This window comes from Phascolarctos cinereus, unplaced genomic scaffold, assembly GCF_003287225.1.
Source record: "Phascolarctos cinereus isolate Bilbo 61053 unplaced genomic scaffold, phaCin_HiC Scaffold_726;HRSCAF=1367, whole genome shotgun sequence".
Classification (NCBI taxonomy): domain Eukaryota; kingdom Metazoa; phylum Chordata; class Mammalia; order Diprotodontia; family Phascolarctidae; genus Phascolarctos; species Phascolarctos cinereus.
In genome coordinates this window covers 350,364,970-350,437,058 of record NW_027556098.1, presented here as the reverse complement: position 1 = coordinate 350,437,058, position 72,089 = coordinate 350,364,970, and the positions used below count along the sequence as shown (strand labels likewise).

At 37.5% G+C, this 72,089-nt stretch overlaps 4 protein-coding genes and 2 pseudogenes across 4 annotated transcripts; 2 read left to right on the top strand and 4 right to left on the bottom strand.

Moving 5' to 3' along the window:
• Nucleotides 1–1,264: 1,264 nt before the first annotated feature.
• Nucleotides 1,265–2,201, bottom strand: LOC110195245 (olfactory receptor 51A7-like; annotated as a pseudogene).
• A 15,508-nt stretch (nucleotides 2,202–17,709) lies between these two features.
• On the bottom strand, nucleotides 17,710–18,659 carry LOC110195113 (olfactory receptor 51T1-like). Its single transcript, XM_020967755.1, is given in 2 exon segments — nucleotides 17,710–18,440; nucleotides 18,443–18,659. Coding segments are annotated over 2 exon segments (948 nt in total).
• Nucleotides 18,660–25,326: 6,667 nt separating this feature from the next.
• Nucleotides 25,327–30,550, bottom strand: LOC110195114 (olfactory receptor 51H1-like; annotated as a pseudogene).
• Nucleotides 30,551–41,686: 11,136 nt separating this feature from the next.
• Nucleotides 41,687–42,637, top strand: LOC110195115 (olfactory receptor 51H1-like). The gene has a single exon (XM_020967756.1). The coding sequence runs from the start codon at nucleotides 41,687–41,689 to the stop codon at nucleotides 42,635–42,637; it is 951 nt and encodes a 316-aa protein (XP_020823415.1).
• A 12,716-nt stretch (nucleotides 42,638–55,353) lies between these two features.
• On the top strand, nucleotides 55,354–56,304 carry LOC110195116 (olfactory receptor 51H1-like). Its single transcript, XM_020967757.2, has one exon. It carries the CDS (start codon nucleotides 55,354–55,356, stop codon nucleotides 56,302–56,304), a length of 951 nt encoding a protein of 316 aa, XP_020823416.1.
• A 7,904-nt stretch (nucleotides 56,305–64,208) lies between these two features.
• Nucleotides 64,209–65,406, bottom strand: LOC110195117 (olfactory receptor 51H1-like). Its single transcript, XM_020967758.2, has one exon. The coding sequence runs from the start codon at nucleotides 65,163–65,165 to the stop codon at nucleotides 64,209–64,211; it is 957 nt and encodes a 318-aa protein (XP_020823417.1). The 5' UTR covers nucleotides 65,166–65,406.
• Nucleotides 65,407–72,089: the final 6,683 nt, after the last annotated feature.

Here is a 72,089-nt window from a genome sequence, read left to right as displayed (position 1 = left end):
GTTGAATAGATGCTATTCCAATGTTCTTTTTAAGTGGTTTAGATGCAAGTTGTACCAAATCACTTCACTAATCAGTAATTTCCAATTTCTTCTTATTTTACCTGAATCAAACATAGACTTCTCTTTTGTTACTCAAAATTCATCACCACTTGGCCTCGATTTACATTTCAAACCTGATTATATTTTTGCCACTTCACACACCCTACAGTGAATTTGAACTGTCCTTACTGTTATTCATGCATTCTACCCCACCTCCAGTCACCACAACTTTGAACTTTCATCCCTTATGCTTGTAATGTTTTCCCTCTTGATGTCTATCTCTTAGAATCCCTAGTTTCATTCAAGACACAGTTTATATGCCATGTTCCATATGAAGACTTCTTTAGCATGTATTCTGTCCCCAACCCATCCAACCTCTCTAGATAAAAATCTCTCTCTCTCTCTCTCCCTCCCTCCCTCCCTCTCTTTTATATATGCATACATGTGTTTTCCAACTGCTATTATATCAGTTGCTTCAAGAACTATTTCACTTTTGTTTTGTATTCACAGTGCCTAATACAGTGTCTAGCATGTAGTAAATACTAACAAATATTTAGTAATTGATTGACTTTGCAGTCTTTTGATTCCCTATTGTGGAATATTATTTATCATTAGTATTTCTGAACTCCAAATCATTTCTTTTTATTGTCTCAATTGATTTTGAGAGATTCTCTGTCATGTGTTTTAATTTTTTAACAATATTTGAGTAATTAAAATTTTTTCTTTGAGAAATCTGGCATTCAAACTGATTTTCATCATTGTTTTCTATTAGCAAGAAGGATACCAAAAGAGAGAAATGGTTATTTTATATTCCATCTTCCCTCAGCCCCGCACTTTCTGCTCAGAAAATTTCTGAACTCTCCACTCTATCTTCACTTTATGGTTACCTTTAACCTTAGAATAGAGACAATGTGGATAATTGTATTTCAAATTGATTATTCACAAGACTGTTTTTTGCCAATTTGTCTTTTCAGAACTGATAGTTTCTGATAAGTGAAATTATGATTGTGTGAACTCCAAGAAGTTCCTGCAACAGATTTATCAAGGAAAAAAATAGTGTTCTTGTCACCGATGGTAATGATGACGGTGATAACAACAATGGTGGTGTTGTTATCAATGATGATCATTTCAACATTGGTGCTGGTTAGAGGGTTTTCTATGGCATTGATATTTAGAGAAACTCTCTTCAGCTTTCACTATAATCAGCAACCCAAATCTGGCTCCATCACCTTTGCTTCAGACCTAGCCTCTCCAGGACTTTCTCCCTAATCTGCCTGGTCTTCACACAGTACACAATAGGGTTCATTAGCAGTGGCACCAGAAGAAAGACATCTGCAATTAGGATCAATGCCAGTGGTGACTTCTTGCCAAAGCGTGCGTCGAGGCTAAAGTAACGATGGGCACATAGAAGATGAGACCAGCACAGATATGGGGAGCACAGGTGTTGAGGGCCTTAAGCAGTTCTCTGTGTGAAGCAATACCCATCACAGTCTTTAGTATAAGTACATATGATATAGCTATGAATATGCTGTCCGACATCATACAAAGAGCAACAAAGAAACCATAGAAAAAGTTGACAGTATTATCAGAACAGGCTAACTTCATGACATCCTGGTGGAGACAGTAAAAATGGGACAAGAGACTTTTCTTACAATATGTCAACCTCTTTAAAGTAAAAGGAAATGGGAGCACCAAAAGCATGCTCTTAATGACCAAAGCCAGTCCCATTTTAGAGACTCTGGCTCCAGTCAGTATAGAGCTGCATCTCAGTGGGTTCCAGATGACTAGAAAACAATCAAAAGACATGATCAAAAGGACTGATGATTCCATATTGGTGAAGCCGTAGATGAAGAACTCTTGGGCAAAGGAGACATCAGGTGAGATTCCTGTGGCATTGAATGAGAAGATCCTTAGCATGGTGGGCAAGGAAGAAAGTGACAGGCCCAGGTCAGGTACAGCCAACATGGAGAGGAAATAGTACATTGGCTCTGGAGCGAAGGCTCTGTCTTTATGATGAAGAGGATGGTTCAGTTTCCTAGGATGACAACTAGGTACATGAGACATATAGGAATTGAGATCCAGATATGGAAGTGCTCAACACCTGGAATTCCAATCAAGAAGAAGGTGGATATTTCAATATCAGAGACATTGACAGTTGACATGACTAATCAGAGGATATCATGACAGATCTGAAATGATAGCCACAGAGTTGGCTTTTGCTCCTTGTCAGCAAGAAGAGATGAGAAGTTTGACAAGGAAAATGATGCTTCTGAAGCCAATTCTTCTAAAATAGATATAAGATCAATTGAGAATGAGGATTAAATGAGATGACATTTGCAAGATATGTAGCTCAGTGTCTGGTACATAGAAGGTTCCATATAAAATTTATTCCCTTCTCTTCCCCTTAGAATTGAAGTTCATAATTATATAACCTCTAAATAAAATGGCCTGTCTTTCTAAACCTTTCCCAGAACCCTATACCTATATATATATTCTTTGCTCTTATAAAATTCTACCTTGAATTATGTTTGTTTATGTACATATAATTTATATTCTACTATACTACTATTCTGTAAATTTCTTTAGGGGAAAAATGGGTCATTTTTCATCTCTATAGTTCCATGTAACTTAAAAATTACAAAATGTTTTAAATTAAATATAAAATTTATAATATCTACTTCAAATTTTAAAGCTTTGTTTATTAAAACTCATTTGTTTTTAAAGCTACACAGAATAACCTCACAAAAGCCTATTGTGATGTCTCATTGTGACGTGAAGATGAACTGAGTTCTCAAAGACTGTATCAGTGGAGTACAAGCTCTGATTGATTTTACCTTGCTGAAATGGTCATAGTGTCATCCCAAAGAAATATTTAGTATGGTTTCTGAGGACCAACCTACACAGAGAGGCTTATCACCACAGGTATAGTAACCATTTACTGATGGTACCTATGAAATCAAAACAAATACAAAATGTTCCTCAATCTCATAAGATTGGTTTCTTTTCTTTCTGCATAGATGATTAAAGACTGTCAGAAAAGGAGTAAAGGCAAATAAAAATAAGATAGCTTGGGTATCATCTATTCATATTAAAGTAACTTCTGACAGTATAAATGTGCCCATTGACTAATAAATGTGTGTTTTAATTGGTAAACTTGGAAATATTTTATTATACACTATTTTATATTTCATATTATATATAGTTACTGTAGTAACTCAATAATATACATATTAGCATTCTTATTAAAAATGATATGCCCAGAAAAGTGATGGAACAGTCACATATCAAGAATTGGAAATAACCAATGGAAAGCCCATTTATTCCATTGATATCTATGCAATATTTAAAGAATTAGAAGAACAAAGTTTCCTTTCACTTCTACAATGATAATGACACAGTGACAGGAAAGATGAAAATTTGTGAAAAATCACAGTTTCAAGACCATCTATAAACATTAACTTAGCTACTGTACTATAAATGTAAGATTCTTTTCAAGTAACCAGTCAAATCAGTAGAGGAACTGGCATCTTAATTTCAACATTTTCAGTATAAATTAATCCAAAAGATAACTAAAAGTTGTAAGCAAATGGAAGAATTACACAGATTTTCTTTCTTGGAAAAGTACATAAAAAGTTAGTGTTCTTGTGCATCTAAATGTTAAAAATAAATATTACTTTTTAGGGCACTTGGTGCTTGTTTATTACATTGTTCATGATAAACATTTGAAAAAAAGATCGTGAAAATAATTGAAACTTGAATGATTACATCTATTAAGATAAAGAGGAAAATAAATTCTAAGTACTCATTAAAAAAATCCCTAAATCAATGTAGACCTTTCAAATGAGATCCAGAAATTCTTGAAAAAATTTGTCCTAATTCTACACACAAAGGGAAAAAAAGTGCTAGAAGAATCTAGTATATTATTTTCCAGCCTACGATATAAATTGTAGCATAATGGATAGAGGACTAGACATAGACCTAGAGTCAGAAATCCCACTTCTGACACATACTAGTTGTGTGAAATTTGGCAAGTCATTTACCTCTGATAAACCTTTTAAGACAACATGTTTCAGAGATGCTCTTATTCTTCATTGGTAGAGTGAATTTTCTTACCCACAATTTCCTTGAGATGATAAAATCATAGATGTATCCTCCCCCCCCAAAATGCAGATAGACTTTAAAGCTATTCAACAGTATATATGCATATATATGTATATGTATATATATGTGAGTATATATGTATATATATATATATATATGAGTACATATATGTATATATGTATATATGTGAGTATATATGTATATATGTATATATATGAGTACATATATGTATATATGTATATATATATGAGTATATATATGTACATATATGTATATATATGTGTGTGTATATATATATGAATGAAACCAAAATTCTAAATGGACAAGAAGTTTGGCTCAGAATTGAAGATAAGCAGAAGAATGCAAATGAACATTAAATGGGAATTTAAAAAAGAGGGAGGGGCAATAGGCAGATGAGTCAGGACACATAGGACACAGAATGGAGGAGGAGAGAATTGAAGGTAGTTCCCAGTCTTATTGTAAGCAAAATAAGAAGAAATGGGTTTAATTGTAATAACATTCTGAGAGAAGTTTTTGTTTTATTTTATGTCTTTTTTTAAAAAAAACAAACATCATTAAAATCAAACTGTCATTTGGTGCAGTAAAGTCCTAAGGGGGAAAGAAGAGGTTAAACGACTTATGAAGGTTTACTTACCAGTACCTCTTAGAGGAGGTAATTGAAACTAGATGTTCCTGATTCTGCTGCTCACTATGCTGCCTGGATAACTGACATTATCCAAATATGCAAATGTTTCTGTGATTGCATTCATTTTAAACTTTTTTCCAATTCTTTTGTAAGTATCCACCATATGGAAGTCTTGTCCATGTTCCTCCAAAATTTTAGCATGGAAGACTCACTGAACATATTGGAGGCCTTCTTCATTTTGTTGACATTGAGAGGGTATCAGTTCAGCACTCAGGCTCTCATTCTTGCCTCATGATAAGCCCATGTTCTCTTCCTATCATAAAATCCCTTGAATCCATCTCTTATTCTTCTTCATATTTCCTCATTGGTCTTTTATAGTGGCAGAATCATACTGACTGTGAGTCTCTCCTTTGCCCTCTGGAAGATACTTAGTTCTTCACAGGCAATTGCTGTCCATACTTCAATACCATCTAGTCACCTCAGTAGAATGTTAGCATTGAAAATATGGGATTTTGTTTTTGTAGGAGGTGGAGAACCAACCTCTGATTGAGGTTAGAGTTAAGAGAACCTTCTCCAGTACAAATTCAAAGGGAAAGAAATTAGTTATATGTGAAAAGGAATGACTGATCAGTCATTACAAATTATAGATATAATTATAGATCATAGACTCAAAGACTTTCAAAGATTATCTAGCAACCTAGTCACTTTACAGATGAAAACCAAACCAAAGACTATAAATTGACTGATATTTACATTTCAATTCTATGAATATTTCCTATATCTAATTTCACTGTAAGGTAGGGGAGGACTCTTATTTGCCTTTTTGTGCCTTCATAGGTTGAAAACTCCCTTAAAGTACAAGTTATATAAAAGTTTCCAGTGTCCTTGAACTCAATTCCAGATAATTACATGGAAAGGAAAGCCATAATATGAGGGATCATATGAGCTGGAAATTTACTTAACACTTTCATATTAAAGGTTATTAATAATACTAATAATAATACTAACAATAAGAAATTTAATTATTATGTATGTATATGTTGTACATTACATTACATATGTGTGTGAAGGTCTATTCATATATAAATAAATTGTACAAACTCATAAACTCCTTGGAAGCAGAGTCACATATATCTATCTTACATCTTCAGCTCCCAACACTTGAACTTACACATAGTTGGAAGCTCAGTAAATATTTAATGAACTAGAAAGGACAGTGAAGATGTCCTGTGAGACCTTGAGTGAAGTTTTATTGAAATATGGTACTACTCAGGAGCAAAAAGATACATTAAAAAGGGAGTAGAACAGACATCAACACACAGAGGGCTAAAGTCTCATAGTAATGAGCAGAACAAACTTGTAAAGGCAGTAGGAACTCAGCATCAGGGTCAGGTCTAGAATCCATGTTTTTTTGTTTGTTTGATTTTAGGAATCGGAGAAAGTAAAAAAGATCTCAGAGGCTAATGATGATGACAGAGGAATGTTCTACTTTCTAAGCTCTGACTTCTGAGGACATTTTAAGGAAAATCTCCAGATTAATTATTTGGTTACTGAATAGATGTTTGTTTGTTTTTTTTTCAATCTTTGTAAAGTTATGGCAGAGCTCCCCCACTATTCAGTGTTCCATACAGATTCTCAGTCTGTCTCCAACTTACCATCCCCCCAACACATACACAATTACTACACTTCAATCTGTGCCCCAGACCTGTACACTCAGTCTGACACTTCTCTTGAAGTCTCAAGCCTAAGTCCTGCTATGACTCATGGATATTCTAAGAAGCTGTCTTTGTCAAAGCCTTAGAGAACTTTCTAGAATTTCACTTGCTACTCCAAAAAGAAAAGAGGTTGTCTCAGGCTGGAGGCTTTGCTTTACATCCTCTCTGCCTGTGTCCTTTCCTCTATTTTATGAAAATTTATCTCCACTGGGCTTCTCCATTGCTCCTCAGTCTCCAGGGAATTCTTACTCCTCCAAATTCATTATTTTCTGTAAACAATAAGCTATCTCCCATGGGAAAATACCTTCTCTTAAATACTCAAGGTGAGGACAGCCTAAAGCCTTTAACTCTTCGGGATCTAGTAGCTCAGAAGAGGGATGGAGTTGCATGGACAGGGTTTTGTAGTCTCCAGTAATCTGGTCCAAGCCCATGATGTATTTATGAGAATGATGGAATCAGAGACTTTGGGGAGTTGTCAGGGAATTCCAACACTCTTTGCTCCCTTCTTTCCCAGAGGACATGACTTCCTTTCCAGTTATTTAGTGTTGATGTATATTCTCAGAGTCTTACTACATGCAGAGGATGTACTCAGGATTTTGGGAAGACAAGGAGACCAAAGGAAACACTATTTCCTGTCAATGGAGAACTTGCATGTTCATCAAAAAAATGGGTTACTGACAAAGAAAAATATGTAGATAGGCAGTAGAGTCATTCAAACAATGACCAATAATTTAAATTCAGCTCTTATACCTTAGGTATGAGGAGACCAAGGATCCTATACTTTCCTAGACTCCCAATGATTTTTCAAGGGAAGAAGGTTGCATAGTTTTCCCATTGGGGAAGATTAATATAACACAAATGTAACTGGAAACAGTGATAATCTTATTAGACTTCTTTTTAATCAGCACAAAATATCATGAAAATGGTATAGCCTACAACAATCTATGGGATTGTCAGAAGGACAGGTTCTTGCTGTGAATAAAACTGACAAAGGTAGCTAGCAAGCAGGTAAGGAGAGCATTCAGGTTGGTAAAAGACCCAGGGCTCAGATGGTGTGAGGTTTCCTAAAAGGAGCTGGGAGTACTTAGCCTGGAGAAGAGAAGACTCTGGAAGGGGAGGTGATGGCTTTATTCCAACATTTGAAGGGCTGTCCCCTGGAAGAATTAGACTTGTTTTGTTAGGCATCAGCTGACAGAGCCAGGAGAAATGAAGAAATGTCAAAAAAACAAAATTAATCTCAAGACAAGGGAATACTTCCTAACAATTAGAATTATCCACAAGCAGAATGGCGTATTGTGAAAGGTCCCCCCCTCACTAGAGGTCTTCAGGTAAATTCTGAATGACCATACATTAGTCATGTTTTAGAGGATTTTTTTCCCACCTAGATATAAGTTGAACTGGACAGTCAATGCAGTGTCTTAGCAATGCTGGCATGTGTCTGTGTCATGAATTTGGAGGATTGCCCTTGGCAGTTCCCCAATACCTGGGATGCAAGATATTTTTTGTCTATTTTCTGCTGCTTAATGGCAGTTGGGGGACAGGAAAGTGCCATAAATGACAGCTTTTCTACTTTTCAATTTCCCGGGGATTTAAAAGTCTAAATAGTCTATAGGCCCACTATTTTCTATTGAGAGACATTCTTTCCTTCAATGTCATTTCACCTGAGAAAAAATGGGGTAGGTGGGGAGAAGGAATGTCCCCAGTATTTTTCTTCTATCCTATTTTACCTCCCTCTCTTACTGCTGATTTTTCTTTCTCCCTTTCCCTGGTTTATCCTCACTCTGGGTTAGGAACCTCACCTATAATTGTTCGTAGTCCTTTGGGTGGATACTTTTTTTTTTCAATTTCTCAAGTAAGAGAGAAGGAAGTACCTAGACACAAATAATGAAGTTTCAGGGAATCAAAGAGAGCTAAAGGAAGTTATAGATATTTTTTGGCCCATTGGTTGAAAAAAAATGAAAGTTTTATAACCAGCAGGCAGAAAAACTATTCCTGACTTTATTTTCAGCAATAAGAGATTAAGTTTCATCCTCCTCTGAGATTCATGTATGGACTCACAAGGTTATTGTCTCCAATGATAATCCGATTTAGTTTATCAAACTGCAAATATATATATATATATACACACATACATATATATACATACATATATATACATACATATATATACATACATATATATACATACATATATATATATACATACATACATACATATATATATATATACACACATATATATATACCTGAGAACTGGGTTTTTGGAAGCACATGTAATTTTGTCTGTGCACATTTGTATATGTATATGTATACATTTACATGTTTGTGTCGGGATATGTGTGGAAGCCACTATAAAGAACTTTATGTGAATTTCCATATGGATAGAAAAGATTAGTCCCTTATCCTAGTCTGGAAGTTTAAGCCAAAGGGGGGAAAATGTGATTAATTATTTTTTTCTTATTTTTATTTAATATTTTATTTTCCCCAGTTACATGTAAAAATAATATTTAACATTCATTTTTAAAACTTTAAGTTCCAAATTCTCTTCCTTTGCCCCTTCCCATTCCCACCTCCCACTGATAAAAGAGCAGTTCTATATAGGTTACGCATGTGTAGTCATGCAAACATTTCCATAATACTCATGTTGTGAAAGAAAATATAGACCAAAAAACAAAACAAAAAAAACTCAAGAAAAATTTTTTTTAAAAGTATGCTTCAATTTGTATTTAGACACCACTGGTAATTTCTCTGGGAATGGATAGCATTTTTCATCATAAGTCTTTCAGAGTTTTCTTGGATCGTTGTATTGCTGAGGATAGCTAATCATTCACAGCTCATCATCTTACAATATTGCTGTTACTTTACACAGCACGTTTCACTTTTCATCAGTTCATGCAAGTCTTTCCAGGCTTTTCTGAGGACACCCTGCTTATCATTTTTCATAGAATAAGAGTATTCCATCGCAATCACATACGATATACAACTTGTTCAGCCGCTACCCAGTTGATGGGCATGCACTCAATTTCCAATTCTTTGCCCCAGAGAAGAGCTGTTATAAATATTTTTGTACATATAAGTCCTTTTCTTTTTTTGTTTTATTAAGCTTTTTCAGGATACAGACCTAATAGTGGTATTGCTAGGTGAAAGGGTATGCATTTTATAGCCCTTTAGGCATAGTTTCAAACTGCTCTGTATAATGCTTGAATCAGTTCACAACTCCACTGACAGTGTATTAATGCCCCATTTTCCCCACATCCCCTCCACCACTAGTCATTTTCCTTTTCTGTCCTATTGCCAATCTAGCAAGTAGGAGTTAGTACCTCAGATTTGTTTTAATTTTAATTTCTCCTATCAGTAGTGATTTAGAGCATTTTTTTCAAATGGCTATAGATAGTTTTGATTACTTCATATGAAAACTATTCATATATTTTGATTATTTATCAATTGGGAAATGACTTTTATTTTGATAACATTGACTCAGTTTCCTATATGTTTGAGAAATGAGGACTTCATCAAAGACTTGCTTCAAATTATTTTTTCCACAGTCACTTTTGCTAACTATATTTCCCTCCATCCTATCCCCCCATTTATCATATCCTCTCCTTTTACCATAGCCCAGCAAAAGTATTTTGATCTGATTACCCCCTCCCAAAATGTTCTTTCTTTTATCACCACCATAACCCATCTCTTATCCCCTTTCTCTCCTAATTTCCTATAGGGTAAGATAGATTTCCATATCTAATTGAATGTGTATGTTATTCCCTCTTTGAGTCAATTCAGAGGAGAGTAAGGATCACTCACTGCCTGTCATCTCCCCCGTCTTCCCCTCCAGTGTAAAAGCTTTTTCTTGGCTCCTTTATGTGAGATAATTTACCCCATTCTGTCTCTTCCTTTCTCTTTCTCCCAATATATTCCTCTCTTTCCCCTTATTTTTTTTTGCTATCATACCTTCATATTCAACTCATATTTGTTCTATCTTTCTGTCTCTCTCTCTCTGTCCATCTCTGTCTCTTTGTCTGTCCCTCTCTGTGTATATATGTGTGTGTGTGTGTATGCACATGTATACATGTGTATACATATATACATATGTATACATATATATATGCTCATATCTCCTCTGATAATGAGGAAGTTCTTATGAGTTATAAGTATAGTCTTCTCATCTAGAAATTTAAACAGTTTAATCTTATTAAGTCCCTTATGATTTCCTTTTCCTGTTTACCTTTTTATGATTCTCTTGAATCTTATCTTTGAAAGTCAAATTTTTTATTCAGCTCTGATCATTTCATCAAGAATGCTTGAAAGTCCTCTATTTTACCAAATATCCATTTTTTCCATGAAGAATTATACTCAGTTTTGCTGGGTAGGTGATTCGTGGTTGTAATTCTAGCTTTTTTGGCCTTTGAAATATCATATTCTAAGACCTCCAATCCTTTAATATAGAAGCTGCTAAATTTTGTGTTATCCTGGCTATGGCTGAATGACATTTGAATTGTTTCTTTCTGCTTGCTTTAAATATTTTCTCCTTAACCTGAAAGCTCTGGATTTGGCTACTGGGAATTTTCTTTTTGGGATCTCTTTCGGGAAGTGATTTGTGGATTCTCTCAATTTCTATTTTTACTCTCTTTTTCTAGAATATCAGGACAGTTTTCCTTGATAATTTCTTGAAAGGTGATGTCTAGGCCATTTTTTTTGATCATGACTTTCAGGTAGTACAATAATTTTTAAATTGTCTCTCCTGGCTCTATGTCCTAGGTCAGTTGTTTTTCCAAGGAGATAGCTTACATTGTTTTCTTTTTTTCATTCTTTTGGTTTTGTTTTACTGTTTCTTGATTTCTCATAAAGTCATTAGCTTCCATTTACTCCATTCCAGTTTTTAAAGAATTGTTTTCTTCACTAAGCTTTGGTGTCTCCTTTTCCATTTGATCAATTCTAATTTTTAAAGAGCTTTTTTCTTCAGTGAATTTCTGTGCCCCTTTTTCCATTTGGCCAATTCTACTTTTTAAGACATTCTTCTCCTCTTTGACTTTTTGTACCTCTTTAAGCATTTGGCCTAGTCTCCTTTACCAAACTGTTTATTTATTTTTCCTGGTTTTCTTGCATCACTCTCACTTCTCAATTTTTCTTCTATCTCTCTTACTTGATTTTCAAAATCCTTTTTGAGTTTTTCCATAGTCTGAGACCAATTCTCATTGTTCTTGGAGGTTTTGGATGTAGAAGCTTTGATTTTGTTGTCTTCTGAGTGTGTATTTTAATATTCCTTATCACCATTTTAACTTCCCAAGGTCAGAAATTTTTTTTCTGTTGTTTGTTCATATTCCCAGCCTATTACCTGACTTTCAACTGTTTGTTAAAATAGGGCTCTGATTCCAGGGTGGAGGGCACACTGTCCCAAGCTTCAGGGGTTTTGTGCAGTTGTTTTGAGAGAAACTTCTAGATATCTATAACTTTTCAATTCTTCCAAGGTGGTATGATCTAAGGAGAGGTGCATGTACTACTCTCTTGGCCTGTGTTCTGGTCGGTGAGTAACCACAAGCATTCTTTTGCCCTGAAACTGTGAGGAGGGTCCCTGCTCCACTGTGGTGACAAGCTCTGGTGTACTAGCTCTGGTCCTCCTTGCCCTGGACTGCCACCCAGGTCTGTGACCTGGATCCGAGTATGGGCAAAGAAACTGAGTCCTGCTTCAGTTCTAACAAAGAGACCCTTATAATCTCATTCTGACCAGTTGTTTGACCCTTAACCATATGTGGGCTGAGAATTCCAGGAATAGCTGATGATGATGATGATGATTCAGTGGCTCCCCAGGCCTGATCCTGGTTTGATGAGGCTGTGTCTACAGTTGAGCAATTTGCACTGGACTGTGCTCCTCTCTCACCCCTGTGTGACAGACTTTTCCTCCTGTCCTTCTAAGTTGTGCTTGGCATCTGTGGGCTGAGATCTGGAAACCACCACTGCTGCCACTGATTCAGTTGCCCCAAGGCCTGCTCCTGGTTTGCTGGAGTCTAGTCTGTTCTGGCACAACCTGAAGCTAGACTGTGCTTCTCTAGTGCAGCAGAGCTATCCTGGTGAACTTCTAAGTTGTGTCAGGCTGGAAAATTGTTTCACTTCATCTTTTTGTGGGTACTGCTGCTTTAGAATTTATTTAGAGTTGTAATTTAAAGGTATTTGGAGGGTTTGGGGAAGAACTCAGACAAGTCCCTGACTTTCTTCCACCATCTTGTCTCCACCTCCACAATCAATTATTAAAAGGATTTTTTATGAGCATTTAGAAAGAGAAGAGGTGATTACTACAAGCTAAAGCCAATGTTTATAGTACCATATTGGGTGGTTAAGGTCCCCCACTAGTATAGTTTTGCTGTCTATTTCTTCCCATAACTCTCTTAACTTCTCCTCCAAGAATATGGATGCTAGACCGCTTGGTGCATATATTTTTAGTAATGATATTACTTCATTGTCTATGGTTCCTTTTAGCAGGATATTGTTTCCTTCCTTAGCTTTTTTAATTAGATCTATTTTTGCTTTTGCCTTGTCTGAGATCAGGATTGCTACCCCTTCTTGAGCTTTTACAAGGGCTTCAGACTAGTTCATATTCCCATATTGACAATGCTGTCCACTTCTGAATTTGTGTTTTGATCTTACCTGTCCCCATAGTAAGAATCTGTGGTCTTTGTTTTCCATGTTGCTTTTTGCTCATGGGGTTTGTCTTTTTCCTCCCTTTTAAAGTTAATCTCTGCTTCTGGGGCACAGGGGGCACTGTCCCACACTTCTTGTGCTATGGACTAGGGATCTGGCTAATAGCTTTTTGTGCTGGGTCCTCAGGTTTTGACAGCTGGAGACTGCAGAGTTTACTTGGTGCTGAGCTGGAGCTGGTGGTAGTAGCTGGTGTTGGTCAAGGGCAGGTGGGGTTTTTCTGTGGTTTTCGGGGTTACTCTGAAGCTTGCTGGGTGAGGTGTGGGGTGTGGGTGTTCTGGCTGCTGGAGGTCGCCTCCTCACCTGGGGCTGTGCTAGAGCACACGTAGGCTCTGCTGCTGGTGGACACCCATCTTCCACACAATTGGTGGTTCTCTGTGCTGGTGTCTGCCAGTTCCTCTGGCTGTGCCAAGTCATGTGACACAGGGGTGGGGGTGTCATGGTGTTGATGCTTGCCCACTCCACCTTTCTAGGGCTCAGCATCTCGTGCTGGCTTGTTGAGGTGAGGCTTGCTACTGGCTTGCTGGGGTGCCTCTCATCCACTGGTTCCCTTCAGCCACAGCCATAGGGACCCTTCCTATTAATCCCGCTAACCTCATGAGCTAAAAACCTGTGTTCTCATCTTTCTGCTGGCTGCACTGTCTCAGAATTTTTCCTGGGGCGGTATTGTCCGGGTTTTTCAAGGTCAATAAGGAAGAGTGCCAACAACTTACTGCTTACTCTACTGCTTGACTCCTGGAAGACCACTCTCTTTCTTAAATAGAGATTCTAGGAAGAGCCATACAACCGAAGGGAGAGGCACAGGGACAGTGAATGTATGAAATGGAGGTGTGTGAAATAGAGAAGGACAGGTAGTTTATAATTTGATTGTGGAGGTTAAGTGCTAATATAAGAAATGTGTATTTCATCCTAAAGGAAGCATAGGTCATTCAAGATTGTTGTTGTTTTGTTTTGTTTTGTTTTTTAAGGGATGGGTATGTGTAACAAGGTCAGACATATGTTTTAGGAATGTTATTTTGGTAGTTCTGAGAATTATGGATTTGAGAAGTGAAAGGTTGGAGGCAGAAAGAATAATTAATGATTTATTAAAACAGTACAGGAGACAGATTATGAGATCCTAAACTAGGATGATAGTTGTGTGATTGGAAAGACTGGAATGGATGTGAGAAATATAGATGGAGAAATGACAATATTTAGCAATTGATTAGAGTAAGGACACAATAAGTAGAGGTAAAAGTCAAGGATGAGGTTTTTACTCTGAGGAATAGGAATATGGCACAGTGCCACCCCAAAAAATGAAGGCTAAGATTTAAGCCAAAATGTGATTATCTGAGTTTGTTACTGTTTTTGAGGCAATTGGGGTTAAATGGCTTGCACAAGGTCACACAGCTAGTATGTGTCTGAAGTGTCATTTGAACTCAGGTCCTCCTGACTCCAGGGGTGGTGCTCTATCCACTGCACCACCTAGCTGCCCCTACCTAAATTTTTAATGTTTTTTTTTTCCAGTACTGAATATTCAACACAAGTAGGACTGGAGTTGTACGAGAGAAATGAAAACTGGATTTATGAATGTGGGAGTAATTTGTGTGGATGTAATAAATGAACCCTTACATGTAGATGGGAAAGAGAATGTAAAGGGAGACGAGAAGGAGAGGGAGGATAAAGCCTTGGAAGATAAAGGCTATGAGAGTGACAAATAAACCTGGAAGATTATATAAAGGCACAAAGGAGCTGAGTATAAAATTAATGATAGATTACATATTTTCCATCTGAATTCTAGCCTAGTTATGGAAGAAAAGGCTTATCTTCTCCCTACCCTTCCCACAGAATGTTCACTATTTTTTAAACCATGACAATAATATAACACGAAATAATAAATCTGACCTATGTCATTGGAAAAAGGATCCATTTTAATGAAATCATATGATAAGAATGTGATAAATCCAACTCTTATCAGTTTAGGGAGTTATTTACCAAATTTTCAATATGAATATTTACACCTCTTAAAATAGCAGATGTTACAATTACAGCTTATTTTATTGTTTTGTTGATTGTATAGACTTTTAAGAAAGTTTAAGATTTTCTTAGACAAGAAAGTGGTGGATAAAGTTGAAATAATGCAGATTAAACTTTAAACTGTGACATGTGCATTTTTTTCTGGAGAGCCAGTTGTTAAATATTTACCAGCATATTCCTACATGTGACCCTAAATATTGAAGAAATTAAAATGATTAATTATTGAGTTAAAAATGATATAAGTGAAAGTGGTGGGAGAAATGTCTAGACAGCTTTACATGTAAAAATGATCTAAACTAGAAACTCAACAAGCTGACAAGGCAGAAGACAACCCAAAATAAAAAAAGGAATTTTTTTTTCATCTACATTTACATTTCATACATCTACATTGGATACATTCCAATATCCAGAATCAATGATGTAATTATCTCATTGAATACTGCCCTGGGCAGATCACATATGAAGCATTTCATTCAGTTCTAAGGTTCAGTTCGGTTCTAACAGTTGTTAGACTACTGACAATGATATGAGCAGGATAGACAGATATTTATATGACACTTTAAATTTTGCAGATTATTCTAAAGATTTCACAACAATTCTGTAAGATAGGAATCATAGATGTTATTGTCCCCATTTCACAAAGGAGGAAGGAAATAAGAACTTATTAAGTACCTACTATGCTCGAGGCACTATGCTAAGTCTTTTAGGAATATCTCATTTGAGACTCACAACAACCCTGTGAGGTAGGCACTATTATCCACATTTTACAATTAAGGAAACAGACAGGCAGCAGTTAGGTGAATTTTCCAGGGTCACACAGATAGGAAGCTTCTGGGAACAGATTTAAACTTAGTATTTTTCGACCCTAGGCTCAGTGATTTATCCAATTTGGCACCTAGATGCCTCTAGGAACCCAGTTGATACCTGTCTTATAAATTAAGTATCTTGTTCATACACAGATAACATATGTCATCAGGGAAGTGGTGGTGGTAGAACTTAAATCAAGGTCTTCCTGACTCTGTCCAGCAGTCTATCTACTAAGATAAAGCTGGAACACACAGAACACAAGACATTGAGGGAAAAGGAGAAGAACATAAGCAATTCCATTACAAAATCAACTCATAGAACTTTGCATGATTAGCCTGCATATGATGCAATACTAAAATATTTAAAGTCTACATGATTTTTATCTTCAAGTATTTGAAGGATTTTCATTTAGAAGATGGATTAAACAAATTCGGTCTGCACCTAAAATATGCGGCTAGGATCAATCAACTATAAATAAGCTGTTTATTTTTTATTTTATTTTATTTTTTTATTTTTTCCCTGTGGAGACTTCTTTATTTTGTGGTAAATGCCACTGGTGAACATACACAACATGGAAAAATTCACTTTCACACACAATCGGGAAGCATTTTGGTCTGGAAAACAGGTTCAACATAATTGAAACAGGCCTGCAAATTTTCAAGTATTTATAAATAATGTTTGTCTCTAAGAATATTATAATTGTCCTATGTCTTGTAATTTTCCAGGGCAAATAAATGTGTTCTTTTATGACCGTGTCAAGGTGCATAACAAAATGAGTACAGGTTAGAAAAGCTGTAGAGGCTTAACAACTTACAGCAATAGGAGTTTCCCCTCCCTTACTGAAATTTACATAGACAGTAAATTATCTTAAACTATCAGAGAGCCTCAACACCGCTAATGCTCTACTTAAAAGGTATGTACTCTGAGCAACATTATAACTGTAAAGATTCATTTTCTTTCCTTTGAGGACGAGGAACATTTTGTTTGACTGTCCCCCTAGGGGCTTTTCATTCCAGTGTACGTACCTGCTACATACAAGTTGATGCACAGAGCTAGAGACCACTCATTAATTTACACGTGGTATTTAACAACTGTTTCACCTCACCTACATAAGATCCTGCATTGAAAATTAAGTTAATACAAACTGCAATAATATCAGAAACTTCCTTTTACCTGAATTTTTTTGGAGCTGGACTACAGTGTTCAAGAAATCAAATGGCAAAAGCCAGAAACACCACTTTGCTGTCTTAACTAGAATGTGCGAAAATATCTCAGTATTGCTCAAATGCTGCTAAAAAGAAAAGAAAAATCCATGTTTAGGATCTAACCCTTCATCATAAAGAAATTTGGGAAGTGCTTTTCTGTATCTCTCCCAAGTCATGCCTTGTGATTTTAGGTACTAACTGTACTCAAGCTTAGAAGCAGAGGGCTGACACACACACACACACACACACACACACACACACACACACACACACACACACACACACACACACACAAAAGTTACTTTAAAATCTGTGGCATATAAAAGTCTAGCCTGGATAAGGGGATTGTAAGCAGTGACAGGACCTTACAAAGAATGAGCTGTTTATTTAAGCTACAATGAGGCATCTTTTAGTTTAAGACAAGGAACCCTATATTCTTGTTCTTACTCTTTCCCTCCTCACTCACACACACTGTCCCTACAAAGTCACATCACCTCAGGGCTTCTTTGCTTTGGAGCAGTCTGAGCAGGGCTTGGCGAATCAGTTTGGTTTTTAAGCTATAGATAATGGGGTTCAGGATAGGCGGGAGTAACAGGTGGATATTGGACATAATGACAGGAATAATCTGTGGGGCAGTGACAAATAGACGGTGTGTAAGTGACACACTTATCATGGGCACAAAAAATATGGTAACAGCAGCAATGTGGGAGACACAGGTACTGAAGGCCTTTCGTCGCTCCTTAGGAGAGGTGATGCTCAAGATGGTGCGGAGGATCAGGATGTAGGAGAGGAAGATAAAGAACAAGTCAACACCAGATTGGGAGAGTAGAAAAAATAAACCAATCAGACTACTGAACCAGGGGTTGGTACAGGAATGCTTGATCATATCAGGGTGGTAGCAGTAGGGGTGGGAGAGCTCACGTCCTCTGTGGAAAGACAATCCCTTCAAGGCCAAGGCTATTGGGAGTATGCAGGCCACTTGCTTCACAAAGATCACCAGACCAATAAGCATGGTGGTTGAATTAGTGAGAATTGCTGCATACCTTAATGGGTCACAAATGGCCATGAAACGATCAAAGGCCATGGCTAAAAGCACAGAGGACTCCAGAAAAGAGAAGAGATGGAGGAAGAACATCTGGATGATGCAGGCATTCAAGCTGATCTCTTTCAAATTGAACCAGAGGACACCCAGCATGGTGGGAAGGGTTGTAATAGTCAAGCTAGGTCAACAGCTGACAACATAGACACAAAGTAATACCTGGGTTTGTGGAGGCTTCTGTCAGTGATTATCACAAAAAGGATCATACTATTTCCCAAGAGGGCAATGGCATAGAGACAAGAGAAAGGTATGGAGAGCCACATATGATTACCTTCTAGCTCAGGGAAGGCAGTGAGGAGGAAGGTTGGGGATAGGGATGTGGTATTATTGAGAACCGACATGGTAGGCTAAGGTTATACCTGAAAGAGAAAAAAAAAAGGTTAAGTCCTCATAATATCCCATTTATCATTTATGGGTGAATCCAAGGACTCCTTCCTCTATAAAACCTTCCTCTCCAACTAACCCAGCTCATGACATCTCCCTTTTCTTCATTCCTATTACACTCCTCTATAACTACCATAATTTACTTTTTTACATAATTAAAATATTTTTACATAATTTTAAAATTTTAGATAATTAAACATATTAGATTTTAATATATATTACTTATTTCATTAAATGCTTTCTGATTACATTTTTTAAATTTTCACATTTTTAAAAATTTTGAGTTCTGTGTTCTGTCTGTCCTGTCCCTCCCTCACCCTTGAGAAGGCAAGCAATATCATATTAATTATGCATGTGAAGTCATGCAAAAAAATTTTCATATTAGCCATGTTGTAAAAGAAAACACACATACACAAACACAAACACAAATAAGAATAATAAAATTTTTAAAACTGCTTTAATTTGCTCTGAATATTAGGTTTTAAAAGGAGCTTAGAATTCTATCCACCCCTTTTACATCATCCCTAAGATGGCAATCATTCTATCAGTTTCTGTTTGAATACTTCCAGCGTCCAAAGGAATAATTTGTCTCTAAGGCAATCCATTGTATTTTTAAAATAATTCCTTTCACTTACACTGTTTGCCATTAAATTTGCCTCTTCAGACATACAGTAGTATCAGCTATTCCACATGATACTCCTTCAAATATTTCAAGGCAATAATAATGTCTTCCTTAAACCTTTTCTACTCCAGGCTGAAAATATGCTATTACTTAATCTATTTCTCATGGCTTTTTTTCTTCATAATCTTAGTCCTCAGTTAATAAAACAAAGTAACTATCGTGTATACAAAAAGCCTTTATTACAGGGGAATAAAACTCTACTTTATAATTTGCTGTTCTACCAAAAATATTGTTTTGAAATGTTACAAGTTTCCAATTTCTTCTAGGTTTCCCTCCTTTGAACATGTAGCAGGTTAAAACAGTTCTGTGACCAAGCTATCTGTAACTAACAAAATCTCAGTCTGCCACTCAATTCATTACTATATGTTTAATTTGTTAATTCCAAGCTCTGTAGTGATATAGGAATGTATTGGATAATTTATTTCTTTTTAATATATTACAATCTCTTCTCATTAAATAATTAGCTAAAGTTCCCTCTTCATGAATTAGAAAGCCCATCTTTTCTAGTAGCAATTATCCTTATTTTTCTATATTCAAAGATATATTAAAATTACCATACATAAAGCTGTTAACAAATGAATGCAATAATAAAAATAAAGACATACATATATAATTATAAGTATATGACCAATGTCATCAACAAAGTCACCTCAAACTCTCAGAATACCATTACTCTATTCTTAACTTTTCTGGAAACTAATAATCAAATTACTCAACTAATTCTAGAGCAATGATTAAAGTCTACAAAACATTTGAAAAACATTTCTCTTCAGGATTACGCCTTTCTCTTTGCCTTTCTTTAATAAACACAATAATGAACGTAAGAGTCACTCTTTCACCAAATGTACTGGACTGCTACCTCCTCACATATCCTTCATAATGCTTCATAATTGTTTTTACATCATTTTCTCATAAAATATCACTGAAGATAGTTTTCATAAGAGTCCTTAATCATCTTAAGTTACCATTAAAATGGTTCTACACAAATAGAATTGTGTAAATAGCATTCTGATATGCAAAGTAGAACAGCAAAAAGGAATTATATATGAAAAAGTGAACCTCTATCATGTACAGCTTGCTTTTATTAAAGTAGATAATAAATTCAACACATTATTTTCAAATCTGTCCTGCTTGTATGTGTTTCCATCTGATCCATCTTCTGTTCCTTTTCGTACATTAAAAAGTGCTTTAATGAGCCTCTTTTCTTTCTTACCTTCCTTTTTTGACAACCCTATCACTAGTCTCCCTCTCCTATCCTGGCAATAGAAGACAGAGAAGGTGAAATGGGAGAGATGATTTGGGGGTCACTTGCATATTTTTCCACCTAGTGACTGAGGGCTGAACAACCTAGACTGGTTCTGTGGAGGACTTCATTTCTTGTACTGACTGGCTTAAAGGAGAGCACAAAAGCAACGGCATTGAGCATTTGGGGTCCTAGAGTTGAAGGTCAGTGATAGCACCCCAAGAGTGGCCAAAACATTATTCTCTTTGAAGTATTGGAGAGGAATAGGAGCAGGGTTAGAACCTAAGCACCATAACTGTGTTTCTTCAATTTTAAGTTTGTTGTTGTTGCTTTATTTTTCCTTTTGTACTTCTTTTGTAGATATCTAAATATGTTCACATTTTCTCCTTTGCAGAATATAAGCTCTATGGTAGCAAAGTCTGTTTCACTTTTAATCTCGGGGCTTTTAGAACCTAGCACAATGATTGCCATAGTGCTGGTGTCTAATACATGCTTGTTGATAGGTGGATGGTTAGTTATGCACATATACAGGTTGTCTTAAAAGTCTTAGTGCAATTTGCCATGATTATAAAATTTGACAAGATTTTTAATACTGTATGGTGTATTGAGCAGAAAATACTTGTTCTAGCACCATGTATTAGCAAAGTATATCTGATAGACCATAATAAATAAGATATTAGAAATGTTTATACTTTTCTCAATTATCTGGGAATAAAATAGTTCCAAAATGGTATCTGACAATAGCTTAGAAAATGGAGAAAAAGTGCTATTCTTTCCCAAAATCCAGACTTGCTGCTATTTAAAAAATAGTTTCTCGCACATAAATTAGAACCAGTTGATTGATACTCTGACTTAATGCTGAAATAAATTTCTTGAGACAGAATATCTTTTATTTCTTCTCTTACAATATTTTGTCATCTTTTCTTTCAAACGGAAAATATCTTTGATTTTCTGGCTTACTCCAATCATAGGTTTCTCATTGAGGCTCATTCTAAAAAGATGGATGTGCAGTGTGCACATTCATATACTTCTGTGATTCATATGGTAAATGTGACGCATAATCAGAGATCTGGAGTGATGGACACATTCATCCTGTTACCTCTTGTCTGGAGATAGAGCTTTAAAGAGGCATGGTGCATTCCAAGATGAGGCCTTATGGGGCTCCCACTTGCCTGGAGCAAACCCTTGGAGATTTCCTAGCTTGACTCCCCTAGGCAGCTGTGTGGGTCTGCAAATATGTATACATTACAAAGCCAAGCATGATTGTTCCAAAGATTTGGTTCCTCAGGATTCATTATATTTATCCTTAAACTTCAGTGAATGAAATCCCACAGATCAGGCTTTGTAGCTCTTGCCAGTCTTTATCACAGAAGGACAACACAGACCCCAGACTTACCTACTGGACCAAAAGTGGAAAGACGGAACATAAGGACAAGCGTATCTACCTTTAGCAACTTAAGAAAAGAATAATAATGAAATATTTCTTTAAAGGATACCAGTGAATTCCTCATTTGTGTCTGTTTTATGTCTTTTAGTTGGTAAGTGTTCTGAAATCTCAGGTTGGAATTGAAAATAAAGTACTAGGGATTTTGTAAAAAAAAAGTCAGTGTAGTTTTAACCTTTAATAACTTTAGAAATATAAATGCTACAAACTTACAGATAAATATAACTTGAAATTTTAATTACCTACATTTCTTTTCCACTAATTTTTCTTGTCAATTTGAATGATATATCTTAAATTTTAGTTCTGCCAATGTGGGGCATTATTTCATACTTTCTGGATAACATTTTCTCAGACTAATGGTTCAGTAGAGTAGGCTTCCCAGGAAAACCAGAATATGTAATGAAATACTGAAAGCTCTCCCACTGTCAACATATCTATACTATTCCATTCAAAAAACACTGATCATATTATATGCAAGTCATTGTGCTAGGACTCAGCAGAGATAGAAAAGTGAGTAGGATATGGATTCTTATTGAGATCAGATCTAGTAGGACAGAAAACACGCTGGTCTAAAACTGTAATTATAAGCTTTTTTTAAATTCAAAAGTGTAAGTACTACAAACAAATTGAAAGAAAACAATAGTTGAAAGGTTAATTGCTTAAAAATGTTAAATATTGATATATTTCTAATTAACATTAACATAAATACCATCTTGTGTTATACATTGCTCCAGTTGATTTTTGACTTTTTAAAAACTTTCATCAGAGGCTGCTAGTGACTTGAAAGGATTACATTTGTAATCATAGCTTTGATATCATTCAAAGAATTGCATTTTGGTGCATACATGGCAGTTTTGAAATGGTTCCACAAGCAGAAGCCTAATGGAGATAGATCATTTGACCAAGGTGGCCAAGCAAAGGGACTTCCTCTACAGAACCACCAGTTTGTTCCTTTCAGCCCTTTGCCCCAGATTCAACAATATAGAAATGGCATTTTAAAAAAAAAATTAAAAACCATATCCACATTGATCTCTCTCTCCCCTCTGTATCTCTTATTGAGCTGTACTTCCTGTCAAAGGGAGTCAGAGATTTTAGAGGTAAGAATCTGCTTGGATGACCTGCCACCATCGTTCATTCAACTGATCAACAATACTTACTGTAGGCCAGGACCTGTGCTAAGTGCTGGGAATAGAAAAGAAAGCCATTGCTCACACACACAGTACTTATCCTCAGGGAGCTTACTGTACTCATTGGAGAGGCAATATATAAATTCAAAGCTCTACACAAGAAACATGCAGAATAGAAGGAAGACAAACCCTAGAGAAGAATACTTAAATGACTAAGGGACCCTGGAAGGTCTCCTGCAGAAAGTGGTACTTGATCTGAGTCATAAAACAAGTCAAAAATGTCAAGACATGGAGGATAGAAGAGAGAGCACTACCACTCAAATGCATGGGTACAGGATTCTAGCCTACTTGGACCATATGCCCCCAATAGCTACAGGAGCAGAAGAGGAATGTGGCAACTGCAACCAAGCTAACAACCTCCCACCAATATCCAAATTAAGCTTCAATTACCAAACCACTAAACTAATATCTCCACTTCCATTCTCCTCCCCTTCATTCTCCTCTTCTCTTCCTTTCTTTCCTTCTTTTCCATCTCCACGTCAGCCTTCTTTCCCTAGATTTAGGGTCAGAAGGTCTGGGCTCAAATTCTGTCTTTACCACTTGTTCTTTTATGTTATGACAACTCATTTAACAACTCTGGATCTCATATGATCATTTAGAATGGGCTGTTTGGACTAGATGACCTGTAAGTCTATGTTTCCTATCTTACTTTCTGTTTATCTACTCAATTCTTCTTCTTTCTATTATCATCCTTCTCCTCTCTTCTCTTCTTCCTTTCTAGCATTCCTCTGTTCCTCCTTCTAGATTATCTCTCCTCTCTCATATCTACTTCCCTTTATTATATACATATTGTTTATCAGACTCACAAGCATACCTTTCTCCAAAGGACTCCAGAATACCGAAGGAACGGGAAACTTCTTGGCTGGAGCATTTATATGGATTTAGGGAGAGTTACCCAGGCAACGGGAATGATGAGGTCTAGCTGAGGTGAGACAGATGGCTCCAATTTACACAAACCCCTCCCCACAAGCCAGCATCCCAACCCTGATAAGGTCCATATATCAAGTTCCTTAAGCTAGACCTTCAAGCCCTGGAGGCTGGCTGTGATGTATGTTTCTTTGACAATGCCTAGGCTGGCTTACAGCAGTGGTTCATCTTACCCCATAATTAGACTCTGGAAATTTGAGATGCCTCAGGCACTCTCCACCAGAGATGGAAAAGAGTCACCAATCATTCCCTAGCTTCTTGAGTGGGTCAGCCTTACTGACTTTCATGCCCTCACTCCCTTCTATGTGTCCTATGCTTTCAGAAGCCCAGTTTCCCCTGTCCTTTCTCTGAATCACAATGTCATTCCTAGCCTTATATTCATTTCTGCAAGATTCCCTCAATTGAAAGGCCATTTCCCAAACATACCCACTTAAGTACCCCCCCTTCCCCCATCCTTCCCCAGAAAGACTTTTAGTAATCTAAAAGTAAAATATAGCATGCATTTTTGTTTAGTTACAAATATGTGCCCCGCTCTATATTGGTAATCCTCCTCCAGTTACCTATGAGAGGTAGCTCTGTTTATTAACCACCATATTCCCAGTGAGTTCTAACAATAGATATAGTCTTTTTCTTAAGCTTTCCTAAATCAGTACTCTCCAGCCTGAAAATTAAGGGTATCTCCTTGCCTAATGCAGGAACTTCAATCTTGATCCTATGTGAGTCAACATTCTGAGGGTAGAGAATGTCTCAAGAAATCCCTGGTGTTGTAGGGAGATATGCCCTGGACCATCTGAACTTTTTGTCAAACTCATTCACATATACACTCATGGGAAATATATATGTGTATGTGTGTGTGTGTGTGTATATATATATATATGTGTGTGTGTGTGTGTGTGTGTGTGTGTATGTATATTTATATGTACATATATATGTACACATATACATATGTGTGTATACCTACATATATATCAAATACATATATAGAAAGGTGTAAATGAGAAGAAAAATAATTATATGTGTATAGAGTTATTTATCCTAATAATCAGAAGAGTTAACCTGGGATAATTTCCTGATGAAATATATAATGTTCATATTTGAAAGACAAATGTGATATAATTTATTGCTATGTGTGAGGGACAATTTATTTCCTATCTATATCCTTTCTGCCAACATTCTTTGTGGGTACAGATCTCCAGTAGAAATAATTATCTAAACTTGTTGACTTGATCATAGCCCCATGAACATGAAATATGAGGACTTCAGGAAGCAGCTCCCCAAAACACTTGGACAATCTGCCTTCAGATTTTCTAGTCTTGATACTGTAGACTATAGAACTGAGTACAGGAGGGAGCAATAGGTAGATATTTGCCATGAATGTGTGTATAACAGGTGACAGGTGTTTCCCAAATCAGTGAAGCAGTGTCATGCCAATAAGAAGTACATAGAACAACATAGTACAGATGTAGGAGAAGTAGGTATTGAGTACTTTGAATCACTCCTCTTTGATGCAATACCCATAACTTCCTGGAGGATGAGGATGTGGAACAGAAAAACCAGAGCATCCAACAAAATGATGAAGATGACAGCCAGCAGACCATAGAGGCTATTGATGTAAGTGTCAGCAAAGGCAAAACTCATGGCATCTTGGTGGGGACAGTATGCATGGGAGGGAACAGTAGAATACCAAAAGGGCAACTTTTTATGAGGAACAGAACAGGGAGTACAGCAGCCACATTTCTGAATGGAATAGCTGCTCCAATCTTGCTTAAAACTCCATGGGCAAGGATGACAGCGTAGTGCAGAGGGAAGTGGATGTCAAAGGCCATGGCAACTAAAACCCCTGATTCCATTTCTCCAAAGGTTTGGATAAAAACATCTGGGTAATGCAATCATCAAAGGCCACAGAACGCTGGCCAAACCAGTGAACTTTGAGCATAGCTGGTAGTGAGGATAAGAAGAGTCTAAGGTCAGTTGTAGCCAGTATGGCCAGAAAATAATGCATGGGCTCATGGAAGCTCTGTTAAAGCTTGATGACCATGAGAATAATGATATTGCCTAACAAAGTGACACTGTAGAGGAGGAAGAGTGGCAGGGCCATCCAGCAATCCTTCTCATGTATTCCTGGGGAGTCCAGTAAGAAAGAAAGTCTGATTATTGAATCTTGTGCAGTTAAGAACTGACATGGCTGACTGAAGATCACTTCTGGAGAAAAAGCACAAGGGATAAATAAATCCAAAATGCAACCATCATTCACAAATGCATAGACTGTGTGAAAAATAATATGCTAGGCATTAAAGGAGGTTTAAAATAGGTAAAAACATTGTCCTTCTGCTTACAGAAGAGATTTGTACTGGAATAATATGCCGATATAAATACCTAGAAAGCATGTTACAAGATATGTGTATTAGAGAGTTATCCTTAAATATGCTGTGATACCTAAGGAAGAAAATTGTTACCAGACATGGGAATTAAGGAAGACTTCCTGGAGGAGGTGACATTTGAGGTGTACTCTAAAGTAGAGGTGTCAAACACACGTCTCAACACTTCAAAGTACAGCCTCAGGCAGATTGAAATGTAATTAGGAATGATTTAGTAAAACAAATAAAAAATACAATAAAACATAGATTGTGTTAATTTGTAGTTTTCTAAGTTAATATGCAGCTACAGAAATACTTTTGTGTGATTTGGGTGGTCTCCTATTTCTATCTGAATTTGATACCATTGCTTTAATGGACATTTTTACATGTAAAAAAAAAAGAGGGAAGGCATTTCAAACATACAAAAGAGTTCCAGTTAAGCATAGATGTACGAGGGTATGGTACATGTTCAGAGGGCTGAGGATAGCCTAGTTTGGCTTGAGTACAAAAGGAATAATATGAAAGATCAGATGGCACCACCTTGTATAAGTCCTGAAATATTAAGTCAGTGGATAGACAGTTAACTCTGAGGTCAGAAAGACTTGAGTTCAAATCCAGCCTCAGACACTTACTAGCTGGGTGACTATGACCAAGTCACTCAACCTCTGCCTGCCTCACTTTCCTCAAATGTAAAATAAGGACAACAATGGAATCTATCTCCCAGGGTTGTTATGAGGATTAAAGGAAATAATATTTGTAAAGCACTTTATACATCTTTTTTTTTAAATTGATGTATTTATTTTTAGTTTTCAACATTCATTTCCACAAGATTTTAAGTTCCAAATTTTCTCCCCATCTAGCCCCTCCCCCCACCCCAAGACAGCATGCATTCTGAATACCCCTACCCCTAATCTGCCCTCCCTTTCATCACCCCTTCTCTTCTCTTATCCCCTTCCCTTTCATTTTCCTGAAGGGCAAGATAGATTTCTATACCCTATTGCCTGTATATTTTATTTTCCTGTTACATGTAAAAACAATTTTTAATATGTGTTTTTAAAGCTTTGGGTTCCAAATTCTCTCCCTTCCTCCCTCCACACCCACCCTCATGGAGATGGCAAGCAACTCAATACAGGTTATACATGTGTAGTCATGCAAAACACTTCCATAGCAGTCATGTTGTGAAAAACTAACTATATTTTCCTTCATCCTATCCCACCCCACATTTATTCTATTCTCTCTTTTGACCCTTTCCCTCCTCATAAGTGTTTGCTTTTGATTACTGCCTCCCTGAGTCTGCCCTGCCTTCTACCACCCCTCCTTTTTTATATCCTTGACCCCTATTTTCCTGTAGGGTAAGATAGATTTCCATACACAACTGAGTTGTGTATGTTATTCCCTCCTTAAGCCAAAGATGATGAGAATAAGATTCACTTATTCCCTCTCAAATTCCCCCACTTTACCTCCACTGTAAAACCTTTTTCTTGTCTGACTTATGTGAGATAATTCACCCCATTCTGCCTCTCCCTTTCTCCTTCTCTCAGTATAATTCTCTGTTACCCTTTAATTTTATTTTTTTAGATATCACCCCTTCATCTTCAACTCACCCTGTGCCATGTATTTATCCATCTATCTATCTATCTATCTATCTATCTATCTATCTATCTATCTATCTATCTATCTATATGTATATGTGTGTGTATAAATATAGATGTAGATAGATATAGATATAGATGATATAGATATAGATAGATATGGATAAAGATATAGATATCCTTCTCAACTACCCTAATACTCATGAGTTACAAATATCATCTTTCCATGTAGGAATGTAAACAGTTCAACTTTAATAAGTCCCTTATGATTTCTCTTTCCTGTTTACCTTTTCATGATTCTCTTGAGTCTTGTATTTGAAAGTCAAGTTTTCTCTTCAGCTCTGGTCTTTACATCAAGAATGCTTGAAAGTCTTCTATTTCATTTAATATCCATTTTTCTCCCTGAAGGAGTCTACTCAGTTGTGCTGATAGAAGCCAAAATGACATCCAGAGAAGGGTCATCCAGAATAGAGTGAGCCATTACCCTTTCCATTTCCATTGCTTTGGGTTATATCTGGCATCTCAACTATACTCTTTTAGGGATTATAAGGGATCTCAGTCAGTCATTTGAGACATGAAGAATAGAATAAAGCTGAAATGCTATTTTCTCCAGAAGTGGCTTCCCCTCTCACTGACTATATGATTGGCTAACAAACTCAGCCAAAATATGTGAGATACATAGCACATGGGGTGAGACACATAGACAGGGAAAAATGCTTTCCCATAAATGCATTCTAAGTACTTCCAAGAACAGAGGTAGAGCAACCATGGGAGGGAAGGTACTTAGTCATAGCTGCAGCTATATATTTCCCCATGTGAACAAGTCTTAATTATATTCTTTCCTCCCTGAGCTGATAGACCAATTTTTTTTTAAAGGCAATTGGGTTTAAGTGACTTGCCCAGGGTCACACAACTAGTAAGTGTCATGTGTTTGGTCTGAGGCTGGATCTGAACTCAGGTCCTCCCAATTTCAGAGCCGGTGCTCTATCCGCTGCCCCACCCAGCTGCCCCGTAATAGACCAATTTTGCCCAGATGGATGAGGGTGACAATTAATAGTAATCAACTTCTCTTTTTTCTTAAATACTTGGTTTATTGCCACTTTTCTCTGATAGAAATGGTGGCTCTACCACAATTTTACGTCAAAAGATAACTTCTTACTTGTGGCTTATCTGGACTCCCCAAAGCCTGAATATTAGAAGGGCATCTCAATGGACTCTCTCATGCCTTGATTAAGGTGTCATCCATACCCTCTTCCCAGTCTATGTTCTATAGCACTCTATTCTGCCTATATGCCAAAATTTTATCATTGTCTTATATATAGATTTGCAGTGGGGGGGGGGGTCTCTGCTATTAAGTGGGTGGAACTCCAATCTAGAAAGAATTATAAAGATCATCTGAGCCTATCTGTTGGTTTCACAGTTGAGAAAATTTAGACCACAAGCAGTAAAATGGTAAGGTCCGCATCTGCCTCTATGGACAGATAAACTCTGAACAGATCTTTTCCTTGATGCTTACTACCTGTGTAAAATATTCCAAGTCAATTAGCCTCTTTGAGCCTTAGGTCCTTCATCTGTAAACTAAAAGAGTTGGAGAAGTAACTCTATATGTATGATCCTATGGTTAGTGATTTCCCTGAATCACTGAAATAATAAAGACCAAGTAGAGGACTTATTGTCTAGCCTTTGTCTTGGGAATAAGAGAATTCTTTAGTGAGATTTTTACAAGCCAAAGACTTGTGGTATCATCAGTAGATTTTCTTTAGTGATACTAATATTTCAAATCTTTGCACTGACAACTTTGGTAGCTCCAGATAGACATAACCATCTTAGTTCTTAGCTATTTCCTTCTACAGAGAAAACATTACCCTTTTTTTTCTGGTTAGGTGGTGCCTGTCTTTCCCTGGAGAAACAGAAAACACAGTGATTGATGTCAAATGTAAGTGGCCAGCAAAATTCCCATATGTGGCCCAAACTAGACATATATAATTGGAAAATGTTAATAGAATGCAGCATAGATAATTCCAATTTGTGGTTTTCTAAGTCAATATGTGTATAAATAGTTGTGGTCTGCAGAGATGCATTTCTATTTGATTTTGACACCATTGATTTAGGTCACAGGACCTAATAAGCTCCTTCCACATGTTGCAGGATTGCTCAAACAGCTCAGAGCTCTATTTCATAATTCTAGAATGAAAAGGAGCTATTTTCTATAATTATAACAAGGATGCTGAGACTTCCTCTACTTACCCTGCAAGCAGCCTCCAGGTCTGTGCTGATTAAAATTGTCTGCTGGCATATCCAGGACTGGCAAGCTCTGTGTACCAATGTGTTCCTTACCAGAGTGGAAAATAGAAGACTTAGGGGAAACATGATAGCTGTCTTCCAGTACTGAAGGGCTGTCATGTGAAGGAGGCATTATGCTTAATTTGTGTGTCCTCAGAGGGAAGGATTAAAAATTAGTGAAAGTTGCAGAGCCAGAATTCTACTCAACAGAAAGAAAAACAAATCCTAAGAATTAGAGTTACACAGAACTGGAACAAGTTGCATTAGATATTAATAACTTTCACACCACCAGAAGTCAATAAGTAGAGGGAGGATAATCACATGTTGGGGATGTTACAGAAATCCCAGGTCTATATTCAACCTCAGCAAAGTTGACTGAGGATAAACAGGCAAAATATGTAAGACTGAAGCAAAGACAAGGATGGACATTTTAATCCAGATTACCTCTAAAGGATGGTCACTACTCTGAAGACCTGGCTGAAAGAAATGGCGCAGTTTTCCACCTTAGGAAACTTTTCTTTCTCCTTCCTCAAGAAACTTTTTTTTTTCTCCTATGTGGGCTTCTTTGGGTAGTAGTAGTCTGGGATGAGCTGACCTAGGTTGCACTGGGCATAACATGCTAGCCCTGATTTGCTTTATTTCCTTAGTCCTTTTTTTTAAAGATCTGCTTCGTTAGCCTCATCTCCTGCCTCCTCCCCTAAGAAGACATTAATCCCAGATTCTAGGCCATCTTCTAACTCACTCAGAATCTGGCTTGGGACAAGAAACATCTATTTCCTGGTGGAAACAGTTATGCTCTGCCTTTAAGAAAGGTTTAGTCCTGCCCCTCTGTCTTTGGTCACTTTAAAGGCCCCAGGAAAACTCAGTGAATCACTATGAAAAGCCCCCAGGGATAAGGCCAAGCATCTACTAAAAACATTCCTAGCCTCCCTGCTGCCAAGACTCAGAGAGCCTTGCATCTGTTGGTCTGGGAGCTATATCCTCATGATAAAAAAAAAATTCATTTAGGTGCAAAGTGGAAAGACATCCCATTATTAACAAAATATTCTAAAACAAATGGGCCCTATAAAGCATTTTATGGCATTAGAAAGAGCACCAGGTTGTAAATCAGGGTGTTTGAATTCTAGTTGTGGATCTTCTACTAATTTGCTTGTCCTTGAAAAAGGACAAGTCACTTAATGTCTCTTGCCTGGGTGAGTTTCTATCTGTCTCTGTGTCTATTTCTCTGTCTCCATCTTTTTGTCTATTTCTCTCCCTTCTCTCTTCTCTCTTCTCTCTTCTCTCTCTCTCTCTCTCTCTCTCTCTCTCTCTCTCTCTCTCTCTCTCTCTTCTCTCTCTCCCCCCTTCCCTCCCTCTCCCTTTCCCTCTCCCTCTCCCTCTCCTTATTCTTCTCACTTTTATCAATCAATACATTGACATCTTTCATTGCATCTTGTGCCTATAGCAATTGATTTTGGGGTGGAAGGGCAAGCCAGAACCCATTCTTTCCACCTGAAAAAATATAATTTGTATTTACTTATGTGTATGACATATTATATCTCATAAAGAATGTAAGCTACATGAAGGAAGATATCTATTCATTTTGTCTACTTTTGTGAGGCCAGGATACTGGTAGAATTGGGGAAGTATGAGTTAATCACCCACGTTCTCACAATACCAGCTGAAGTTGTTATGAGGGAAGACCTGGGTAGTTTGAATTAACTTCATCCCCAGGTAGATTGATCTAGGACTCAGCTATGGGTCTCTTGGCCAAGAAGAATATAAATGCATTTTTAGGACTTTGGTGGGAAACTTTTGAGACCTCCACCCCCAGTGAACCTCCTTAATGACTGCTTTTACTTTTAGGAACAGCATTTTAATCTTTTAGGGAATGCTTTGAACTGGGAGTATTGGGAGATAGATACATAGAGATAGAGATAAACCTGTATCTATACACATACAAGGTGGTTGTGAGGATCAAATGAAATCATATTTGCAAAGTGCCTCTGAAATCTTAAAATGCCATATAACTACTAGCCCCTATCATCTTCTTCATCATCATCATCATTATATTTAGTTTTGCCCATAACTGTTCATGCAGATAACTACTTATTTACATCCAAATACCCACTTATACAAAGAAACGCTAAAAAACACAGACATATTCTGCTCTATAAATAGGAGAGATACAAAAATGACATTGAAAAGGCACTGAAGATAAATGTCACAATTATTCTGGAGATAAAGCATACACACAGCCATAGAGACAGACTTAGACAACAGCTGTTTATTATCTTTCTCATTATTTAATCAAAAAATATGTTTCTTGTGATAAAATAATTGTAATTAAAAATGCAAAGGAGGTTGATATTAAATGTCACCAATGAAAATTGTAGCATTCAGTCAAGTCAAGTGAAAAACATTCCAAATTAGAGAAATGCAAATAAAAACCAATGTGATGTTCTACCTCATGCCTATAAGATCGGCAAAGGTACACAAAAGGAAAATTATAAATATCAGAGGGCCTTCAGTACACCAGGCACACTGGTGCATTGAATGTTGGTGAAGCTGAATTATTCGGGTCATTCTGGAAAGCAATTTGTAACATACACAAAAAGTCACAGAATTTTGATAGAGCAATACCACTATTAGGCCTGTACCTAAAAGACATAAGAGAAAGAGTGAAAAATACATATATAAATATTTACAATAACTTTTTTCTTGTAGCAAAGAATTGGAAACAAAGGGAAGGATGCCTATCAATTGGGGAATGGCTGAATAAGTTATGATATAAGTAATGGAAGAATATTGAGCCAGTAGAAATGATGGAAATAACCTTTACAGAGAAAAAAATTGTGACATTTGTATAAACTTTTCAGAGTGATTTGAGTAGAAAAAGAATAATTAATAAAATAATTAATACAATATTAATACAACATGTTCAGTTCTTCCCTTTACATGCTCCTTGCCACTCAATGATGTATTTGGTTTAAACCTCAGCAAGGTCTCTGAACAGTAGCTATTTGATCAGATGATCCAACAAGTTAGAAAATAATTACAATGACAAACAACTTTGAAAACTTAAGAACTCTGATCAACAGAATAAACAGTTAGGACTCCAGTGGATTGGTGAAGCATGCTGCATGGGTCCTGCAACAGGAGTGATGAACCAAAGGTGCAGAATGAGATATGAACTTCAGAATATGGCAAATATATGAATTTGTTTTGTTTGATTATGCATATTTGTTACAAGGATTGCTTCTTTCTTTCCTTCCTTCCTTCCTTCTTTTCTTCCTCTTTCTCTTCCTTCTTCTCTTAAAGGAATATGGATTTGGGAAAGAATGAGAGTGACCAATAATGTTGACAAAAAAGGAAAAAAAAAGAAAGAAGAGGGCTATTAAGGCCCCTTTTGAATGAACAAAGAGAAGTTCAGTGGGAAACAAAGACAAGAAAGTCGACTTTGAAAGAATATGCTGATTTTATTATATACTTTAAGAAGCACAAGTTGGGTGCACTAGAGATTCGTGGTTTTACAAGCAATCCTCTTTTTGTTTTCTTCTTTAAATATAGAAATATTCCCTTTTTGTAGCATTCATTAAATCCAGAATAAAATACAAAAATAGTTATGGCACTACTGAATATCAATTCACCCTGCTTCCAGTATCTATGACTAAGCCTCATATGCTCCCTAATCAGCTCACTCCACAACCCCAGTCTATGCCTGTATATGTATACAACGTTCGGAGCCATCCTTTATCCCCCTCCCCACCAAAAAAAAGTACGTTTTTCGATCTATCCAAAATTCAAGGCATTATGTGGGTCTGCATAAATCCCAAATCATAGCTCACATATCTGATCAATTTGTTTAGTTTGCCAGTGAACCAGAGGATAAAATTACTTTGAATCACCAGTCTTTGGTCACTGTTAATTGTTCCAAGATACAGTGCCACTGAGTACACAGTTGTAAACCTTTTACCTGCCTCTTGTTTCTTGCTTCAGCTGAAGCCCTTAGCTGAAGTGCCACCCCTTAGCCATAAGAGAAAGTCTCTGTCATTTTTCTTTTTATGCCCCAGTGGCTTAGACACAATCTCTCTTGTTTTTGGAAAGTCAGGGCCATTACCTATTTAATTATTGTACTAGGAGAAAACAAACCATTAGCTGTTTTTATCCCTGATAAGAAATGTCTTTAAGTCTTTAGCTTCTTGGCCATGATAGGTATTTTAGGCAGCCTTGGAGTCATGGAAACTTGGGTTCATGACCTCCCTCTGCAAATCCTACTGTAATAATATTTTGGTTTCTTTCCATGCTTTTTATGTTCAGTTCTTCCCTTTACATGCTCCTTGCCACCCAATGATGTTTTTGGTTTAAACCTCAGCAAGTTCTGTGAACAGTAGCTATTTGATCAGATGATCCAACAAGTTAGAAAATAAAAAAAAAAAATTTTGTATATAACATATATGTCACACCTGCATAATAAATGAGTTATGCATATGAGTTGTTATGCTGGCATAAAAAGTCTTTTATTATACTGGCAAAATGATAGATTTATGATAGTATGATAAGCTATTATGCCAATGTGATAAATGAATTATTACAGTGGTATAACGTGTCATTTATTATACATGTTCAATAACCTATTTACCATATGTATCATGTGTGTAGTATATATCATGTATATATGTGTGTGTATATATGTATATATATATGTACATATGTATATATGTACATATATATATATATATATATATATATATATATATATATATATATATATATATATATATATATATATATATATATATAAACTTCCAAGAGTATTATGACCAAATTCCAGAGCTCTCTTGAAGCATCTGAAATTCCTTTAATGAGGTAGCACATATATGAGTCTTTCTACCCACCTCCACCCCTCCCATATACACCACAAGGAGAAACTTCTGTGAAAAAAAGGCCCATTTTGTTTGATTTGTGTCTAGGGAATGATCAGAGCCTCCTAGAGACTCAAGGTAACCAAGGGATTTAAATGGCAGCATAAGAGGTCAGAATCATCACCTTGGTGAAGGAAAAAGTGGAACCTGCAGCCAGAAGAGAAAGGCAGGTAAGAATGGCAGAAAACGAGTGCAATACAGACTAAGAAATGAGTAACATGGGGTAGGGGAAGAAGAAGAAGAAGATGATGAAGCATCTAAGAGTGTGAAATAAATTCAGTGAAGGAAGGATCAGGGAAGTGAGGAGCTCTGGAAATAGGGAATTGAGGTTAGTAGAAAACACACATCATGATTTTATTTTAATTTTCAATCACAAACACACATACAAATACTGTAGGCAACAGGGGATGAGGAAGGAAGCAGGAAGGGGAAGTAATTGGAAGTCAAGAACAAGAAAATATTAGAATGGGGTAAAAATTTATAATACCTTGTCTGTGAGCAAAGATCTGAGCATCTAAAAAAACCTGCTATTTAGAATACACTCTTTTATATTTGTAAGTATTTCAGCCCACAACAATCCAGTATGAATTAAATTTCACATCAATCAAATGTACTGAGCAAAATATTCTTCTTTGGACATCATATAACTACAAGGTAATGAGCAATCAAACTCACACACAGACGGCTTTTGCTATTTCATTCCTCTGAATGCCTTAAAAATTAGAACAAGTAAACAAAAGTACAAGACCATCTTCTTATCTAGATCAACAAACTCGATGCAAATCATTATTAAAAATAAAATGTTGACCATTCACTCTGTGACTAGCACTCAAATAGTGGCTATAACAAATGGCTTTTAATGGGTTAATGGCACCTAATAACCAGTTAATAAATAGACAGTCCACAAACTGAGAATGAAAGTGGCCTCAAGGGTACGTTTTACTAACCTGCTTAAAGGCTGATGACCTTAGCTCCAGCCAGTTTAGGGTTAGTAACCAAAAAATGTACACCAGTCAGGGAGACTGAACTGGGCTGAGGCAAAGAAAGGGTTAAATCCCTGGGGAGGAGTGAAGAAGAGAAGGTAATGAAATACTTATTGCTGTCCAAACTCACTCTGTCTTTTCCTTTCTTCTTTTTCCCAACCAACCATTCCATTTCCTTCAGAAAATTTCTTCCTCCTGTGAGTTGCCAAGAAAATGTACAGTGATTGTGGAGGTTTGTGTGAATGTGTATGTGTCTGTGTCTGTGTCTGTGTGTGTGTGACAAAAATAACTCCAAAGAGAATGAAAAGCAGTTAGATAGAGTGGTAGAAACACATTCCTGGGTCAGCCAGAACCTGGATGAGTCAGCATATTGTGACTTCACTGAGAACAGGGTAAAGGATATAGAGATTAGAGTAGAACATTTCACTTCTTTAGGGCTCTAAGGTTGACAGAGCATCATTTTTACAGCACTTCAGTTAGGTAAGTGATTAAACTATCTTCATTTTATTCAAAGGCATATAGCAGGTTTGGTCAAAGACAGGATTAAGTCATTTCTTCTTATTCTGTATCTAAAGCTCTTTCCACCTATTCATCTTTCTAAGCTAATGATTCATGCAGAGTAACATAAATAGCATAGGTTGAAATAGAGTTTTTCCAAGGAGTTGTGTCATGGTGGTGGGCACTCCTTTCATGCTGAGTGCCACCTTAAGGCTCTCTGCTTGCTACTCAGTCCTATTATTAAGGAAAACCAAATCCAAAGTGCAGCACATGCACATCCCCACTCCCCTTACTTATGTATGCATCTAATTAGCATGAGATTGATCACTCTGCATAACTGAATTTACATGAAACCCAATAATGAATACTTTGTTGTCTACCTAGGCACACTTAGATTTACGCACTCATAAATAGAGTCAATAACTATCTGCTCAATAGAATTCAAGAGGGAATGGAAAGTTCCTTTTATATGCAGTACTCAGTCTCAATCCTGCACCACCTGTCTCCTGGCAAAGTTCTGAGTACCCTCTCAAGGGAATATGGCCATTCATTCCAAAGTCAAGAGATGAGGCAAAAACTTCAAATTCTCAGGGTGGGGGTTTTCTATAGTACTTAGTAGCTTACAATTCACTGCACTAAGATTCAGTGTATCCATAAATGTTATACAGAGAGTTCTAAAGTGGGTGGGCATCATCAAAAAGAAGAAACAAAACAAAGAAGGGTGCAGTCTGGCAATACCAAAAAAGAACGAATTTTCATCACAGTTTTGTTGAAGACTGGCTTGGTTGTATAGTTTAAGCTCCCTAAAGTGTATAGAAGATGTAAAACTTCTGGAAATATATCAGGCTTGTAATTATCCATAGAGTAAAAGAGCAGAAGAACCTGAAAAACATAACTTATAAATAACTCTCAGAGGTTTGTACTCCTCCATCAATCAGTTATTGAGCAACACATGATAAAGCAACATTGATGAGATTGCTGAGCTTTGAGAGGAGAATGTAACAGCAAAGGAAAAAAGTGGAGAATATGAGGGCAAGAGAGAAAGGTGTGGGGGTCAGCAAGGTGGTACAGTAATAGAGCACCAGCCCTGGAGTCAGGAGGACCTGAATTCAAATCAAGTCTCAGACCAGACACTTGACATTTACTAGCTGTGTGACCCTGGGCAAGTCACATAACCCAATTTCCAGCTGAGAGAGAGAGAGAGAGAGAGAGAGAGAGAGGGGAGGGAGAGAGAGAGAGAGAGAGAGAGAGAGAGAGAGAAAAGAGAGAGAAGAGGAGAGAGAGAGAGAGAGAGAGAGAGAGAGAGAGAGAGAGAGAGAGAGAGAGGAGAGAGAGAGGAGAGAGAGAGGGAGAGAGAGAGAGAGGAGAGAGAGAGAGAGAGAGAGAGAGAGAGAGAGAGAGAGAGAGAGAGAGAGAGAGAGAGAGAGAAGAAGGAGGAAGAGAGAGAGAGAGAGAGAAGAGAGAGAGAGAGAGAGAGAGAGAGAGAGAGAGAGAGAGAGAGAGAGGAGAGAGAGAGAGAGAGAGAGAGAGAGAGAGAGAGAGAGAGAGGAGAGAGAGAGAGAGAGAGAGAGAGAGAGAGAGAGAGAGAGAGAGAGAGAGATGGCAAACCACACCAATGAGCATAAAGAACAACAAATAGAAGTGCATGTGTATCTCTGTGCATGTCAGTGAGTCAAGACAGACAAGAGAGAAAGAAATACAGAGAGAGGAGAGAGACAAACAGAGAGAGGGGAGACAGAGATACAGACAGAGAGATGCACACACAGAGAGAGGAATAGATGGGGAGAGACAGAGGAGAGACACAAAAAGAGAGGGAGAGCACATGGAAAGAAAGAGAGAGTAGAAAAACAGACATATACAGAAGCATACAGAGATACACATGGGAGAGAGGGATAGATGGGGAGAGACAGAGAGACACAAAAAAGGAGAGAGTGAACAAACATACAAAGACAGACAGAGAGAAAGAGCACATATTTTCTGTGCATGACAATTTCATTCATATGCTAGTATATGTTCTTTATAAGAGCTGCAGTAGTATTACCAGTATATTTGTACAGGACCATTTGTAGTTCTGCAGGAATCTGTAGAAGAGTGCCTGACAGTGTCCTTATAAATATAGTTGTGTATCTGTGAATATGAGATTTTGTATATTTTCTGTGCAGGAGTAATTGTGTATTTACTTGTATTTGTTTCTCTAAGGCTTACCATTGTGATTGATACATAGTAAGCCCTGCTTTAAAATGTTTGCTTTTCATGCATGCATTAATTCACTCATTTGTGCATAGAATACATCAATCTGAATATCTCTGAGTTTGTAAAAAAGAAACTTCATATGTGTCTATGTTCAAATTAATAACATAAGAGCATAAACGTTCCCTTTCTCTACCTGGTCTTAGTGCCTAGGTTCCCCTCTGATCTATACCAGGTCCAATGTTATGCCTCCGTCAAGGGTCGGTTCTAATGCCACCTCCTCCATGTAGTTTTCTTTGATTGCCACAACCAAAAGTGATTTAGCTTTCTCACAGGACTTTGAACTTCAAATGCATGCTTCCATACTGCAGTGAATCATATGTATTTGAGTCTATGTCTCAACTATACAGTGAGAATCAAAACTTATGGATAAAAAAGCCATGATCATATTCAACACTTTATCATCACTGTATTATTAATAGCAATAGAACACAGAGAGACTGCATTGATTTAGTATTAGTTTACAATTCCTATGGCAGTTGACTGCTCATAAAGTATTTTTCTCACAACAATCACATGAGGCAAATAATTCAATTCGACAAGAATTTATGGAGCAGCTATTAAGCACCAAGCACTGTTCCAGGTGCTATAGATACAAAGACAAAATGAAAGAGACCATACCCTCAAAAAGTCTAGTTCTAGGATGATGGAGAGGTAGAATAGCATATGCATGTATAAATGAATATAAAGCAAATATGTGCAAAATAATTAGAGGGCATATGTTCAATATGACAGGAAGCTTGTTAGTAATGGAAGAGGTATACTGAAGGGCACACAATAGAAAAGTAGAGAAAAGAGGAACATGGGCACTAGAAGGATGGGGATGACACGAATGGTTTTAAGGGAGTAGAGAGTGGTTTTCTTTTCTTTTCTTTTTTTTTTTTGGTTTTTGTTGTTTTAGGCAATGGGGTTAAGTGACTTGCCCAGGGTGGCACAGCTAGTAAATGTTATGTGTCTGAGGTCGGATTTGAACTCAGGTCCTCCTGAATACAGGGCCAGTGCTCAATCCGCGGCACCACCTAGCTGCCCACAGAGTGGTTTTCATGGGAAGGCGTTTTGGCTATGGCAACAGTTTCTGAGTAGAGCTATATAATATTAGATTAACAAGCCCTTCAAACAATTGAAGATAATTATTTTACCAATAAAATAATTTTTATTGACATGTTTTGTTTTAACTTGCCTAAATTTCATCATATATCTCCCTCCCAGATGTTATCCTATATATCAAAGATATTTTAAAGACAAAATTTAGAAAAGACAATAAATAAAATGAATCAGGACATCCAGTATGAAAATGTATACAGTGCTATGTACCTCCTACGTCTGCAAAGGAAATGAGTGAAGTATCTATTCATATTCTTTCTTAGCTTCTAGGCTTATTCTTTATAATTTTGAAACAGACACTTTCAACTTTTATTATAGTTATTCATATTGTTGTGATCATTCTGTATATTGTTTTCCTGCTCTTGATTACTTGGCACAAAGATAATATATTTTGATTATCAGTTACTGTAGAAGAGCTAGACACAGTATGTCAAAAGATCAGATATCCAGTACCTCATACAGCCTTATGTTCAAAGCTGATGTGGTAGGGGCAGGTTGGTTATAGATGGCAGAGACTTATTTGAGAACTCTCCTTCATCCAGGTAAGTTCTACCTAGGTCAAACTTAAATGTTGAATAGAGTCTCTCTTGTAGGTTACTCAGAAGGGTCTTTTCCTCTCTTCTTGCATTGGTGATCAACAAGGTGTGAGGTGGGTGGGAGGACATATGTCCAGTTCTTGCTCAGACAGTGAAGACAGCATATGCTGGAATAATGTAAAAAATGCTATCCCCATTTTATCAATAGGGAAGCTGAGGCCAGAGAAAGGAAGCTAATTGTCATGGTAGCTAGGCTAGTCAGAGTCAGTATATAGCATTGTTCTTAATAACTTTGAGTGGTTCTTTCCATTTCCACAAAGCTAGTTGTAGTATGACCCACTCATATGAAAACAGATGAGTTTCCACACATGAGTAATGACATTTAGAGATGAATATCTATGTACTTATGTTTACACATGCAAATGTCTGGAAATAAGTATATAGTTGAATTATTTGCATAAATCATCACATACAAATTTGTGTATAGAATATTTGTTTACTATTACATGCTGATTTGCTTAGGAACTTTTCATGAGTATAGATATACTATGTGTATATTTGTAGAGAGTGTTTTTAAAGAGATTTAAGGGTATATTACTCCAGTATGACACACTTCTAAATTATTAGGAATTTTCTCTTTTGCTTTTGCCACTTTTCTGACAATACATAAACTGAAGAAATGAGCAAGGGAGTCATGGTGCCCAAAGACTTAAGTCCTTGTATCTGGATTTGAGACACTACTTAATTCTTAAGGATACTGCATTTCTATTTATATCTTCATTTTTTCCCAAACAAACCAAAACCAACAAAGGGAATTACCATACTGAAGATCCCCAAGGAAGGAAGGGGTAACATCAGGGTGAAAAATCCCTTGTTTCTGTTCCTCTTCTGCCCTAACTTAATCCTATATTTCTACCTACCCCTTAAAAGAATCTTTTTTTCACTTCAGGAGCTGCCCCCCCCCCAAACAGAGAAACACCCTGCTGGTGATACCATGCTTAACTTGAATGCTTCTCATATGAATCATCACAGTTTTTTGCTGACGGGTATACCAGGAGTGCCAGAGAAGAATTCCTGGATGGCATTCCCACTGGGACTCCTCTACACTCTCACTCTTCTTGGAAATGGAACTATCTTATCCATCATCAAGGTAGATAGCAGCCTCCATGAGCCCATGTACTATTTCCTCTCCATCTTGGCACTGACTGACATAGGTCTCTCCATGTCCACTCTGCCCTCTATGCTCAGCATTTTCTGGTTCAATGCTCCTGAAATCTCTTTTGATGCCTGCATCACTCAGATGTTCTTTATACATGGATTTGGAGTGGTAGAATCTGGAGTGTTGGTGTCCATGGCCTTTGATCGCTGTGTAGCCATCCAAGATCCATTGCGTTATGCTTCCATCCTCACCTCTGGGGTCATTGGCAAGATTGGAGTAGCAATCCTTGCCCGTGCCATCTGTGTGGTCTTCCCTGTGCCCTTTCTTATCAAGCGACTGCCTTTCTGCCACTCTAATGTCCTCTCCCATTCTTACTGCCTCCACCAGGATGCCATGCAACTTGCCTGTGCTAGCACACGTGTCAATAGCCTTTATGGCCTTATTGTTGTCGTTTGTACCCTGGGGTTTGATGCCCTTATTATTCTTTTCTCTTATGTGCTCATCTTGAAGACTGTACTGGGCATTGCCTCATGGGCTGAGCGCCTCAAGGCCTTCAATACCTGCCTTTCTCACATCTGTGCTGTGCTGCTTTTTTATGTACCCCTCATTGGTGTCACCATGATCCATCGCTTTGGAAAGCACCTGCCACCAATTGTGCACACACTGATGGCCAATGTGTATCTGCTACTCCCACCTGTACTAAACCCCATCATCTACAGTATAAAGACTAAGCAGATCCGTAAGAGGATAGTCCAAGTATTCTTTAAGAGAAAGGGCCAGGCTTAGTGCACGCTTGAGCTGGGAAGGAGTTGAGTGATAATCACCAAGTAGGGAGGGTAAGAGAGGAGGGAGGGAAGGAAATAATCATTTATATCATGCTTACTACGTGCCAGGTATTGTGCTAAGTGCTTTCCAAATATTATCTCAGATGATTCTCGCAGCATCCCTTCATGGTATGTGCCATTATCATATCTATTATACAGTTGAAGAAAATAAAACAAAGAGAAGTTAAAAGAATTCTTGAGCATCACAGATTTTATTCAAGTCTTCTTGACTCCAGGGGGTGTACTCTATCCTCTGAGCCACCTAGTGGACCCTAGGTTAATCTATTAAATAGTAGTAAAGCCACTGGATTGTCTGGAGTCATGTGTGTGGAACCTGTGAAATCCCCTTAATAAAAAGATTTGTTTTGTGAAGTTTTGATTTGGTCGAAGAGCCACATGCAACATCGAGGCCACAGGTTCCACACCCTTGTGATTCTGAATTATTAAAGGACAATGGGCACATAGATTGCTATCAAAATTTAGGAAGCATTATATTTTATTCTGATATCATTGAATTAATGTATCACTTCATGACTATAAAGATCTTCCACATATATTGTTTCATTTGATTTCCACAGATTTGTAGATTCCTACAGTTGAAAGAATTGTTTTCTTGTTATTTAGGTCAGCTAATGACCAAAGCACAAATCCTGTCAGCAATATCCACAAAGGGGGCAATCCAGTCTATGTTTGAAGAACCCCAATAACACTGTGAAGTGGACAGAAACAGGACTATCATTTCAAAATGAGGCTCATTTCCTGGGAGGGGACAACATGTGCACATATAAAAATACATATGAACAAACCCAGAAACAGAGAAGTAAAGTGACTTGTCAAAGGTCATACTTCAAGAAAGTGGAAGAACTTGGATTTACATTAAAATCTTCTAACTCCACATCTAGTAAAAGTATACATACCATTTTGAGATGCTCCAATGCACTGATATTTCTGTTGAGGGTGATATACAAACAAATATACATATACACACGTATGCACACACATGCTTACATGCATATATACATACACACATGTACTTATGCACATGCATAGTGTTTATATGTATATATAAATCTATATATGTATGTGTATGTGTACATGTGTGTGAGTATGATGTATAATATATATGGATGTATACATATATGTAAATATACAAATGTACATGCAGACACATATGTGTCCTTCAAAGTTGGAGATGAACATCACGCGTAACTTCTATATTCTTTGATCCATTAATAAAATGCACGTTTGAATTACTACGGATAAAGGGAATGCTTACTTAGTTTGGAGTTAAAAAACCTGTGTTTGAATCCTGGCATTACTTCTTGTACCTTATATAAACTCCATGACACAAATTATGCATAATAAATTATAAATTAGGCATGGGGTCACCAAGTATATATTTTGCAGAGAAGATGCTGATATGCATTGCTAGAAAATGCTGCTCATCTAGGATATTTGATTAATTACAAAGATCAAGAACGAATAGAATTGTTCTACTTCACCCAACAGGGCAGAACTATGAGCAAAGTATGGAAGTATGACAATAACAAGAAAGGAGATTTCAGGTTCCACATAGAATAAAACTTCCTACCTATTACAGATGCCCTAAAGTGGAATGAGTCACTGAAGGTGTTCAAGAAGAGACTGGATAATGTCTTGATAAAAAATGTCCAGAATTGGTTAACTAATTGGGTATGGGGCTAAGAAAGAGAGAAGAGTCAAAGATAACTCCAAAGTTCAAATACTCCTTGACTGCAAGAACAGAAAGGGGAAAGTTGGAGGGAAAGATGCATTTTTAGGTTTTAGGGGACACGAGGGATTTGCCAGGATTCTGATGCCCTAAAAAGATAGGTAGAGGTGAGCTGGAAAATGCTTAGCAACCTTTGCGCTAAAAAAACCTCAACACACTTTTAAGTTTAATATGCATTATTAAAATTTTGCCCATCATTCCCTTAAGCCCGGACAATAAATAAAACAATATATCAAATTGTGGTTTTTATGGTTTCCTGATTTCCAAGGTGTAAGTGCTCACACTGAAAATTTCTAAATTGGCTCTTCAGAATCAGTTTGAGATGACTCCAAGCATACCCCTAAAAGTGAAGGTGAAATATATATGCAGCAATAGAAATATATGGCTGAGGTGTTCAAGTGAGTTTTGATGTAAACTTAGAGCATTCTAAGAACTCTAAAACTTTGGGGTAGGAACAAAGTAAGTAGATGGCTTGAGCTACCCAGTATTGAAGGTTAGCAGGGTGGGGATGACAGTTGGCCAAGGGGTAGAGGGATTCAAGGATGAAGGAAGAGGAATTGCAGTGTCTGAGGACAAAGTAAGGGCTAGATACAAAGAAAAGTGAGGCCCAAACAGGCTACTTCATAAATCCTTCCTCAACTTTTCGAGCCTGCTTGGACTTTATATTTTCTTATGTGTATACATTGTATCCCCTAGAGGAAAGTAAACTGCTTGAAACAGTTTCTCATTTTTGTCTTTGCATCCTCAGCACCTTGTATAGTTCCTAAATATAGTATGCTCTTAATAACTTTATTCTAATAAATAGAATAGAATTATTGCTTTCATGCCCTGAAGTTCTATGGTATTCTTTGACCATATAGTACCATTCATAGAAACACTCCTTGAATTCCTTGACTTGAACTAATCTAATGTTAGTAACCTTTTTTCCTAACTAGGCTATTAGGGGAAAGCAGGGAGGAGGGGCTCCTTCCCAGTTGCTTTTTGGACTATATGTTCTTTGGCCTTTTCCAGCTCTGAGAGTCTACAATTGAGCGGACACTTAAAGAGCTTTCACAAGTATGCAAATAAATCTGGGGACATAGTAGACATTCACTACATACTGGTGATGAAATAAAGTTTCTGCAAAAGTTGACTTCTGTGCATCAGATCTTGTTTATTGCTTTGCTGCTATTGGAAAGATAATCTGAAATAGGTAGAGAAGGTGCTCTGCCTGGAGGAAATGAGCCTCATTTAGAAAGGCTTGGCCATAGATCTCAACCATGAGGAAATAGGCTTACTGCTGCTTTGTTCTCCTATGTGAAAAGAAAATACAAATTCATTCCCTTCATACCTTCCTCCAACAACATTCATTTGAGGTGAGAATAATCTCTCTCTCTCTTCCTCTCTCTCTCTCTCTCTCTTTCTCACTTCATCTATCTATATCTATCTATCTCTCTCATACACAGGCATCTGTAATGCACTCCTTCCTCACTTTCATCTCTTGAAAAAATTTCTTGTTCTTTTCAAAAATCAGTGCAGGTGTCAACTTGTACAAAGTCTCCTTAATACCTAGAACCTAGCCCTACTACTCACCTTGCATTTATTTAGTATGTATTTTTATATGTGCACATGTTGTCCCCTTCCAGAGAATGTAAGTTCTTTGAGGGCATGTAATGTTTTCTTTTGTTTTCCTTTGTACCCATAGTAACTAACATAGTGACTTGGTACAGAAAGAGAGCAATTAGTAAATGCATTTTTTAATTATTTACTCCCACCATTCTCAGTAAAAATAATGCAATAAGATTTGAGAAAAAATAATAAAATAAACTTTGCTTGTTGTTTATAGGAGTGGAAATCTCTCATTCCTTGTCTTTAGCAGTGTGGTGTAATGGGTAAAGAGATACTTATAAATGTAGGAAGAGCTGGATTCAAGTCTCACCTCTGACGTATATTGACTGTATAATCCTAGGCAAGTCACTTATCCTCAGTGCTCAGGGCACCTCTCTAGGGCTGAAAGCTTCAGAGCAGGTGCCAAATTGCATTCATAGAGATACTTTCCTCATGTGGGAGTTCCTTATATCAGTAAAATCATAGGTCTAGTTCTTATCCCTCTCCTTGCCCAATATAACATGTTTCAGGAGGGAATCTATATTACATTTTTGGCTCAGAAACTGAAACACGTTTTTTCTCAGCCACAGCAGAAAGTTAGTTGGCAAAATAATCACTGTCATTGGACAAACTACCCAAGAATCCAACATCTCTTATTTGGAAAGATTTGTATGTCATTCCTGCGGGTGAACCCATCCCAAGAGTGAATCCTACCAAAGAATTCTCACTGGGGAAGTGGATTAACTGGAATGGCCAAGGCTGTGATTAAGAAGAAGCTAAGCACTGAGATGGTGCTGTTGAGTGGCCAAGTGGATAGAGTGCTGGGCCTGGAGTCAGGAATACTCATGTTTTTGAGTGAAAAAATGGGCCTTAGACATTTGCTAGCTATGTGACCCCAGGCAAATCATTTAACCCTTTTTTAACTCAGTTTCCTTATCAGAAAAATGGGTTGGAGAAGGAAATGGCAAACCATTTAAGTATCTTTGCCAAGACAATTCTCAAAAGGGTTCAAGAGTTGAGCATGACTGAAAACACTAAACAACAAAAAAGCTTTGAGATAATTTTGGACATATCTAAGTTTAGAGGCTGAATGAAATCCCAGCTCAGATTTCAATTGAACTGTGGTGGGGCAATATGGTACAGTGGAAAGAGCCCTGGCTTTGGAGTAACAGGAGTTTGGTTTAAAACCTATCTCTGAAATTAATTATTTGAGTGACCAACAAAGAATACTTAATCTCCCTGTTAATCAGTTTTTTCATCTGTAGTAGTTGCCTCATAGAACTCTAGATCCAAGATAAGGTCTTAGAAATGATGAGACATTGTGTTCAGCCCAAGATCTCTGGGGGAATAATATACAGTACCTGATTATATGGAAAGGTGGCATCAGAGATTATTGATCCATCTTTTACTCTCTAAAAGCCTCATAAATTGAATGAAACTCCTTGGTTTGTAGTTCCTGGGGATCCTCTGGACCCCTATGTAAGCCATTGGGGTTTCCTTTGCAAGCCTCCTAGCCTTTAGTAACTACAGGACAACCACTAACAACATTGTCTTTGAGCCCCTTTAGAACACTTGTGTGGCGGTCATCTGGTCATTACTCCACATTTAGCTTCTCCATGTAAGGGTGAGAACAACCTAGGCTTTGATCAAAATGGGAACTGGTACCTCTCACCTGATGGTTTCGAGGGAAACTTAGGAAACAGAAATATCTTTGTTTCGATTAGTAAAGAAAGAATGTGTCTGGAATGTCATACTGTCTGACATTATTAAGCTCTTCCTTTCAATTGAATAACTCCCTCCCTACATCCCTCAAATCTAATTCCAACACCTGAGCCATTCTGCAATGAAATTTAAGCACCACTTCCTTCTTGGCTGCAAGGAATTCATTGGATCTTTGGCTGTCTGGTTTCTAGTTAATTTTAGTATAGGTAGACCTGGATGAGAATTCCACAGAAAATATGAAATAGATGTCGCCAGTGTTAGTGAGGGAGTGCCTTTTCTAAGGGAATTAGGGACCTTTCAAAATATCTATTCTATGTTACGGACTAGCTAGCTATCTCTTGGGCGATTTTCCTGTTTCCAACAAGATGTTTGGGTCCTACACAAACTAACCTGTGCTACTAAGCTAGAGTTCCTTTTCAAGTACATGCTTTCTTTTACTGTCACTATGCAGTTCTTCTTCCCTTTCTAGTAAAGATTCTTATTGAGAGTCTCCAGGTTTCCTTAGGGTCAATTTAAGAGCTAAGAATAATAGACTGTTCCTTTGAATTACTATTTTCTGGAAAGAAAAAATAAAATCAAAGTCACGAGACTGAACAACTGAACAACAATAGCACTTTAAGATTTGCAAAGCACTTTACATATATTATCTTATTTGACCTACAAAATAGCCCTGGGAGATAGGTGCTATTATTGTCCCCATTTTACAGATGAGAAAACTGAGGCAAGCAGAGGTTAAGTGACTTGCACAGGGTTACCTAAATACAAAATGTCTGGGTGCAGATTAGACTTCAGATCTTCCTTACTCAGCTTCCAGCACTCTATCCAATGTGTCAACTAGCTACTTTTAGTAAGTACTTAATGAATATTTGTCAAATTTCATTAAGTTGGGATATATGCAGATACAACATAAAGCATAATTAATAGATATAGAAGAAATGTATAGAGGTAACATAAACCTGTGCAATATGCACACATCAGGGGAAAGGGTATTTTCCAGCTGGTATATATATATATATATATATATATATATATATATTTGTTTAATGAGAAAACATAAGATAAATGGTGGGAGTAGATTCTTTTATCAAAAATGGGTAAAGACTAGGAAACTATTTTAAATCATTAGATTCTATTAATGATTCAGCACATATAAGAGTCTTTCTACCCACCTCCACCCCTCCCACATACACCAGAAGGACAAATTTCTGTACATAAAAGCCCATTTTGTTTGATTGGTATCTAGGGAATCATCAAGGCCGCCTAGAGACTCAGGGTGGCCTGTGTGATTTAGAATGACAATATAAGGGCTCAGAATCATTGCCTTGATAAAGGAAGAGGTGGGATTCATAGCAGAAAAAGAAAGGCAGGTAAGAATAACAGAAAAAGAGCACATACAGACTGGTGAATGTGAAACCTGGGATAGGGAAAGGGGATGATGAAGAAGCACCCAGGAGTGTGAAAGAAATTCAGTGGAGGAAGGATCAGGAAGGTGAAGAGCTCCAGGAGTAGGGAATTGAAGTTGATAAAAACATACATCATGATGATTTGATTTTCATTTTCAACTACAAGCATACATACAAATAGTACAAGCAACAGGGAATGAACAAAGAGAGAGAAGGAATTAGAAATCAAGAACAAGAAAAGCTTAGAATGGGGTAAAAATGGACAGCCTTTCTGCGAACAAAGATCTGAGCTTCTGAAAAAAATGACTATATAGAACATGCTCTTGTTTTTCCAGATATTTCAGCCCACAATAATCCAGTGAGAATTAGACTTGACATTAATTAGGCATAGTGGGAAGAATATTCTTCTTTGGACATCAGTTAACGACAAGGTAATGAACAATCAAACTGACACACAGATGGTTTTTGCAATTCTCTTCCTTTCAGTGCCTTAAGAATTGGCAAAAATACATAAAAGTATAAGACCGTGATCTTATTCAGGTCAACAAACTCAATTCAAACCACTTTTAAAAATGAAATGTTGACCATTCACTCTGTGACTAGCAGTCAAATAGTGATTACAACAAATTGCATATAATGGGCTAATGACTCCTAATAACCAGTGTTTTTTTTAAATCCCATTAGTTCTAGAACAAAAGTGGCCTCAAGGGTCCATTTTATTAACCTGCTCAAAGGCCGATGAGCTTAGCTCTAGCCAGTTCAGGGTTAATAACTATGACACATACACAAGTCGATTAAACTGAACTAAACTGAACTAAAGAAGGCAAGGAATTGAAACTTTGAGAGGAACATATAAGGAGAAGTTAATGAAACATTTCTTTTTCTCCAACCTGGCTCTCACCTCTTCTTTCTTCCATTCACCCCCAACCATTTCTTTTCCTACATAAGATTTCTTCCTCCTGTGATTTGCCAAAAAAATGTCCATAGATTGTGTGTGTGCATGAGTCTGTGTGTGTGTGTGTGTGTGTGTGTGTGTGTGTGTAGAGAAAGACAGAGAGAGAGAAAGAGAGACAGACAGACAGACAGAGAGAAACTCTAAAGAGTGGAAAACAGGTAGATAGAATGTTGAGACACATCCCTGGGACAGCCAGATTCAGCATTCCAAGACTTCACTGAGAACAGGGTAATGGATAAAATCTAGAGATTAGAGTGGAATATCTCACTTCTTTAGGATTCTAAGGTTGACAGACCATCATTTCTATGGCATTCTGGTTAGGGAAGTGACTGAAGTATCATCCTTATTTTACAGAAAAGTGTCAGAGAGAAGTTCAATGACTTATCCAAGGTCATGTAGCTACCCTAGGTCAGAGACAGGAATAAAAGTCATATCTTCTTTTTCTTTGTCTAGATCTCTTTCCATCAATCTATCCTGCTAAGCTGATGATTCAGGCCAGAAACACAACTTGCATAAGTTGAACTAGACTTTTTCCAAGGAGTTGTTTTATGGGGGTAGGTACTTCCTTCCAAGACTAATTTCAAGGCTCTCTGCTTGTGGATCTGTCCTACCATGAAGCACAACCATACCCAGATGCACCATCTGCAGGCTCACTTATTCATTCATTTTTGTATGTATGTATGCCTCTAACTATCTCTATCTATGTGTCTCCTTTAGGAGGGATTGATCACTGCGCATAACTGAATTTGTATGAAGTCCATTAGCTCCTGGATTAGTATCTACCTAGGCATGCCTAGATTTCTACATTCATAGACAGAATCAGAGGGCAGCTATGGGTCACAATAGATAGAGCGCTGGGCCTGGAGTCAGGAATACTTATCTCCCTGACTTCAAATCTGGTCTCAGACACTTACTAGTTATTTGATCCTGGGCAAGTCACTTAACCCTGCGTGCCTCAGTTCTTCATCTGTAAAATGAGCTGCAGAATAAAATGGCAAATCACTCCAGTATCTTTTCCTAGAAAACCCCAAATGATGTCAGGAAGAGTCAGACACAACTGAAAATGGACTGAACAACCTATGCTTTTGTACATGAATTTGTAGATGAGTCCGAGAGTGTCCTTATAGACATAGTTGTTGATCTGTGGGTATGAAAGTTTGTACATTTCTTCCAGTTAGTCCAAAGATTGACGTATAGTAACTAATGCTTTAAAATGTTTTGACTTGGGGCAGGTAGGTGGTGCAGTGGATACAGTACTGGCCCTGAAGTCAGGAGGACCTGAGTTCAAATCTGATCTCAGACCAAAACACTTCACACTTACTAGCTGTGTGACCCTGGGCAAGTCACTTAATCCCAATTGCCAAAAAAAAAAGTTTTTATTTTCCTTCATGTATTGATTCAATCATTTGTGTATAGACTGTATTTATCTGGATATCTCTGGACTTGTATAGAAGAAATTTTATATGTGTCTATGTTTAAATGAATGACATAGCCACATAAGTGTGCCCTTTCTTATCCCGATCTTAGTGCCTGGGTTCCCCTCTGATCTCAACCAGGTGAAATCTTATCGCTCCATCAAGGGTCAGTTCAAATGCCACCCCCTCCATGTAGTTTTCTTTGATTGCCACTACCAAAAGTGATCTAGTCTTCTTATAGGACTTTGTACTTTGAATACATGCTTCCACACCACAATGCCTCATATCTATGTCTCATCTCTTCAGTGAGAACAAAAACTCATGGATGAAAAGCCGTGATTATATTCAACTCTGTATTAAAGCAATGTCTTTAGTAGGAACAGAGCACCCAGATATTGTCTTAAATTAACAGTGGTGTATGTTTCAATGGCAATTGACAGTTTATGAGGTATTTTTCTCGCAGCAATCCTGTGGGTAAGGTAATTCAATTTTAAAAGAATTTATGAAGCACCTACTAAGCACCAGGCACTGTACCAGGTGCTATGGATACAAAGAAAATATGAAAGAGTCCCTTCCCTCAAGAAGCTTAGTTCTAAGATGGTGGGGAAATAGAGTAGTATGTATAAATATAAATGAATATAAAACATGTAAAAAACAATTGGTATGAGGAGGGCATATGACAGGAAGCTTGTTAATGATACAGCAGATATTCTAAAGGGCACACAATAGAAGGGTAAAGAAAAGTGGGACATAAACACTAGAAGGATGGTGATGACATGAATGGTTTTAAGGGAGTTGTGAGTGATTTTCACGGAAAGGAATTTTGGCTATGACAACATTTTCTAAAGAGATCCATATAGCATTAGATTACCAAGCCCTTCAAAGAATTGAAGATAATTATTTTTCTAATAAAATAAATTTTATTGATAAGTTTTGTTTTTAACTTAACTAATTATTTTCATGCATTTTCATCCCAGAATGTTACACCATATATCAAAGAATATTTTAAAGAAAAGAGAAATGTTAATCAATAAAATGGATCTATATATGCAACAAATTTGAAAATATATGCAATTTTTGGAACCTCATATGTCTGCAAAGGAAATGAGTGAAGTGAAAATTCTCATCTTTTCTTTAGCTCCAGGCTTATTTTTTAAATTTTGCAAGAGAGAGTTTCAACTTTTACGGTCGTTATTTACATTGTTGTGATTATTATGTATATTGTTTTCTTGCCCCTGATTACTTGGAACAAAGATAGTATTATTTTGAAGTCATTGTAGAAGAGATAGGGGATGTCCAAAGGTCAGATGTCCAGTACCTCACCCTGTCTTATGTTCAAAGCAAAGGTGGTAGATGACTAGGGTCAGTCTGGTAATAGAGGTACTTCATCCAGGTAAGTTTTGCCTATTCCACACTTAAATATTGAATAGATTCTCTCCTCTAGATAACCCAGGAAGGTCTTTTCCTCCATTCTTAGATTGGTGATCAACATAATTTAAGATAAATGGCAGAAAATATATCACAGTTCCTGGTCATAAAATGAAGACAGGGGTTAGCAGTATCCTGGAGTAATGTAAGTAATACTAACCCCATTTTATTGATGTGAAAGGTGAGGCCACTGAAAGGAGGCTAATATCATGGTATCAAGGTTTTCAGAGTCAGTATTTATCATTGTTCTTGATAGCTCTGAGTAGTTCTTTCCATTTCCACAAAGCTAGTTGTAGTATGATCTACTCGTATGAAAGCAGACCAGTTTCTACACGAGTAATGACATTTAAAGATGGACAACTGTATTTATGTTCACATGCAAATGTCTGGAAGTTAGTGTATATTTGATTTATTTGCATAAACTAAAATATGTAAATATATGTATAGAATATGTTTCTCTGCTATTATGTTCTTATATGCTTAGAAAATTTTCATGTGAGTGTAGGGAAAGTATGAGTATGTTTGTAGAGAGTGCATTTAAAGGGAATGATGATATGAGGAAATACTACCCCAGTATGACACTTCTAAATTACTGGGAATTTCTTCTGATGCTTTTGCCACCTCTCTGACAGCATTTATACTGCAGAAATGAGCATTAGGAGTCAGTATCCTATAGATTACAGTCTTTAAGTGCTTGTGTCTGAATTCTACATACAACTCAATATTTTTCCCCTTTCTTTTATTGTATTTTAAATTATGGAATAAAACAAGCATTTCCATAACAGAGTAGAAGAAGATGATTGCACATGAAACTGCAAATCTACTACACATAACTTGCTAGTTCTTTTAAATATACAACAAAATTATCATGTGAATTTCTTTTTATTTTCTTCTTTTCTTCCCTCCTCTCCCCTTGCCCTAGAGATGGCCACCATTAGACACAAATAAGTGTGTGTGTGTGTGTGAGCATACAGATGTATACTATATAAATACATTCTTATATGTATATATAATTATTCTATACATACTTCTATTTGTCAATTATTTCTCTGTATGCAGATAGCATCTTTCTTCATGTGTCCATTATGGTTACTTAGGGTATTTGTAAGAGTCAAAATAAATTATTAGCTCAAAGTTGTTCTTAAAACAATATTGCTATTACTGTATACAATGCTCTCTTGGTTCTACTCTTTTCATCATTATTTTCTGTAAGTCTTCCTATGTTTTTTTTTCTAAAATCATTGAGCTTATTATTTTTTATAGCACAATAGTGTTCCATCACAATCACATACCACAACTTGCTCAGTGATTCAGTGATTAATGGGCATCCCTGAAATTTCAGGTTCTTTGCCACCACAAAGAGAACTGCTATAAACATTTTAGAATATAGAGGTTCTTTTCCTTTGTCCATAACCATCTTTGAAAACAGAGTAAGCAGTGTTATTGCTGGATCAAAGGGCATGGGTAGTTTAACAATTTTTCAGATTGCTCTCCAAAATAGTTAGATCGGTTTACAATTGTACCAACAATGAATTAGTGTCCCAATTTTTCTGTAACCCCTTAAATATTTCTTAATTTCCCCTATTATTATTTTATCCAATCTGATAAGTGTAAAATGATATCTCAAGTTGTTTTAATTTTCATTTCTGTAATCCAAAAAAGATTGAGTATTTTTCATATGGCTAAAAATTGTTTTGATTTCTTCATTGGAAAACTACCTGTTCATATCCTTTACCCATTTGTCATTTGGGAAATTACTTGCACTCTCACAGATTTGACAAAGTTCTTTATATATTTTAGATATGAGACCTTTATCTGAGAATATATCTATGAAATTTTGCCCCTATTTTCTTTCCTTCTGATCTTGGTTCCATTTGCTTGATTTGCACATGAACTTTTAAAATTTAACATAATCAAAATTATCCATTTTCCACCTAACTTTCCTCTCTATTTTTTTTTGTTTATTCATGAATTATTTACAAATCCATAAGTCTGACAAGTAATAAGTTTCATTTTCTAATTTTCTTGTAAAAATCTCTCTTTATATCTAGGTCATGTATCCATTTTGACCTCATCTTGGTAAATAGTGTAAGATATTGCTCTATACACAGCTTCTACCATATTGCTTTCTAGTTTTCCCAACAACTTTTACCAAATAACAAATTCTAATAAACATTAACTCTTAAGAATACTGGTTTACTGTATGTATCCCCAGTTTTTCAGACAAACCAAAAACAGTAAAGGGAGTTACTGCATTTGAGAAACCCAAACAGGTAAGGGGTAAAGTCAGGGTAAAAAACTTTTTTGTGTCCCCTTCTGCCCTGACTTAACTGTACCTTTCTACCTAGCCCGCAAGAGAACATTCTTTCACTTAAAGAGCTACCTCCTAAGCAGATTAACCCCATTACTGGTGATACCATGCTTAACTTTAATGCCTCTCATACAAATCATCACAGCTTTTTGCTGACGGGTATACCGGGAATGCCAGAGAAGAACTCCTGGATGGCATTCCCATTGGGACTCCTCTACACTCTCACTCTTCTTGGCAATGGGACCATCTTATCCATTATCAAAATGGATAGCAGCCTCCATGAACCCATGTACTATTTCCTCTCCATCTTGGCACTGACTGATGTGGGTCTCTGTGTGTCCACCTTGCCCACTATGCTCAGCATTTTCTGGTTCAATGCTCCTGAAATTCCATTTGATGACTGTATCACTCAGATGTTCTTTATACATGTGTTTGGAATCACGGAATCTGGAGTGTTGGTGTCCATGGCCTTTGATCGCTTTGTAGCCATTCGAGATCCACTGCGTTATGCTTCCATCCTCACCTCTGGGGTCATTGGCAAGATTGGAGTAGCGGTCCTTGCCCGTGCCATCTGTGTGGTCTTCCCTGTGCCCTTTTTTATCAAGCGACTGCCTTTCTGTCACTCTAATGTCCTCTCTCATTCTTACTGCCTCCACCAGGATATCATGCGACTTGCATGTGCCAGCACACGTGTCAATAGCTTGTATGGCCTTATTGTTGTTATCTTTACTTTGGGTTTGGATGTCCTTATTATTCTATTCTCTTACATCCTCATCTTGAAGACTGTACTGGGCATTGCCTCATGGGCTGAGCGCCTCAAGGCCTTCAATACCTGCCTTTCTCACATCTGTGCTTTGTTGCTTTTGTACATACCCTTCATTGGTGCCACCATGATCCACCGCTTTGGAAAGCACCTGTCACCCATTGTGCACACACTGATGGCCAATGTGTATCTGCTACTCCCACCTGTACTTAACCCCATCATCTACAGTATAAAAACTAAGCAGATCCGTAAGAGGATAGTCCAAATATTCTTTAGGAGACAGGGCAGGGCTTAGTGGATGATTGGGCTGGGAGGATGATAAGTGACTGTGACCAAATCGAGTGTACAAGGTGGATGAGGAAGGCAATAGGCATTTATATCACACCTACTATGTTTTAGGCACTGTACTAAGTGCTTTGTAAATATTGTATCATATGATCCTCATAGCATCCTTTAAAAGTGGGTGCTGTTATATACATTTTACAGCTGAGGAAAAGAAAACAGAGTCTAAGTGACTTGCCCAGGGTCACACAGCTAGTAAAGGTCTGAGATCAGATTTCAGTTCATGTTTTTTGACTCTAGGCCAACTACTCTATTGTCTGTGCCACCTACTTATCCCTAGATATTTCTAATAAATAATAGTGAAACCACTGGATTGTTTTCATCACTTAAAAAAAATGGGCACATAGATTGCCATCAGAATTTAGGATGCATTATATGTCATCCTGATATCATAGGATTTACATATCATTCTGCAATTATAAAGGTCTTCCACATACATGCTGCCATGTGATTTCCATAGATTTGTAGATTGCTACAATTGAAAGGATTATTAGCTAGTTATCTAGATCAACTACTGCTCAAAGAATAAACTCTATAAAGAATATCCCTGAAAGGAATAATCCAGTCTGTGCTTGAAGAATCCCAATGATCCTGTGAAGTAGACAGAATAAGGATTATTATTCTAGTATTAGAAATGAGCAAATTGAGAAAGTGACAAGTGAAGCAACTCATATTTCTAGTGAATGGAAAAGTTAGAGTTTACATTAAAATATGTTGACTCCATATCCAGCATACTTATCAAAACCATATTTCAATGTCCAAAGGAACTAATTTTTCTATCGAAGGCACTGACACATGCACATACACACACACATGCACACACAAGCACACACATGTATACACACATGTATGTTGATGCATACATGAATCTATATCTATGTTCATATATACATGTATGTGGTATGTAATATATTTGTTTATGTGTGAATTACAGAACTGTGTACATGCATGCAGTGTACATGTTCACATGTGTGTACGCTACTTTGGAGATGAACATCATGAGTGCCTTCTACATTATTTGTTAAATTAATCAACTCTATGACTTTTTAGAATTATTACTGATGCAGTGGAACGCTTACCCAATTTGCAGTCAAAAGACCTGAGTTTGAATCTCGGCTTTGATTCTTGTACCTTACACCTTACAACCTTGGGAAAGTTGCTTGAACCCTAAGTTCCCTTGTGTGTAAAACAAAAACATTTCACTAAATGATCTTCAAAAGCCTTCCAGCTCTGAGTCTCATGAACCAATGATCTCGTTTGTGAACTCATCGTTCTAAATTACATTAGACATGAGGTCAAGAAGTATTCCCTGTCATTGTTGATCGATATACTCTATGGTTGGGTCCTTTGACCTCTTTTTAGAAGAGGAGAAGTGAAATCAGTAAAGAGTTAAAAAAAAAACGTGTGCTGAGAAGGATAAAAGTATGTTATTCTTAGGCATTAATGAGATTAAAACTTCTATGATCTAAGGGGAAATAGAAGAATAGGTGGGCATTGGAGAAATCTGGTTTTGTAATTGTTGGTGAAGTGATCCTTTTTCTCTTCACCTCTGGTCATTTGCTTCTTTTGAAGGGCTGGGTGTGGTGGTAAAAGCCAGCTTTCGTTCATTTACTAGGCTCAGTCAAGATGAAGGATCAGAAATCATCTTCTATAAGAACTAGTAAACTACCACCTGATTATTCTTCATCCCAATCATGTTCCATGCTTTCCCATCTCTGTGTTTTTGTTCCTGTCAGTCCCCCTTACAAGAATGTCTTGATCCATTTTTACAGGGTGATATCCTACTCATTCTTTAAGACCCAGGTTAAATACCACCTATGATATGAAAACTTTTTTTTTAATTTCTCCATATCAAAGGCATATTTTTTTTACTCTGTAGACCTCACTCACATAGCATTTTGCTTGAAACTGTTTTACGTGATTACTTTGTTCTGTGTTTGTGTTATAGTCTTCTTTTTCAGTGAGCAATATTTATTGAATGGTTAATTAGCATTGATTACTGCACATAAGCATTTCATAACATGAAAGAATGGAAAGCAACAAACCTGCTCTCAGGTGGGAGGGTACATAAATGTAGGTACATACAGAGAATAACACATAAGTCATATGAATTAACACAATACACAATATGGAGGGAACATAGGAAAGAATGTGCTAGTGAGCTGGGGTTATTTGCAGAGTACTTCCTTGCACAAGGTTTTGAGTCAGAGTCAAAGGGAATAAGGACTGAATGTAGGAATCAGGAGAGACTCATGACTGTACCACTAAGTAAGTGGCTTTGTGACCTTGTAAGCAGGTTCCTCCCCCTCTTTGGGCCTCAGTTTCTTCATCTGCATAACAAAGAGCTTGATTGGATGAAGTCTAATGTTCTTTCCCACTCTCTGGGGCTGTGAGAGAAGGTGGGAGAAGGAAGGAGATAGACGTCAAGAAAATCAAAATGGTCACAGAGGTAGGGAGTGAGAATCAGTGCACAGTGAGTGAATTTTTTTGACTAGAGTAAAGTCTGAGAGTAGCAAGCAAGGAAACTGATGAGATAGATTTGAAGGGAGGCTTGGAAAGCTAGGTAGAAGACTTGATAGCAGAGGCAGTCAGGTATTGTAATTAGAAAAGAAAACCCAAAACCCAAAACAATAACAACCCAATAATCCACTTTCTGTAACAGGGTGCCTAAGTGCTTTAGATTCCCCTAAAAAGGGGCCTTTCAGTTTTTCAGAAGAAGTCCCCTTTTATAGCCTAAGAAAAGAGCAGCTGCTGAAGTCAAGACTGTGGATAATCCAATCAGTCTCAGAAGTCCTGGCACAGAAGGCAAGTTCCTCTCCAAGAAGGTGGTGGTGATTGGCTGAGCTGGCACATCCTCTTTATGTTCCACTTGAATCTTGTATTTGAAAGTCAAATTTTCTATTCAGCTCTGATCTTTTCATCAGGAATGCTTGAAAGTCCTCTATTTCACTGAATTACCATTTTTTTCCCCTGCAGGATTATACTCAGTTTTGCTGGGTAGTGTCTTGGTTGTAATCCTATCTCCTTTGCCCTCTGGAATATTATATTCCATGCCCTCTGGTTCCTTAATGTAGAAGCTGCTAAATCTTGTGTTATCCTGATTGTGTTTCCACAATACTTGAATTGTTTCTTTCTGGCTGCTTGTAATATTTTCTCCTTGACCTGGGAACTCTGGAATTTGGCCACAATATTCCTAGGAGTTTTCCTTTGGGGATCTTTTTCAGGAGGAGATAGGTGGATTCTTTCAATTTCTATTTTGCCCTCATTCTAAAATATCAGGGCAGTTTTCCTTGATAATTTCTTGAAAGATGATGTCTAGACTCTTTTTTTTTTTGATCATGGCTTTCTGATAGTCCAATAATTTTTAAATTCTTTCTCCTGGATCTATTTTCCAAGTCAGTTGTTTTTCCAATGAGATATTTCACATTGTTTTCTAATTTTTCATTCTCTTGGATTTGTTTTACAGTGTCTTGATTTCTCATAAAGTCACTAGCTTCCAATTGGTATACTCTCATTTTTAAGGAAGTATTTTCTTCAGTAAGCTTTTGGACTTCCTTTTCCATTGGGCTAATTTTGCTTTTTAGGGCATTCTTCTTCTCATTGGCTTTTTGGACCTCTTTTGCCATTTGGATTAGGCTATTTTTTAAGGTGTTATCTTCTTCAGTATTTTTTGGGTCTCCTTTAAGAAGAAGCTGTTGACTTGTTTTTCATGATTTTCTTGCATCACTCTCATTTCTCTTCCCAGTTTTTCCTCTACTTCTCTTTCTTGCTTCTCAAAATCCTTTTTGAGCTCTTCCAAGACCTGGGACTGATTCATATTTTTCTTGGAGGCTTTGGACATATGAGCTTTGACTTTGTTGTGTCTTCTTCTGGTTGTATGCTTTGATCTTCGTTACCAAAAAAAGATTTTATGGTCTGACACTTCTTGCAAGGTTTGCTCATTATCCCAGCCAATTGCTTGAGTTAAACTCTATTATGGTAGAGGTCTGCTTCCAATGTGGAGAATGTACTGTCCAAAGCTTCAGGGTTTATATAGCTGTTTTCAGATATACTTCTAGGGGCCTGTAAATTTTCAGTTCTTCCAAGGTGATATGATGAAGGGCAAAGTGTTTACTCCTTTCCTGGCCTATGCTCTGCTCTATGAGTGACCACAAGCACTCTTTTCTGTCTTGGAACTGTGAGGAGGATTTTCTCTTTACAGCCACTACAAGCTCCACTACGCCAGCACTCCTTACCCCAGGACCACCCTTTAGAACTGTGACCCAGATCCAGGCACGGGCAAAGCAACAGAATCCTGCACTAGCAGAGAGATCCATGCAATCCCCCTCTGATCAGCCACTCAATTCCCCCTCAGTCTATGCGCCAGAAGCTCAGGGGGCAGCTACCACCTCAGGGAACTGGGGCTGAGATCCATCTTCTCTCTCACCACAGAAACAGACTTCTTCCATGGACCTTCTAAGTTGTGTTTGGCATTTTTGGGTTGAGAGGTCTGGAATCCACCACAGCTGCCCTTGATTCAGTCCTCTGAGGCCTGCTCCAGGTTCACTGCAGCCTGGGCGCCCATGCTGAACTGTGCTCCTCTACCAAGCCGGCACAATATATTTTTCTGATCAACCATCCAGGTTGTCTTGGGCTGGAAATTTATTTCACTCTGTCTTTTTGTGGGGTGTGCTGCTTTAGAATTTGTTTAAAGCCATTTTTATAGGTATTTGGAGGGGTTTGGGGGAGAGCTCAAGCAAGTCACTGCTTTCACTCTGACATCTTGGTCCCACCCAATGTGATATAGTCTTTTGACAGACAGTGAACTCCATCACTACAGACATGTCATCGCTAACCTTAGTTCTTACTCAATCATAGGCAGCTATAAAATACATATTTAATGGCATTAAGTTTTGTCTATAAGAAAACAGCTTTTCAAATAGCATAAATCTATTGAGGATTTGTTTGGGAATGACAGTACTAATTACATCCTATAAGATTTAAATATTTGCTACATCTTTTGATGTTTAAATTAACTTTTTAAAAGTGAATTCTTCATCCACAATTCAAGAAGTACATGGAAGCCAAAATAAATTAATAGAATCATAGCCTGCTGAATAGGTGAATGAATGAATGGATGAATGAAAAGCCATATATTAAGAAAACTTCTTGGTTTAATGGGAGCAGGAATAAACATTTATATAGTTCCTACTATGTGCCAGCCACTATTCTCAGCACTTAGCAATATTATCTCATTTGATGTGCACAGCAACTCTGCAATGTAGATTCTCTTATTATCTCCATTTTACCATTGAAGAAATGGAAGCAAAAAGAGGTTTAAGTTACTTACCCAGGAGAACACAGCTGATGTCTAAGGTTGAATTTGTATTCAGATGTTCCTGACTCTAGGCCCCAATACTCTAACCATTGTCCAAAAACACTGAGTAGAGAGCTGGTCCGAAAATTAGAAAGAGGTGGGTTTCAGTTCTGCCTCTCAGTGCTCTGGGGAGCATTCTGGGGCTATATTGTGCCGAGAAGATGCAAATATGCATTGGTAAAGAAGTTTCTTCATCTAGGATATTTGACTAAGTATAAAAGTGAAGACTGGATAGATCTTGTTCTACCTCCCACTACAAGGCAGAACTAGAAGCAAAGTATGAAAGTGTGAAAGTAACAGGAAGATTGTGATTTCCACATAAAGTAAAACTTAGTAAGTATTATAGTTGCCCCAAAGTGGAACAGCTTGCTTTAACAGATAGTGAATTCCCAATCATTGGTGATGTTCAAGTACAGGCTAGGTGATCCTTTGATTGGCCTGGAATTTTTAACTAACTGAGTATGGGGCTAAGAAAGAGAGAAGAAGCAAAGATAACTTTGAATTTCAAAGCCTCATTTGTTGCAAAGATTATAGTATTGTGGAAAAAAGGGAGGCAAAAGTTCAGGATAAATTAGGTTTTTAGGTTTTAGGGAGTATGTAAGGGATTTGGTATGATTCTTATGCCCTAAAAAGATAAGCAGCGGTGAGCTGGAAAATGTTTAACAACTTTCTTTCTGATAAATCTCTGTACACTTTTAAGTTTAATCATTATTAAATTTTATCCATCATTTTCTTAAGTTTAGACAATAAATAAAACAATGTATCAAGTTGTGTTTTTTATGGCTTCCTAATTTCCAAAGTGTAATTGCTGACACTAAAAATTTAAAAATTGGCTTTTGAGAGTTAATTTGAGGTGGCTCCAGCATACTCCTGGAAAAGTGAAGTTGAAATCGTAGGCAGCAATGGAGATATGGGCTGACGTGTTTAAGGGCTTTTGATGTGAACTGTCAGCATCATAACTGTTCTAAAATTACGGAGTAAGAGCAAAGTAAGAGGATGACTGTAGCTATGCACTATTGAAGGTTAGCAGGGTGGGAATAGCAACTGGCCAAGGGGAGAGGGATTCAAGGATAAAGAATTGAAGAATCTGAGGATAAGGTGAGGACTAGGTATAAAGGACCCAAACATGCTACTCATGAAACCTTCCTTATCTTATCCAGCCTGCATGGATTTCATATTTTCTTGTGTATTTAGGTTATATCCCCCACACTAGGAATGTAAACTGTTTGAGACAACTTTTCATTTTTGTCTTTGCATCTTCAGCACCTAGAATGGATTCTAACATGAAGTGTGATCTTAATAACTACTTTCATACCTTGAAGTTCTAAAGCACTTTTACTATACAGTAGTACTCATAGAAACACTCTATACTGAAACCATAGAAATCACTTTATACTGCCTGGGACTTGTCTCTAATGTTTGTACCTTTTCTTCTTAACAAGGCTGTTAAGGGGAAGGCAGGTGGAACTACATGTTCTCTGAGATCCTTTCCATCTCTCAAATTCTATGATTGAGGAGATCCTTAATGGTCTTTTATGTTATTCAAATTAATTCAGGGCATAGTAGAAATTCACTACATACCAGTAATAAATTATATATACACACACACATACATGTATATATGTATGTATGTATGTATGTAATATACGTATACATGTGTATATATAATATATATTTTGTTTTTAAAGTTGACTTTAATATGCATCAGCATTCATTTGTGCTTTTGTTCTTATGGAATGGGTAATCTGAAATAAGTAGAGAAGGTGCCCTGTTCAGAATTAATGAGCACCATTGTGAAAACTTGGTCATAGGCCGAAACAGTAAGGATCTTGAGTTCCTGCTGCTTTTTCCTCCTATGTGAAAAGAAAACATAAATTCATTCTCTTCATGCCCTCTTCCACCAAGCACATATGTTTGGGATGTGAATAATCTCTCTGTCTCTCAGTCTCTGTCTCTCTTGTCTCTCTCTCTCTCTCTCTCTCTCACTCTCTCTCTCTCTCTGTCTCACACACACACACACACACACACACACACACAAACACAAACACATACACAAACACAATATGTGTACTGAACTCTTTCCTCACGTAATTCTCATAATTTCTTGTTTCCTTCAAAGATCAATTCAGGTGCCAATTCACACCGACTTTTCTCAACCCAGCTAATACCTTTAGCTTAACTCTAACACGTATTTTGCATTTATTCTGTGTAGAATTTGATGTGTATATGTCACCTCCCCCCCCCCAGAATGTAAGCTTATTTAGGGCAAGGAATGTTTTATTTTTTGTTGTATGCCCTAACTAGCATAGAGCCTTTTACAGAGAGAGAAATTAGTAAATACTTCTTGGTTGATTATTGATTGTCTCCATTCCTTGTAGAAAACATACAATAAGATATGTTAGAAAAATAATAAAAAACTTTATTCTTGACAGTGCTAATAGTCATAATTGTTATTTATAGGAGTGGATATCTGTCCTCCCTTATCCTTAACATGGATGATCCTAAACCTGCACAGTGATCTTTGTCCGGGTAAACATCTGGATAATCTTCCTTCGAATCTCCTTGGTCTTCACAGTATAGACTATGGGGTTTAGTACGGGGGGAACAAGGAGGTAGGCATTGGCCATGAGGGCATGAGTCAGAGGGGATAGATGCTTACCAAAGCGATGAATAACAGAAACACCAATAAGTGGCACATAGAAGATGAGCACAGCACAGATATGGGAAACACAAGTGTTGAGTGCTTTTAGCTGACCCTCTCCAGATGCAATGGACAATACTGTGTGCAGGATAAATGCATAGGAAAGGAGGATAGAGAGTGAATCTGAGCCTTTAGTGAAAATGACAGCAATAAGTCCATAAAGGCTATTGACACGAGTGTTGGCACAGGCAAGACGCATGACATCCTGGTGGAGACAAAAGGAATGGGATAGGACATTGGAACGGTAGAAGGGGAGCCGCTTAATGAGAAAGGGCACAGGAAACACCACACAGATAGCCCGTGTGAGGATAGCTGCCCCTATTCTGCAGACTACACCACCAGTAAGGATGGTGCCATATCTGAGTGGGTTCCGTATGGCTACAACTCGGTCAAAGGCCATGGCCACCAGCACACCAGACTCAATGGCTGAGAGAGTATGAATGAAATACATCTGAACCAGGCAAGCATCAAAGGCAATGACTTTATAATCAAACCAGAAGATTCCTAGCATGGAAGGCAAAGTGCAGAGGGCCAAACCCAGGTCTGCCAGTGCCAACATGCACAGAAAGTAGTACATGGGAATGTGCAGGGATGATTCAGATTTGATGGTAGAGATGATGATGCCATTGCCCAAGACAGCAATAACATAGATGAAACCCAGTGGGAATGCCATCCAATAATATTCTTTCTCTAATCCAGGGATTCCTGTCAGGACAAAATGGAGGTGCTGGAAGAAGGAACGATTGTTGGCTGACATGGGCAGGCCAGTAAAGAGGAAGCTCTTGGAACATACTCAGCAGCAAACTCCTGAAAAATGGTGCAGAAACAAAGGTGTGGGTAGGCCACATCTGGGCATGTGTTAAGGTGTCACTATTGTTCCAGACACTGTGATCCATCACCAAGAATATTGATCTCCAGGGACCAGATCCAGCTGGCTCAGGGAAGGGCATCTTTACCTTAAACAACTGGTAGCAGTCAGGGTGGGTATGAGTTTTGAATACCGGTCCACTGAGTGGAGGTTTGGGGAGCTCAGGTCATGGTCAATGTCAATCATGCTCATCAGAAAGTATGCAAACCCAGCAGATTTTGCTAAGTACTTATAGACATAGAACATAGGATCCATTCACCTTTGAGGTGGGGGTGGAGTTGGGGGGAAATGGAGAAGAGAGAGAAGGGGAGAGAAAGGAAGAGAGTGGGTTTCCCTGAGAGTAAATCAAATAGATCAGATTTCATAGTATGAAGCCTTTACTGATCCCCACCATCTACTACAGCTTCCTCCCTATATTACTTTTTAATTGTTTTATACACATACACACACACACACACACACACACACACACACACACACACACACATATATATACATATATATATACACACATATATATGGATAGACAGATGTATGTGTGTGCGTGTATATATATATATATATATATATATATATATATATATATATATATATATATATACACACACACATTCACATGCATCATGTTCAAGTCCTTGTAGGGGTATGTTTGGAGTGTATGAGTGTGATTGTGTGGGTATGAGTAGGTGGGGGTGCATGACTGTGCACAAGCTCTTTAGTGTAATAGTCGATAAGCTCCTTATGGAAAGTCTTTTTTTTTTACTTTCATCCAGTGGCCAACATTTTGCCTGGCTTTCATCAACTCCTTTTAATTGCCCTAGTAATGATAAATTTCTCAGAAATTATAAGTATCAGCTTCCCATTGTAGTGTAAACAGTTTAACCTTATCGACTCCTTTACGATTTCTGTTTCCTGTTTGCCTTTTTTATAAAAGCTTCTCTTGAGTCTTGTATTTAAAAGTGAAATTTTCTATTCAGTTCTGCTTTTTTCATCAGGAATGCTTGAAAGTTCTTTATTTCATTAAATATCTATATTTCCCCCTTAAAGATTATACTCAGTATTGCACAGTGAAAAGAGAACTGACTCTGGAGTAATGGGAGTTCAGTTCAAAATACATCTCTGAAGTTAATTATCTATGTGACCATTGAAAAGTACTTAATGTTCCTGTTCAAAAGTTTTTTTTTCCTTTGGTAGCTGTAGTAAGGCTTAGAAATGATAAGATACTGTGCTCAGCCCAAGGTCTCTGGAGGAATAATGTACTGATTATATGGAGAAGGGGCATCAGAGACTGTTGATCTCACTCTTTTACCCTCTAAAAGCCTCATCATTTGAATGAAACTCCTTGGTTTATAGTTACCTATTTAATGCATCTGGGTCTCCTTAGCAAGCCCTGGCCTTTTGTAGCGACAGAATGACTACTGACAACATTTCCCTTAAACCCTTTTTAGAACACTTGTGTGGCTGTGATGTGGTCATTACTCTGCATTTAGTTTGTCCATTTAAGGGTTAGAACAGCCTAGGCTTTGATGAAAACAAGAATTGACACCTCTGATTTGATGGATTTGAGGGAGACTTGGGAAACAGAAATATCCCTCTTTTCTTCAGTAAAGAAAAGAATCTGTTTGGTACGTCATTCTGTCTGACATTCTTAAGCTCAGCTTTTCATCTAAATAAACCCCATCCCCACATCCCTCAACTATAATCCCAACACCTGAGCTATCCTACAAAGGATTTAAGCAACATTTACTTCTTGGCTTTAGAGGCTACTGAAAAGCATCTCCTGGCTCTTTGGCTGTCTGGTTTTCAGTTTACTTTTACTATGGGTCGATCTAGATGAGAATCTCATAAAAAAAAATATGAAATGGATGCTACTGGTGTTAGTAAAGGGAGTGTCTACTCTGAGGAAATTAGGGACCTTTAAAAGTATCTAAATGGTCAGCTGGTTCTACTTTTCGGACTGGCTAGGTCTCTCTTGAGTGATTCTCCTGTTTTCAATAAGATGTTCTGGTCCTGCCCAAGTCTCTCAACTATTCCACTCAGCCAAGGTTCCTTTTCATTTACTGTCACTATGTGGTTATTCTTCCCTTCCTAGTAAGGGTTTACTGACATCCTCCAGTTACTTTAAGAGCTAAGAATAATAAACTATTTCTTTTAATTACTTTTTTTCTGGAAAGAAAACAAAATTTCTATATGAGCAAAGCAGGGTGTAAAGCAGAGGAAGAGAAGAGAAAGAAATGGGAAAAGAAGGAAAGGGAAGAAAAGGAAGGAGAGAAAAGGAAATGTGGAACGGAGAAAGGGAAAGGAAGAAGAAGAAGAAGAAAGAAAGGAAGTACAAGGGATGAAAAAAGTAAATCCTCAGATAGAGTATAGGTCTATCTTCAGAAATATGTGCTCTGTACCTTCTGTCTACACTGCTTATACAGCCTCCTTCTCCACCACCACAGCCTGATAGAGGCATGGTTCACATGGAAGACTTTTGCCAAGCACTAGGACCCCTAACAACCTTTGCTACTTTGTACAGAAAATATGTACATTGTAAGTAGGAAGTAATTTCAAATGGAAGGTAGCAACAGCAGGGATCAGGCAAGAGAGAAAGAAATGAGGCAGGAGATAAAGTTCAAAGGAACTCTTGTCATCCCTTATAAAACAGCTATACTTGACAAAATGGGGGGGGGGTTTCCTTGTATTCCCAAGACAAAACATCAAATTGTACCCTAGAAATCTAGGAATACCTATCTGCATATAATTTACATATAATAATAATAACCCTTTTTATTTGAGTAGTGCCTCTTTTTTAAAGAAGAATTTGAACACCCATTACTTCATTAGAGCCTTATAAAAAACTCCATGAGAAGCTGGGCAGGGATTCTTAATTTTTTTTCCTGAACCTCAGAGAAGCCAAGGGACTTGTTTAAATACGCACAGTGTATTAGTGGGCTTAGGAGAGCTGGAATTAAAACCTAGATCTGTTTCCCTGGATTTCTCCCATCCCTCCCCACAGTCTCCTTCAAACTAAAAGGCCCACTTACATTCCATTAATAGCAGGAATAGGAAATGAAGCTGCTTACTTGGCAAGGTTAGCAGTGAAAACTTCATATTCCTGGAGAAGGAGTCTCCATCTCCTTGCGTGAGAAAAAAATGTAGGATCAAGGGCAGCAGGGCACAATTCCATTTCCTTCTCTTCATTTCCCTTCAATTCACTTTAATTCAGCAAATATTTATTGAAAGTCTCCCAGGTGTCAAGACTTTGTGCCCATTACTCTTGCAATGTTCAATTTCAATCAAAATAATATCTTTTGGGGCAGGGTAACAGAGCATCATGTACACAGATGAGTAAACACAAACCAAATATAAAATATATTTACTTTTTGAAGCCAAGGATTAATAGCTTTGAATCAGGAAGAGATTCTAGTAGGAGATGGCACTTGAGCTAAACCTTAAAGAGTGCTGGGGATTTCAAAAAGCTGAAATTATGTAGGATATTATTCTAGGTCTGGGCAACAGATTGGGCAAAGCTATAGAGGTAGGAGATGTAATATCATGTATGGGGAACTTCAAGTAAAGAGTTTGGCACCAACAAAGCAGAGCAGGATGAACCCGTGAAATGGTCATAGATATAGGTTAGAATCTTAGAACTGGAGGAGAACTTATAGGTCATCTCATCTTAGCCTTTCATTTTAGAGGTGAAAAATGAGGTACAAGTGAAGTGACTTGTCCATCATCAAACAGTGTGTGTGCATCCCACCCTTTGGTGTTATAAGATAGTCACTTATAACATGATTTCAGGAATATCAGGAATGTCTGCCATTCAACTTTTACCATCTGAAATTCCTTTAAGAGATGTCATTCTACATTCACGCAAGGTCTAAATTGCAACTTTCCCTCTGGCTTAGTGACACAGTGACAGTGTGTGATTAAGTGATATCCGAGAAACTTTTGTTGATTTAGCTTTGCCCTGAAAAAGGGGTAGAATGTATGATGGCAGAGAAGGACCTAAGATGGCATACTTTATGATATGAAACAGAGTGAACACAGAGCCTGAGACTCCAGCAGAGCAGAGTATTCTTCTCATAAATATACCTAAATGTATTTAATTCTTCCATGAAAGGTGAAGACTCACATTAATTCCCAGGCTTGCCATTCTTCTTGCTGGGGGTGAGGTGGTAGCTACTTCGAATATGGCAGGAGAGAAGAGAGTGTGTGCCTGGTGTCCAGTCAAGGCTTGATAAATCTCTAGAAGAGAAGATTGTCTTTCTGGAGAAGAAATTTAGATGATGGGATGGAAGGAAACCATGGCATTACATTTCTTGGCAGAGGGAGAAAAAGGAGAATTTGATCACATACACAACTAATGTCAGTGTTGAAATTGCACTGCCTTTTAAGCCAGCCTTGGCCCCAACTATGCCCTGTGACTCACCTGGTTTCCCAAATTGGAATTGGACTCCAGCTTGGAGGGTATAGCTGGAAAAAACCCTGGCCCTCTGGGGAGGCCCACTCTGGCAGAAACAGCTGTAAGACTGGAGCTTTTATTTTCTTATCAATCTAGGCCCTCCCCAGGCAATTCTTTTATCCTTCCAGGCCCTAAAGAGGCCTGGGGCTTCTAGGGCTGTCCCAAATGATTTCCTTCAACCTTGGGGAGCCAGCCAAGGGAAGGCTAGGAAGACAGGTGAAACTCTTGGAATATGTAATTCCAGTCAAATGCTAGATTAGATGCCTCTGGAGTTGCTTTCAGCTCCAACCACAGTTTCCTAGAAAGTAACCTCAAGTTCTCGTAGGGAATTGGTATAGTAGATAGGTGCTGCACCTGGAGATAGGGTGCTGGACCCAGCAGATAGGGTGCTGGAGTCAGGAAAGCCCGAGTTCAAATCCAGCCTTAGACAATTCCTAATGACTCATGATGAAAAAAATGCTTCCTACCTGCAGTGAGAGAAAGAAGGAACTCTGCGTGCAGATGGAAGCTTATTTTTTTTCACTTTATGTTACTTTCTTCCCCTCTACTCCACAACATGACTAATATTGATAAATGTTTAGCATAACTTCATATGTGTAATGGGCATTATATTTCTTGCTTTCTCCATGAGTGGGGGAGGGGTGGAGGAAAGGAAAACATTTTGAATTGAAAGATTGAAAAATTTAAAAACATTTCAGACTTAGACACTTAGGAACTTGTGACCCTGGGCAAGTCACTTGATCTCTGTCTGCATCAGTTTCCTTATTTGTAAAATGGGGATAATAGTAGCATCTACCTCACAGAGGTGTTGGGAAGATCAAATGAGTTAGTATTTGTAAAGCATTTAACTCAGTGCCTGGTACATATTAGATGCCTTATAAATCTTATTCCTTTCTTGCTTCCCTCCCTTCATACCTTTGGAATCCTTTGCTAGGCAAAGACTCTATTATTTTAACAGTGGAGTCCTGTTTAGTTTGGAGTCTCTAATAAAGATTGTCTTCTACTTGAAAAGAGATTTTCTTTCACCTAGTCTACTCCTCTCTTAATCCCTATAGGTAAAGTCTACATATATAGATTTCTCACTTGATATATGTATATATGTATACACACATATACACATATATACACATACACACAGATGCATACAAATTTAGGTGCTTATATATACACATATGTGTGTACACACATACATGTATATTTGTATACATATACCTGTGTATATTACAAATAAAATTTCATTTTGATTTTCAAATATACCTTTTAGTGATTCTTGATTATAAATTAATGCTTTTTAACTTTTTGTGCATCACAGACCCTGTTGACAGTCTGGTGAAGGCTATGGACCTCTTTTCAGAGTATCTTCTAAATAATTGAGGAACATACTGAATTTCAGTTAGATATTAGTGAGAATAAAAATATAATTTTTATTTTCTCATCCAAGGTCATAGACCCACTGACATTTATCTATGGACCCATTGGAGATTTATGGACCACAGGTTAAGAACTCAATATTTAAATATAAATTGAACAAGAAATGTTTATGGTTTTAGTATTTAGTGCTGACAAGCCGTACTTTTTCTCATCCCTTACAATTGTTTAAAAATGGGTTTGCACAAGTTACAGACCTTGATTTATGAAATTAGGCACTGAAGAAATGGAAGCACTGAGATTTGTATTGTTTTATGAAGATAAAAGGAAGTTTGTCAGGAAAATGTTCCTCTCTGATGATCATTTCAAATTGATCCTATGGATAACTTATTTGTACATATTTGCTAGCATGCTATCTTTCCTACTAGACTGTTAGCTATGTGAAATTAGGGACAGTCTTTTTTACATTTCTTTGTATTCCCAGCCTTTAGCATAGTCCCTGAATTCATAGTAGGTGCTTAATAAATATACGTCTAGCCTTAGCCCCCAGCAGAGGCCATCCCCCGCTCCTAGCGCAATCAGCACACATCTAACACACTCCCTGGCCAGCCAGCTGAAGACCAAGTGGCGGAGGCCAGACCTGGACGAGATTCACTGATAGTGCCGGCCCCAACCTGACACCGAGCTGAACCCCGACCTGCCTGGAGGCAGCCCCCACCACTCCCTGGCCTGCATGAGATACTTCATTGATACTGCCAGCCTTAAGAAGCATTTGAAGTCCAAAGATCACAAAAAAGGCTGAAGCAACTGACAGTAGAACCCTACAGTCAGGAAGAAGCAGAACTGGTGGCAGGCATGAGATCTTATGTGATCTCTAGGTGGTTGGCAGTGTCCACAGATGTATCCACTGAGACATCTGATATGGAAGTGGCCAGCTGATACTGCCCAAAGGCAGAGGAAGCCACTATTGGATAGCCATGCTAGGCTGGGCTGAC

Coding starts and splice junctions, on each gene's coding strand:
- LOC110195117 (XM_020967758.2), bottom strand. CDS start 65,165: ATGTCAGCCAACAATCGTTCCTTCTTCCAGCACCTCCATTTTGTCCTG.
- LOC110195115 (XM_020967756.1), top strand. CDS start 41,687: ATGCTTAACTTGAATGCTTCTCATATGAATCATCACAGTTTTTTGCTG.
- LOC110195116 (XM_020967757.2), top strand. CDS start 55,354: ATGCTTAACTTTAATGCCTCTCATACAAATCATCACAGCTTTTTGCTG.